The sequence below is a fragment of the Musa acuminata genome, chromosome BXJ1-10 (assembly GCF_036884655.1).
Source record: "Musa acuminata AAA Group cultivar baxijiao chromosome BXJ1-10, Cavendish_Baxijiao_AAA, whole genome shotgun sequence".
In the NCBI taxonomy this organism is placed as follows: domain Eukaryota; kingdom Viridiplantae; phylum Streptophyta; class Magnoliopsida; order Zingiberales; family Musaceae; genus Musa; species Musa acuminata.
In genome coordinates, this window is record NC_088336.1 from 32,976,826 (window position 1) to 33,028,251 (window position 51,426).

Here is a 51,426-nt window from a genome sequence, read left to right on the forward strand (position 1 = left end):
TGGCAGACAGGAGAGGATATCCGCTGATGTCCTGACAAATCTTGTCATTGTCTCTCTAAGATCTGCATGTATCTTTGGCACAATCACTGGTGATGCCAACTTCAGAATATGGACATCTTAAAGGTCAACACAGACCAAGATCCGTCCAAATCCTGAGGTAGATCTTCTGTTGGCGCTCCCCACAAGCAGTATCTACATATATATATGTTCTTCTTTTCATACACTTCCCCAACTTGCATTTAGAATACAGAGAGGAGGATTGGTCGAAGTCTTCTACAGAATACGTGTAACGTAGGATTTGGTTAACGACACAAAGTAAAAGAGAAACACGGATGCGTGCGTGGCGTGAGTTATTTTGCAAGACATGATCTACAGCGAGGACGTAAAGATTCGCTGTCCTGGTGAAAGCAGAGCTTGGGGATCGTATCGCCTCTTCAGTCGAACGAACACATCCCATTTAAGGCCGAAATGGTTCTTCCAATCCGTCTGTGTGGTATAATGAGGCAAGTACTGCTTAAAGTCGATCCCTTCCTGTTGGCAGAACCTTAAGATTTCATCGTTTTGGCTGTCCAAGTATTTCCAGTCGTCCACTGTTGCGGATGGCAGCAGTCCTATGGTGTAGAAAACCTCTTCGTCGGGGATCGCCGCAGACATCTTGTCATCCCACCTGCAACGCATGCATGCATCTTCAGAAGTGTTGTTCATGGTTTTGGGGGAAGCGCAAAGAGAATTTAGTGTTCTTCGTACTTGTTCTTGTTGAAGGGATAGATGAGCACCAGCCCGATGGGGTTATTGTTCTTGAGGATCCCCTTGAAAACCCCCATCTCGAAGTCTCGTATTCTTGACTTGGGGACGAACATGTTCAGCCATGGATGAAGAACATTTTCGGGCGCCGTGGAATGCGTCTCCTCTTCCTGGACTCTGTTGAGGAAACTAATGTACGCAACGTCCTTCGTGAAGGCAAAGCCGGGGACGAAGCTCAGCCGTTTGAGCAAGGTTTCAAGCTTCTGTCAACAAGTAAAGGAAGGCCATGCATGCATCAGGAAACCACCGACAACAAATGGAGATCGATCACAATACAGTGGGAGAAAGCGACGGATTCCCACATGTTTCGTGGGATGGGAAAGCAAGGAAGACAGTGCATTCACCTGATCAACCATGGACGCGGTGGCTGGTTCGTAGTAAACACCTCCTTCCACGAAGTAAATGCGGCCGTACTCAGCCGCCAGCATCTTTACCTTCTCCGTGTCGGTATCTGAGAAAAATGAAGAGTTGCCAACGTCCTTCTCCGTCAGCAGTTGTCCCTCGACATAGTCGAATACCTTCTCCGTCATTGAGACGAGGAGCTCCTGGTCTCCGGTGAAGGAACTGAAGTCTGTGTAGAAGAGCCGTAGCCATCGCACTCGCTGTGGCGCTGGTTCCAAGGCGATCCGAGCTCTGGTGATGATGCCGAACTGGCCGAGTCCTCCTAAGACCCCATAGAACAGGTCCGAGTTCTCCTCACGAGAACAGGTTATTGTGTCACCCTTCCCTGTCGAAGAACCACACGTTAAGCTAGAGTATTGCTGTAATCAAGCGTCAGTTTCCGAAAACAGAGAAGTAGTACCGGTGATGACATCCAATTCGTAGACGTTAGAGATCTGCGGGCCGTGGCGGAAGGCCTGGCCGCTTATGCCGGCGTTTGAGAGCGTGCCGCCGACCGTCAGGTAGAGGTAATCGGTCCAGGAGCGGGGAGAAAGGCCGTGCTTCAGCGTCTCCCGCAAGACGTCGATCCAGAGTTGCTCGCCTCCGGCGTCGACGTACCAATCCGACGACACATTGATCCGGTCGCTGCGCCCGCGGCCCAAGGACGCCATGTCGACGACCACGCCGCCGGGTACGAGGGCCTGGCCTCTGATGGAGTGGCCGTGGCCGTGGGCGGCGATCGAGAACGAGGAGGGGGAGGAGGAGTAGGCGAATCGGACGAGGGTGGCGATGTCGTCGGGGGACGACGGGTAGAGCACCGCCGCGGGGTCAGCTTGACTGAGGCCGCCATAGTCGGTGGAGAACCGGGCGGTGGTGTCGGGATCTACATGGATCTTATCGACGATGTCCAGGGCGAGGAGGCCCTCAGGGAGGGCAGCCGGCCATGTGCCGTGCCGGTCAACCGCAGAGAAGACGAAGCTATTCACGAGAGAGAGAGCCACGAAGAAGGCTGCTGGAATGCAGCCAATTCTCTGCACAGCCATTAATGCGCTCATATATTGGATGTAGAATCTGGTGAAGGGAAGAAGAGGCTATTATATATACTAAGAGATTGAAGGAAGCAAGGGAGAGTTACAAAGAAGATGCAGAAAAACTCCTCACTTCCCATGGAAAACTTGGTCAACCAAATCTAAGATGACCGGAAGAGATCGATGGTTTATACACGCAAGCTTCAAGGAGACATCGAGAGGGTAGATTGATCGGAACCACCTCATGCAGTTTGACTAATCTCCATTACAAACACCCGTCCTGCAATTATCCAAGTGCTCTCAAATGAACACAGTGTTTCCCACAGTCGTCTCTCGTGGTGGGTGTGCTATTGTCGACAAACATGAACAGACATGCATGCCTGCCAAGTGGATTTACTAGTATAATAGCAAATAAATTCTTTAATTCGCATGCATGATGTTGACGACTTGACGTACATCGAATCGCTAATGACACCAACCTGGGATTTTGGAAGTGGCGTTAAGCCGTCGCTTTATAGAATAACATACTCGAGGATACACACATCACATAGCTAAGCAAACAAGGAATATGAATTCATTTTAATTCATCTTTGATATGAATTACATATGATAATATACATAATATTATGAGCATCCATTAAGTTATTATACATGCATGATGGTAGAGCAAAAAGCACGGGTTTTGGAAACAAAGATCACGATGTCAACCGGATGACTTTCAACTGCACTCTGAGGAGCCTTACAAGTCTTAAGAGTCGTGCTTCACGTTACAGTGGAATTGCATGAGTTTGACTTTGACTTAAGAAGCAGTGGCGTTTTTCCAGTTTTGCATTTATGGCCTATATATCTACCTGATTTCATATTCACACAATCCAAAAGCTTTATTTTAACGTCTTACATTATGTATATTGAACAGTTTTTTACCCTATTAAATGATAGGACGACAAGACAACCAGCTAAAGTCCTCGGAAAGAGACAAAACTCGAAGGAAGAAAGAGAACCGTCATCATAAATCTGTGACCTGAAACCTTCAATGCGTTTTTTTTGGCCACAGAAAACTACAACCTCTCGTAAAGAAACTACAACCGATTTGTCGCCACCGTGATAGATTGTGTTTGTGTGTGTACATACATCATCCGAAGACAAAGGATGAGACAAATCCGAAGAGTTCGATAGAACACGGAACGTATGTTAAGCTTATGCTGCATATGGTGATACTGATCATGAATTTTAGGGTCAGTGGTGAGCAGCCAGCAGCCCGTCCAAGGGAAGAAGATGACCCATTCTTGTCATGGGTCCCCTGCTCCTGTTTGTTAGGTCATCTGCTTAGAAATCTCTCACATAAGCTTTGGTTCGTATGATATCAAACCGAATGATAGTAAAAGCCCTTCGCTGACCGTTTAGGTTGACCGAATCACCTCCGTCTTTGTTTATCCAGGAACAAGAAGGATCTTCTCGAGATACGATGCTTGACGTCCTCCACGATTCCCTGGTTCTCCTACGTGTCAACACAAAGATACGAGCCATGACGTGATACACCACGCGTGCATCGTCAACCTTCTTCGGTACAGCATACGACTGACAAATCTTATTCGTTCGTATACAGATATGACCATATCCGCTGTATTCGTTCGACAATTGTACGCTCGAAAGCATGCCGTGACCTGGGCGTTGTATCATCAGATGTGTCACAGGGATTCGGAAGAGATCATGATTTCGGACCGAATGTTTCTTTTGCGGGTAGAATTCCACACGTAGTGCCGAAATCTCTGCGTAGGTTGCCGGTTATGGTCGACCAGCAACATTGTGGAGTCAACAGTGAAATCTTTATTGGATATGAGATGGATTTGCCGCCGACCAAATCTTGTTCCAAGGCTCCGTTTCAAAGGAACACTATGGAAGCAAGCTTGTCGAGGACCTTTGAAGGTGGCAGTGGAGTGGAGGATTCTGATACAGTGATGTAAAGTGCTTGGATACCCAAATCTTGAACGCAAGTGCCGTTGACACCAAAGCTTTCCAAGGAGGATGTTTGCTACGCTGATGTGGAAAGCCGAGGATATTAAATCTTGATTAGTAGAAACCCTTGCACTAATGTTGACCCGATTTTAGTCAAATAATTTGTTTTTGACTTTGTGCCTACCTATTATAAGAAGCTACTTCACAACCTCTTCCCTAATTTATGTTCTTGTCGTGGAAAAATTCTTATGAAAAGCTAAACTATTTTTTCTCTTCTTCTTCAATCCTTCCCACCATGTTAATATCAGATTGTTATGCACAAAATAGAGATGACATTCAAGTCGAATTTGAGATGAGCTAAAATGGATTAATAGTTAGTCAGGTTCGAAAATTTATATAGTGAAATTCCATTATCATATACATACAATGATAAAATTGGGTTGGACAAAATAGCTGATTGGACGTGGTCATGACCTAACTCGTGACCAAATGAGGCAACTCTTTCTAGAACGGAGACAAGTTGGCCGCATGCACGATACGGTGGAAGGAACGAACACACAAATCTTGAGACGACCCGATTCTTGACCTAACTCCCGTGCCGTCTCGGCGCTCGTCGAGATCCAGTGGGCGAACTGTCACGTGGAATGAACTTCTAGAACGGCATGCACAACGTTCGGGAGACGCGACTGTAAGCGCGACTCAAGTAGCGTGGGTCATGAGATACGTGCAACCCACTTCGGCAGCGTTGTCGTCGGCCCGACCCAAGTTACGAGTCCAGCAACAAGAAAATCTGACCTTTACCTCATCATTTCCTTCAATTTTGGATCACTTATTTTCTCCAACATTTTTTTCTATTTTCTTCATTTTATAAAATAGATTTGTTGATTAGCAACATCTTTTTCTTCCCTCCTCTTTTTTGTTCTTCCATATCTTCATTTCTGCAGCAATTCTTGCTCAGCTTTCTTCATGCAGAAACCACAAGAAAATCTCTGACAGTAACATACATCGAGATCTCCAGTTTTATTCAGGCATCTAAATTGCTAAATCACCTTTTGGATGCTGACAATAATATGCATCCGGTGATACATTTTAGCTTCAAGAACTAAAGGATGCTGGCCTTCCATTTCATTCGATCACCTGTCTTGAATCCATCAAAGCATCTGCAAGCTTTTTTATGTAGGTATCTTCTTGGTCAACTGGATCATTCCTATGTGGTATACCTTTTTCCTCCCTTGCTTCTTCCGCATCAGGCCTGCGTAGCATTTGGATGTCCGAAGACAACCCGGAGTTGATTCGAGAGGAATCATCTTTGTTATGCTGTCTTCCGGTTGTGTGTGCTTCCATTCCTGCTAATCGATCGGTTGAGCTATCATATGAACTTCTTCGAATCACATCATCAGCAGAACAAGTGGAGAAGGATGCTCCTTTCTCTGGAATCTCAGACCATGTTCCTGTGTTTTGTTTGCCTTTTCCAAGAACTAGCTTTTTGAGCTTGCTGAGAAACTTTGCTTCGGTTGAGGACGAAGCATTAATGGCAGGATCTTCTGGTTCTTCAGAAGATGCTTGTGATGAAGAAGAAGAAAAAAATTCTGAATAAATTTCGGCAAGATTTGAGCTTTTCTCCGTAGCACCCGAATCGGCGTACTCCAGTATGAGCTGTTTGGCCTTCGCTTCGGATTTGGGACTCAAACTCTTGCTGAGATCTCTTGCAACTGTTGTTCCTGGAGGTGGCTGGTAGTTCCTCAGCTCGTACCTTAAACAAGCATTCACCCATCGAAGATACACCAATTCCTCAGCGTCGGCATAACGATCTGCTCGGAGCTGCTCAATCTCCTCCATCAGTTCTCGATTCGCTTCCCTCGAGCGGTCTGCTTCCTCCGATGCTTCTACCTGCAAATCATGTTGCTTTGATTTAACTGCAGTCACGAACTGAAGACGAAGAAGTCATCCGATGGAAGACACACCGAGACAAACCTCTGCACCCTGGAGAACTTGAGAAGCCGCAGCAGTCATTTGTGTGGATGCCAACTTCATCACCAAACCTGAATTCTCCTCTGCAAGCCTTGAATTGACCATTCTGAGTTCTACAGTCTCGTCTTCCAATCCCTTCAACTTCTTCTCCAACTCTGCATCGTTTACCTCATCCTTCTGCTCCCTGCACTGCAGCGAACTGATCCTTTGGTGAAGGGAGGCCATTATCTCTTTTGCTTGCTCCCTGTCCGCTTTCAACTTCTGCTTGAAAACCTTAATCTTTGCTCTTGAGGCCTCGAGCTCATTCCTTGTCCTTGAATGATCGGCCAGCTGTGATTCCAGCCTCCGCTTGTCATCCTGCAAGGATTGGATCCTCAAAACATACAATTTAGCCTCGACTGCGCTAATTTTCAATCGATTCTCAAGCTCTTGCGCAGCAGCCTCTTTCTCTTTAGCTCCATGATAAGCTAGCAATTGGAGCTCAAGACTCCTTTTCCTCTCTCGCAGGGACGAAACCAACTCCCTAAGGCTTGCGATCTCCTGCCCCATCGCAGTCTCTGGGGCGGTTTTCATGTCCTTGCTTGTCACCTCAAATTCTTTCATCAGAGTGTCATTCGATTCAGGTAAGACGACACCCTGTTCGTTGCCTGAGGTACTACTGGTAGAAGACAGCTTCACGGCGGTGGTGGACGTGACGTTGTTGCTCTTTGACAAAGCTTCTTCCTGATAAGAACAAGGCTTAATTTACACGACACAAATCACTTGCGAAGGTTCATCGCAACTTACGCCTTTTGGGATTCGGAGTTCTTCGAGGCGATCGATGCTATCACTCCCACCAGTTTTCGACTCTGCGTATGTCGATGCAATCAAATTCGAATTTTTGATCTCCAGTCAAATCTTCATGAGGACATGAGTGATGAATTAAGGAACCTGCAGAGGAGGTTTGACGAGATGGCGGAGGAGGGGGAGGAGGGCGGGAGCGGGGCCGGAGCTGGGAGACGACGAAACCGGCAAAGAAGAGAGCGATTCCGATGCCGAACACAGGCTTCACGTCACTCCTCCCTCTCGCTACCATCTCCGTCCTTTCCCCACCACTCCAACCACCGTCCGCCGCTGCTGCAGCCGCCGTCCTGCCTATCTCCATAATCACCTCATCGCTACAAGATGACACCTTTACAAAGAAACCCACTTCCCACTCAAACCGAGGAGAGATGAGAGAAAGGCGTCTCGTTGGCGATCCTTAGCCTTCGAGGTGGATGATATCTTCGTGGTTGGCTTCCTCCAATGTGCCTTTCCGAAGCAAGAGGAGGGGACGGCGAGGCCATGATCTCACACGTCTCCGCTACCTTCCATGCGACCATTGGGACCCACATGTGGAAATACAAATCACAATTACGAGAAGGGTAGGGGACCGGGTATCGGCAAAACGAGTACGAGAAGCATAATTGTGTTTTTGTGAAAGCTAAATTGCGTCACCAAAACGAAGTAACGAACGCTGAGTTTTGTGTTTATTTTTTTCCTTTTTTTATAGCTTTTCAGTTTCTATGGCTGTTTTCTTGTGCTCGTGATAGTTTTTGTTGCATGTCACTGTTCAACGTTGCTTCTCTTTGAGTTACATGCAATTTTGATGTCTTAATTAGTTCATAAAAGGAAAAAAAAAGGTAAAAAGAAAAAGGAGAGAGAGAGAACAAACTCTTCTCCAACTGCATACGAAAGTGTAGTGGGGGACCCACTGATGCATGATAAACGTGAGCCGTTGGAACAGAGTGTAGCATGTGTTTCGGTTGCATGTCATCATCATCATCGTCATCCATTTGAGTTACTTGCTGCACCAAGCAGGAGCTTTGACTTCAGCATTCAGACAGTAACTGGCACCAGACATTCATCGATTCACATAAAGAAATCTCAAGCTTATCATCAACTGCTATTTGTGCTGTTAGGTTTGAAACACTTGGATTGACTTAGGTAATAAGCCAGTAGAAGAGAGCAATAGAACAAGCATATGATTCATGCATATGATGATGAATCACAAGACATCCACCGAGTCACCGCACAGTTGTTCATCCAGGCAAAGTGCAAATGTCAAGAACAAGTAGTACCATGACGAGCTTATATCTAAGCTCCAACTTCTTTGTGGCAACATATCCACCACTGACCTTTCGGAGAGTACATCGATCTTACGACTCCATCAGTGGTACTCTCCGCAGTTTATTTTCGCTTCATGGAAGGCTACAGAAACAGCACACGCAGGGACTGCTCCATCTCTCACGCTTGCTTCCACCAGAAAATAAAACGAAAAGGAAATATTATGGTGGGGGGGAGTCACAACCCCCCCCGCGTGTCATTGCACACTGTTTCACGCGTTGCATTGGGGAGCACACCACGCCGACGGTTCCCCACTCCGTCAATGCAACGCGTGAACCAGTGTGCAGTGGGGGCGGAGGAGGGGTAACTTTCTGTTGTGCCCATCATCCGCCGCCCGCGCCCCCTGCCTGTCCTGCACATTGGTTCACGCATTGCATTGACGGAGTGGGGAACCGTCGGCGTGGTGTGCTCCCCAATGCAACGCGTGAAACAGTGTGCAGTGACACGCGGGGGGGGGGGGGGGAGGGGGGGGTAGCACACCCCGGGTGGGTGCAAGGGCAAAACAGAAAGTTACCCCTCCTCCGCCCCCACTGCAGAGGGGGCGGAGGGGGGGGGGTAGCACACCCCGGTGGGTGCAAGGGCAAAACAGAAAGTTACCCCTCGTCGCCGCCATTACCCTCCCACCTGTTAAATGGCACCATCATTACCCTCCGATATCGAAGAGTGCCCTTATAGCTTGTCGGAGGTGCCGCCAAGGGCGGTGGATCAGTTGAGCCCAACAGCACATACTCCCGCGGAGCCTTCGAGTTTCAAGAATGAGATCAAGAGCACCTCCAGGAGCTTGATGGAGCTTTTGGCTCCGGCCACCTTCTGCACCGGAATCTTCTACAGCATCCTGTCGATGGTCCTAGAGAATCACTACGACTATCGGCTCTATGAGCCCCTCCATGCCTTCGTCCTCTTAGAGGTGCTGTCAAGTGTGGTGGCCGTCTTCTGTGCCTGCAGGAAGAACTACCGTTGCGAGGTTGAGGTGGGTGGTAATGATATGGAGTCGAAGCTGCTGGATGTTGGGTTCGTCTACTCAATGGTCACCTTTGTGATCCGAATTCTGCTCCAGCTCACCGCCGCCACGTTGCTGTGTGTCGACGCATTCATCTTCATCGGTTGCTTCGCAGGCGGCCTCCTCTACATCTACAAGGTTTGAAGCGATCGATTGATCACGAGGTCATGGATCGAGATTAAGAAAACAATGTTAATACAATAATTATAATATTTTCCTACTATTATTGAAAAATTTATAATGTAATACAAAAATATTATAATATAATATATTTTGTTGTGTTACTGTGTATTTCTGATATTGTTGAAAATAATCTAGTATAGTATAAAAATATTATAATTAGATTGATTCACCGACGGTTAAACGAAAAGAATAAAAAATGATGGATGATTAGCTATCGAATCAAGGGTGGGTCATTCAATGTTAATCAAGCATGAGATTCGTAGGTCAAGTCGACCCTCCAAACCTCAGCCAATCATCGCAAATGTCATTTGGGATATACCGAGAAATGAGCAAGCTATATAGAACAGTGATATATTAAAATTTCCTATGCGATACCGAGAAATATGATTTTTGTTGTTCATGAAAAAAAGAATAGAATATAAGAACAATTACATAAGAAGTTTTATCGAAGAAATGAAAAATGCTTCAATATATTAACATATTCCCTCTTTTATTTATAGTAAGAGAAAGAATTTCCTTTAACAGAATAGAAAATTTTTCTCAACAGAATAAAGAGATTTCCTTAGCATGATAAGTTGATCGATCCTTTGATGAAATTATCTCATGCAATTTGTATGGCATTAGAGAAGCTCAAGTGTCATAATCACAAAACAAATCAAGATCAGATGGCCTGCCATCCTTTCATGCTTGTACATGTTAAAATCCAGGTCTTATATAAATAAATACTAGGAAAGAAATTTGGTCGGGCTAACCTTGGCTGCCACTCTACTACTGTTTCAAAGGTAGGCGTTGGCCATTGACATCTTTTGCAGAGTTCATACAGTGCAGTTCGAGGCTCACCTTTTTGCATTTTGACTGTCAAAGCCACTAAAAGAATAACAAAAAAGTTGATCGATTAACATAAACCACTATCAGGAATAATAACAATTAACAATTCCAGTGACATAAAACCCACAGTAGACATATTTACCGGTAATACCTGATTTACCTGTGGGATGAGAACAGAAACATTATTGGAATTGACTACTTAATCGTGCGGTGTAGGAATCTCAATATTAAAAAGCTATTTCAAAACGAAACTTTTGAGATACCTTCAAACCTTGTGATCAATTGATAGCTTCAAACCTAGTAGATGCAGGGGCCGCCTGCGAAGCAGAAGATGGAGACAAACGCGACGACACGCAACAACGTGGTGGCGGTGAGCTGGACCAGAATCCGGAGCACAAAGGCGAACAGTGAGTAGACGAGCCTGACGTCGAGAAACTTCGACTCCTTGTCATTACCACCCGCCTCAGCCTCGCGGCGGCGGCTCTTCCTGCGGGCGCAGAAGACGGCCGCGAGGCTGAGCCGGTGGTAATGACAAGGAGTCGAAGTTGCACGACGTCGGGCTCGTCTACTTGCTGTTCGCCTTTGTGCTCCGGATTCTGCTCCAGCTCACCGCCGCCACGTTGTTTCGTGTCGTCATGTTCGGCTGCTTCGCAGGCGGCCTCTACATCTACCTATCAGTTTGATCACAAGGTTTGAAGGTATCTCAAAAGTTTCGTTTTGAAATAGCTTTTGCTCTCTTTCAATTACCACTTTCATGATCTTTTCTTGATTTCTATGCATGAAAATGAGAGAGAGAGAGAGAGAGAGAGAGAGAGAGAGAGAGAGTTGATGACTAATCCAACATCAACCAAACGAATACGAAATGCGAGTCCAAGAAACAGAATTCGAGACCCCAACAACCGATGCATCACTCCAAAACGCAATTACGAAACCCGCGATCACCTCTTCTTGAGTGAAAAAACCCATGAAAGAGAAAAAAAAGGTTCTTTTCTATCAAGAAAAGAAAGATAGAGAGACCTTCTTGGCTCGAATTCGTCGGGCTCGTGCTTCTGCTTCTTGGCCGTAGCCGGCGACCCTCCGCTGTCGGCCGAGTCGATGGGTCTCTTCGAGGGACTCATGGAAGAAGTCACCGCCGCAGAAGCTATCGTCGAGGCGAAAGCAAAGAGAAGAAGAGAGGTTTTGGGCTCGCCGAGTCCTTCTCCAGCAACCAAACGAAATGGGGGCCGAGGGATTGCGCTTTGACTCTCTCTCTCTCTATCTCTCTCTCTCTCTCACACACACAGTCTAGAAGAGCGCTCCCTCTCTGCTCGGCCTCTTACTCTCCTTTCTCGTTTTCCCTTCCGTCTCCTATTATAGCCACGACAGGGGACGACCTCCAAAAGAAAGGGTCAATTAATCTACTGTTTTCTTCAGCTCATAGGAAACCTCAACTCTTGCTCCAACTGGCTACACCCGAGGCGGACCCACATGTTGGACGAGTGATCGCTTTCTTAAATCTGTATCCTGCCTCGAAGGATGTAGCTTTGTTTTTCTTATATCTTTTTCACCGCAGTAAATAAAGGACAAGTTAGATTCCATGTACTTGTAGATTTGGACAATAAGAGGAACCACCTGCGACGATTTCCATAATTTTACATTCGTCATAATTAATTAATTAATTGATTTCCATAAAATCGTCAAACCAAATTCAGTTTCTCAAAGGCTACCATCAATATATGGTTATTTATATCTTCAATAATATTAAACATAAATTATTTTATAGTATTATTTAAATTTCAATTGAAACTCCAGATAAATAAATAAAATAAAATTTTAATTTAATTTATAAAAAGAATAAAGAATTATATATTAGTAAGGTGATGGAAGAACCTACGATCCATCCTCTTTGGTCATCACGGTTCATTGAATCTGGAGCACAAAGGTGGTTCCTTTTTCATTATTTTGGTGAATTCCTCTCCTTTTAATATTGTTCATTTGCTATTTAATATTATGAACAAATGAATAATGTTCACTGATATGAAGTATGAACAAGTTTTCATTGATCATCATAGGACCTGTAAGGAAAAAGATCATGGTTGTGACCTGGCGGCAAGATCATCTCTCCGAAAAAATGATAATATAAATGTGACATCAGATCAATCATGACTGATCCACCAGACGTAATGTGTTGGGAGAGATGTGGTGGGGCTCTCGTGAAACAGAAGTGCAGTGCTATTCAACGCCTTGCGGTTCTCCCTCTCCCCATACAACGCGTTGAGGAGAGATGTGGTGGGGCTCTCGTGAAATCGAATGCAGTGCCATGCAACATGTTGGGGAGGGATGTGGCGGGGCTCTTGTGAAACAAAGTACAGTGTCATATAAATGCATTGGGGAGGGATGTGGCGGAGCTCTCGTGAAACAGAGTGTAGTGCCATACAATGCATTGGGGAGGGATGTGGCGGGGCTCTCGTGAAACATAGTGCAGTGCCATGCAACGCGATGCATGTGGAGGAGGGGAACCGCAGGGCGTTGCATGGCACTACACTCTATTTCACGAGAGCCTCGCCACATCGTCCCCAACGCTTTGCATGGCACTGCACTCTGCTTCACGAGAGCCTCACCACATCCCTCCTCAACGCGTTGCATGGCACTACACTCTGTTTCAGGAGAGCCCCGCCACATCCCTCCCCAACGCGTTGCATGGGGAGGGGGGAAACTGCGGGGCATTGCATGGCACTGCACTGTTTCACAGAGCATGGGGAGCCTTGCCAGAACCACCCCCCACCACATTGCAATGTTAATAAATCCCCTGTTCCCCTGACATTGACATTCTGAAACTTGTGTTTCAGAGAGCGTCGACTCCTCTGCGCTCGCCCGGTGTGTTTCAATTTCATAACTTCATCTCGCCTGTCAACCCCCTCCGATATTGACATTCTGAAACTTCTGTTTATAGGCACCTCTGCCCCCCAATGTGTTTCGATTTTATAACTCCATCCCACCTGTTAAATGCCACCATCATCACCCCCTCATAGCTTGTCAGAGGGTGCCCCCAAGGGTCATCGATCGGTTGAGCCCAATAGCACATGCTTCCACGAAGCCTTCGAGTTTCAAGACCACTACCGAGAACGAGATCAAGAGCACCTCCAGGAGCTTGATGGAGCTTTTGGCTCTGACCACCTTCTGCACCGGAATCTTCTACAGCATCCCGCCAATGGTCGGAGAGAATCACTACGACTATCGGCTCTATGAGCCCCTTCCTCGTCTTCGTCCTCTTAGGGGTGCTGTCAAGTATGGTGGCCGTCTTCTGCGCCCATCGCAAGGTTGAGGCGGGTGGTAATGATACGGAGTTAAAGCAACTCGATGTTGGGCTCGTTTACTCGGTGGCTACCTTTGTGCTCCGACTTCTGCTACAGCTCATCGTCGCCACATTGCTGCGTGTCGGCGCATTCGTCTTCATCGGTTGCTTCGCAGGCGACCTCTACATCTATAAGGTTTGAAGCGATCAATTGATCACAAGGTTTGAAGCTATTCCTTTTCCTTCTATTTTATTTATGGATTGAGACTAAGAAAACCAATGTTAATAAAATAATTATTTTGTATCTTTTTAATTTTTTTCAAGAGTGAATTTGAAAATATGTTTCAAATATGCATTGATAATCCAATGCATATATCAAATTTAGTGCCCAATGTATATTTCAAATGTAAATTGATGTTTGATAATCTTTTTTTCAAATCGTATACGGATGCTACAGTCAAAATATTCAAATACTGATATTATCTTAGAGTAGTATTAGCATTTCAATATTGGTGGGATGTTAATGTAATTTTGAAAATTTTTAAATTTTTTAAAATATGCTATAACAATATCTAAAATTATAAGATTATCAAAATGATTTGATTTCTTATCTATGAAATTTTATTTATTTATTTTAAAGATTATTTTTATATTTATTATTTATTATATATTTAGACCATACAAAATTTTTTATAAGATTACTTTCATTTATTTATTTAATTATTTTTATTTTATTTATTTAAATAATATATATATATATATATATTAAAAATATTAGAAGGATAAAATTGTCATAAATTATTCAATGAACTTTTGAAATACAAATTTATCAAGCAACACTTACATTTTTCATTAATTATTTATCAAACACTCAAAATATTTTACAATGATGTATTCATTCAATCTCTTTCTTAAATTACACATTAAAAATATAAATATATTTGTAAACGCAGCCTCAATGGTTGCTTAGGATTTTTTTTAATATATAATTCCGATCCTTCATTTTCTGTCCAAAAATTTATATGCACGTGTCTGCTCTAAAGAGTGGGCGTGCACGAGGAAATTGATAAACTCTCTACAGAACAAAAAAGAATTTAAGATTTCATGAGTATAATTTAACCCTATGTGCACAATTACGAGGATAAGAATCTGAATCCATCATAATCATCTAATGCAATATAATATTTGAATGCAAAGAATAATATATATGTGTGTGCGTGTGTACAAGACAACACCATAGGATTACATGATCCACCAACCAAGGATTAGATGCTATGCGAAGCCTCACCATTAAACATCACATCGGGGAAGTATACTCTTTCTATCATGCCTCTGCATGTCAACTCGGGGCAAAATACACAGTTTTTAATGGTAAAGTCTACTCCCTATATGACTATAAAAGTTATTATATATATATATATATACACACACTAACAAACGCACACACAACTCGCACCAAAAATGTTCATGGAATTCTTTCGGCCGGTTGTTGCACCTCAATCTGGCACCTGCCCTGTTTCTCAAGCTCATAAAGCATGGTTAGTGCTGCAGAATCTTGTGAACTCTTCTTATCAGGACGCCGGTCCCCCTTGCGTTTGATGATGGTGGAATTTGGTATATGCAGCGTTATGCCTGATACAAACATGTGACGGTTGGCGTCTCCCCCTTCGGTACATTCATTCATCTGGTCGCCACTGTGGTAGTGCAAGAGATGAAGAGGAACAGAAAACACAACTGGGTTAGAACTCTGCAACATGATGTGGAATGCAAGTGCTGGCATTAATCAAGCATGAGTTTCGTAGGTAAAGTTGACCCTCCAAACCTCTGCCAATCATCACAAATGTCATTTTGGATGTACCGAGAAATAAGCAAGCTATATAGAACAGTGACATTAAAATTTCCTATGTTTACAATCTACTAGATACCGAGAAATGTGGTTTTTGTTGTTCATGGTCCTTAGCAGGATAAGCTGATTGATCCTAGGATGAAATTATCTCATGCAATTTGTATGGCATTAGAGTAGCTTATGTGTCATAATCACAAAACAAATCAAGATCAGATGGCCTGCCATCCTTTCATGCTTGTACATGTTAAAATCCTGGTCTTATATAAATAAATACTAACAATCATTTTTACTAGGGAAGAAATTTGGTCGGGCTAACCTTGGCTTCCACTCTAATGTTTCAAAGCTAGGCATTGGCCATTGACATCTTTTGCAGAGTTCATACAGTGCAGTTCGAGGCCCACCTTTTTGCATTTTGACTGTCAAAGCCACTAAAAGAAAAACATAAAAGTTGATCGATTAACATAAACCACTGTCAGGAATAATAACAATTAACAAGTCCAGTGACATAAAACCCACAGTAGACATATTTACATAATGGGTAATACCTGGTTTACCTGGGCTGGGAACAGAAACATTCTTGGAATTGACTACTTCACCGTGCTTTGCTGGCGTAGGAATCTCAATATCCAACATTAAACTACCAGATTTTTCAACAGATTCTTTGTGGCTTGCAATCTTTTCTTCAGCTTGTGTCCCTTTGGAGGCATGCCGGGAGTGCAAAAATCCTTTTTCCTGTCACATGATGGTACATGAGAACTTAGACAACCGGTGACCAAAAACTAGAAGCTCAGAAATGTCATCTATGATCATAACCGCAAAACCCTTTCTTGGTCCTAAAAAATAAATCAGCAACTTCTGAGCAAAAACAATGAATTCAAAATGATAAATAAGAAAATTAAAGGATGACAATAGCAAAGCAAAGACTCTAAAGACAAAAGAACAATAAGGTGCAGAAGCATACTTCCAAGTCCTTCAACAGCAAATATGCTGCTTGCCCTTTTGCAGCTTTTTTATTCTTCTCACGACCTTCCCTTACCAACAGAACATCCTCCAGTTGTACCTCAAGAACAGCAACATTCATGTCCCCCTCATTTGTGCATGTTGTATTCAAGAAGTAACCATGGTGGCTACATAATTCAGTAAGTTCACGTAGAGGTGGCAACTCAAGGTTCTCTGGAGTGGCAATTGGGGAGAGTAATGGCTCAAAAATTTCCCATACTTTATCTAAATCAAGCTTTGTATCTATCAATATGGCACCGGCAATACTTTCAACCATGTCTCCAAGGACCTGTGACAGGAAAGTGTTACTAACAGTTAAGGAATAAGAAGATATTCTATTATGTGCTGGAAACCAACCTTAGGTACTTTAGATGAACCATTTGACAAAAGCATATACTTGTTTTCATCTGAATCCTCAAGTCTCTTGACAAACTCTGTTATTTGCTCTAAAAGTAATCCAGAATTATGTTGGAGGTGCTGCTGAAGCTTATGCCTGACAGCTACTTGAGCAAAATTTTCATTATTTACTGATGCAGATCTTAAATCAGTTAATTCCCCAGGGTCAATATCTTTATGGCGCTGAAAGAGATGCCACGTAATGAGCAGGTCCAAAACTGAGTCACCCAAGAATTCAAGACGCTGAAAATTTAAAAGAGTATCAAAAAAATCTAATCGTGAAAACTAGAAATGCAACTGAAAGTAAAGTACTTGCAATTTGGAAGAGACTAGACTAATACGTATGCTACCTGATAGCAGAAGAAGACTCCTAATTCTTGCTGAGATGCATGGGTAATAGATTCCAGAAGAAGACCTTTGACAGTAAACTTGTAGCCAATTTTTGATTCCAGTGTTTCTATTTCATGAATTTTGGGAAGGTATGTCCAACCTGATGCAGTTCTTATAGCCTCCTCAACCATATCAGGCTCAAACTCGGTATCAATTCCTAGCCACTTTATAAATGCAAGAGCAGCAGGTAGCCCACCACCAACATAATATGCACCTATCAGAGCCTCGACACAATCTGATATTGTTTTTGAGCAGAGCCACCTGTGTCCTCTATCACATGCCTTTCCTATCACAATAGACTTGTCACTAATTGTATCCAAAATTATATTTGGCACTTCATTGTCATTTAATCCACATTTACAAGGAACACGGTGTATTGAAATATGTCCAGGAGCAACCCATCTACGAGGTTCAAATGCAGCATCACGTATGTAACCCTGTTGGGAAGCAACACATTGAAGTATGTTAGTAAATTTTGGATAAGTATAGCAATCTGTCAGATTTCACATTTCAGATAGATAAGAATCTTAGACTGGACATTTCAGATTTCACAAGCACATTTTCTTGTGATGCCTCATAATGACACCATGCTGTTATCTTAGAATTTGGACTTGTAAACAAGCACATTAGTCTAACTCGTGGTGCAAGGAAGACAAAACTTCAATGCACTGTTTTCCTTAACAAATATACATACTTTAATTCTAAGATAAAATCAGCAAATATCTTAGCTAACAACCACTTAGATATGTCAATTTCCTACTTAAAAAGTTCACTATTATACAAACCAGGCATATAACTAGTTACTAAGATAGTCTACACTTTTCTTAAACTGGTGCCTGAAACCTAAATGTAATTTTTATCAGTATGATACTGATTAGAAGCATGACTATTGATCATCTGAATGTTGGTCAAATAAGGGGAAAATTGATGGCTTATTGCAGTGTGATATTAATGACTTTATAGAAGAAGCAATTTCATAGTTTATGATGTTCATTTAGTGTGTTCTAACTTCTAACAGTCATAATGTTAGTGTCAGATAAAATCCTAATATTTCAAAAACAAGGACAGGATACATTTAGAGGACTGCTGGCAGTTTGTCCTCGAATATGTCCATATTTAGAATATAATGAGTAATGACATTGTATGAAGTCTTTGCTGCAAAAAACAAGTGACCAAAAATGCGGATATGTTCATGAAGCACGTGTCATATAATTTCAGATATTGCCGAATACAGCCTTGCTATGAGTGTTGATGACTTGATGGAAAAATTTTACATAAAAACGAGAAAAAATAAATCCAAACAAATGGAAATGGTGCTGTACCTGTATGCCATGTTTAGTTCCCAAGCTATGAAGAGTGGCATTACGAATTATTTTTATCCGGTCGGAGGACAATTTCCCTTCGTGTTTCCCAGGAAATTTTAGAAAGAGAGAACAACTCACTGCATATTTTAAAACGGAGTCCCCTAATAGTTCCAACCGCTCCATGGAGAAGTCTTCACAACATCTCAGCGTAGTAATTGCTTCCAAAATCTAAGAAAAAGCAATAGTCATGATGCTTAAATAACTTTAACCATGCACGAGGCAGAAACATAGATGTTAAGTTGCTTATGCATTACCAGGAAGCTTGGTATAGGATTGCTAGAACAGAAAGAAATTTCCTTCCTTAGTTGGCAGGCTAACATCAAGGATTCCACTCGGTACATCAAAGAAGGTAGCAAGTAAAAAGATTTCAAGACTTCGTATGGTACATCAATATCAACTAGAAGCTCTGGAGGCATGTGAACATGATTTAGAGACACATTCTTACCATTAGATCTTTTCGGTACAAAATTACCTGCAATTATAAGACCACAACAATGGAACACTCAGGCAGTTAATTCTACTTCCATCTGAATGTTATCCAATTATTTGTAGAAGAAAAAAAAAAAAGAACATGTCTGCATGACCCTATGAACAACCATAACTGGAGTCGGACTTCTAGGAACTAATTATCAGACAACTGGAAAGCCAATTATTTCAAGCTTGTAAATCTACAAAAATATAATTGAACTGATGAAGGAACATCACAAACACAACGTATGCAGGCATCGGCCGTTCTAATTTTTTAGATCCATGGCATCATTCTAAGAAAAAACTCACGCATATTCATGGTGTACAATAATATTGGACTCTATAAATAGCAACGTGTAATGGTGCACAACACAATTTTGGGCTCTATAAATAGCAACAGGTAATGGTACCTTTTTCTCAATTCCATAGATTATCAAATATGGAGAATATCACATTACATGGAAAAAGTCAACTGAGGTGCAATGAATTACTTAAAATTGCTTTTTATCTTTCAATACAGAAATTTGTCATGTGGAAGAAATAGATAGCGTCGTATTATAAGCTATGATATGTAACTGACAGAGGTGTCCCATTGGCATGATTGCCAGCACTTTTCCATGTTCTGCAGCTACAATGGAAGAGTTGGATGTCTTTGAAGATAAGGTGGCGGCTACACTCAAAAGATATATATTTTAGACATATATAACAATGCCATCGTCACTTCCAGAAAATGCTACTGGAACAACAATGTGAAGAAAAAATAAAAAGTCACATTTTGTGGAACAGAAAAATAATTGTTATTTTCCCAAAAGAACCAAGCCAGACACATGGGTCTCGACTCTCGACAACAATGAACTCTTTGTGAAAATTTTCATATGTCCAAGATTTCATGCGATTGTATCAGTAAAATGAGATGATCATTCTTCCAATGACCCAACATTATGACCAAAAACAATCTTTAAAATATTTTAAACAGAAAGATATATCTCTTAATTTTAGCACTGACTTTATATGATTATCAATAGCAAATCTTTCATTAATGCAGCAAGCAAGCATACAAGTGAAAACCTTATCTAGATAATGGAAAGTTCCATCATGATCAAGACGAAGCCTCAAACAAAACAACCAGAACATATATCAGCTTTCCAGCACTGCATCAAGCCACAAAGCAACCAATTCTTTGAAAACAGGTGATATCTAAAGAGCAGGCAGCTCTTTTTATAGTATAGCCTAACCCTGGACCACCTACCAACAGAGACCCACCTGCCCACCTGGCCCAACAGAAGCTATGCAGATATTTGCAGCAGCTGGCTAGTTCTGGGGTCAGGCCACTCCATAGCTCTCCATATGTTCAATCATTGAAGTAGAGGATCATCCAAGTACAAACAACTATAAGTGCAAAGGCAAACCACTAATTTGGCACAAGGGTCATGGTGCAAGTCCACACAGCAAAGCAGATCACTATATTGGTAAAAGGGACAAGTGTGGCAGCAGAAGCGAAAAAGAAAAGGAGAAGAAAGAGAAGTTAAAGAAGGAAAAGCCAGAAATAAGGAAATAATAGAGAAAGGATGGCTATCAAAATTTTTTGTTTGGCCTCCGCTTCAATCTTTTCTAGGTTCTCATATGAACATTACTTTAGTGGAGGAAATTTTCACGGCGACATTTGCTGTATTCACCTCAAGGCCCAAAAGAAATTAAAGAAAAAGTGAGTCTAATGATGTTAAATGATGGCAGGAGTTGACCTTGCTTTGGTGAGGTGGCATTATAGTACTGTGAATACAACAAGAAGCTCACTCCATTAGATAGTTATGGATTTTTATCATAATGGTCAATGATGTTACACATGTTCTGCTTACACTGAACCAAGCTACCAGGTTTCAGGTCTAACAAACTGTGTCGCACAAAGTTTGCTCAAAATTTCATGGCACTTTATACCCTGTTAGACGTGTTAATTACTGTCTAGATCTGTTTTTATGCTAACACATGGCTAGACCAATTGTTAGGCTGTGCCAATTGATATAGGTGGCAAGTCAACCAACATTAGATTATACATACAGTACCACAAAGGTATCAGCTGGCCCCATGCCATAAAATGGCAACTTGGTATTATTTATGCTAACACAATGTCAGACCAATCATTCGGTTGTGCCAATCTGCCTGACATTATACATACAAAACAAAAGGTACTGCCCATCCCCATGCCACGATATTGGCAATCCTTGATACAATTTACCATGAGTGAGATATTCTAAGTTACTAGCTTCTCGAGTAATAAGATTTAGTCACCACTTATGTTTAAAGCATATTCAAGGAAAGGATGTTTTACAGGATAAATGTATATAGATTACTTGGAAGTTCATTTATTTTAAAAGAACTTGGTACAACATCTTTCAGGAGAGAGAACTGAATCTTATTGATTAGTGTAAAACAATTAATGCCTACTGACAAATACAATCAGAGCAAATACTGTTCACAGATCACATGTATTTCAGCGCACCTCGTTGTGACCTAGTAAGACATGCCAATCATGTCATAGCATGACTGGTTTGATAGATTGGCATGCATAAGGGTCCACATACATGTAACGACAGCTCAGATATTTTTGGTATTAACGCATGGTAACAGCAAAATTGGAAAGCCAAAAAATTAACACCTAGATATAAATTTCAACGGAGAAGAAGTTGCAAGCAATACGTAATCTACATAAATTTAGTCTAAATAGTAATTTTACGTCTAAAATGAACTGAAGTCTAAAATGAGAACCAGCTTGTCGAGCTCGGCCATGAGACTGAATGTAACTACGAGCTGTTTTCGGCAAATCAAAACTGATTACACATGAACAATCTGGCACATCGGTACCCTCTTCAGCGACATCAGTGGTAAATAGTAAATTTGCCTACAAAAACAAATTATGTATAGTTGCGTTTATTATCCAGAGTAGTCACTGAAACATTGATAAATAATATAATATAAATTTCAGATACCTTCCCTGAACGAAAGGAGTCCAGAATATCCTTTTGCGTTTTTGGGGTTAGTGCGTCAACTGAAGAAGACCCTCCAGCCAAGTATGACACAGTGAAATGTGATAAAAAACAAACTTTCTTAATAAATCTTTCCAAAACTTTAGCAGTAATATTTCTTTCAACAAAGACGAGGCAGACTACTTGCCTAGGCATCCTGCAGAAAAAATAAAGAGTTGATTGCAGTCGACATTACAAGAAGCAGATTAAAGTAGGAAAAGTTCTCCCTCTGTGCACAATTACGAGGATAAGAATCTGAATCCATCATAATCATCTAATGCAATATAATATTTGAATGCAAAGAATAATATATGTGTGTGTGTGTGTGTACAAGACAACACCATGGGATTACAGGATCCACCAACCAAGGATTTAGATGCTATACGAAGCCTCACCATTAAACATCGCATCGGGGAAGTATACTCAGGGCAAAATACTCTGTATATATATCTATATATATATATATATATATATACTCTTTCTATAATGCCTCTGCTTGTCAACTCGGGGCAAAATACACAGTTTTTATTGGTAAAGTCTACTCAGACTATAAAAGTCATTATATATATATATATATACACACACACACACAAACGCACACACAACACGCACCAAAAATGTTCATGAAATTCTTTCGGCCGGTTGTTGCACCTCAATCTGGCACCTGCCCAGTTTCTCAAGCTCATAAAGCATGGTTAGTGCTGCAGAATCTTGTGAACTCTTCTTATCAGGACGCCGGTCCCCCTTGCGTTTGATGATGGTGGAATTTGGTATATGCAGCGTTATGCCTGATACAAACATGTGACGGTTGGCGTCTCCCCCTTCGGTACATTCATTCATCTGGTCGCCACTGTGGTAGTGCAAGAGATGAAGAGGAACAGAAAACACAACTGGGTTAGAACTCTGCAACATGATGTGGAATGCAAGTGCTGGCATTAATCAAGCATGAGTTTCGTAGGTAAAGTTGACCCTCCAAACCTCTGCCAATCATCACAAATGTCATTTTGGATGTACCGAGAAATAAGCAAGCTATATAGAACAGTGACATTAAAATTTCCTATGTTTACAATCTACTAGATACCGAGAAATGTGGTTTTTGTTGTTCATGGTCCTTAGCAGGATAAGCTGATTGATCCTAGGATGAAATTATCTCATGCAATTTGTATGGCATTAGAGTAGCTTATGTGTCATAATCACAAAACAAATCAAGATCAGATGGCCTGCCATCCTTTCATGCTTGTACATGTTAAAATCCTGGTCTTATATAAATAAATACTAACAATCATTTTTACTAGGGAAGAAATTTGGTCGGGCTAACCTTGGCTTCCACTCTAATGTTTCAAAGCTAGGCATTGGCCATTGACATCTTTTGCAGAGTTCATACAGTGCAGTTCGAGGCCCACCTTTTTGCATTTTGACTGTCAAAGCCACTAAAAGAAAAACATAAAAGTTGATCGATTAACATAAACCACTGTCAGGAATAATAACAATTAACAAGTCCAGTGACATAAAACCCACAGTAGACATATTTACATAATGGGTAATACCTGGTTTACCTGGGCTGGGAACAGAAACATTCTTGGAATTGACTACTTCACCGTGCTTTGCTGGCGTAGGAATCTCAATATCCAACATTAAACTACCAGATTTTTCAACAGATTCTTTGTGGCTTGCAATCTTTTCTTCAGCTTGTGTCCCTTTGGAGGCATGCCGGGAGTGCAAAAATCCTTTTTCCTGTCACATGATGGTACATGAGAACTTAGACAACCGGTGACCAAAAACTAGAAGCTCAGAAATGTCATCTATGATCATAACCGCAAAACCCTTTCTTGGTCCTAAAAAATAAATCAGCAACTTCTGAGCAAAAACAATGAATTCAAAATGATAAATAAGAAAATTAAAGGATGACAATAGCAAAGCAAAGACTCTAAAGACAAAAGAACAATAAGGTGCAGAAGCATACTTCCAAGTCCTTCAACAGCAAATATGCTGCTTGCCCTTTTGCAGCTTTTTTATTCTTCTCACGACCTTCCCTTACCAACAGAACATCCTCCAGTTGTACCTCAAGAACAGCAACATTCATGTCCCCCTCATTTGTGCATGTTGTATTCAAGAAGTAACCATGGTGGCTACATAATTCAGTAAGTTCACGTAGAGGTGGCAACTCAAGGTTCTCTGGAGTGGCAATTGGGGAGAGTAATGGCTCAAAAATTTCCCATACTTTATCTAAATCAAGCTTTGTATCTATCAATATGGCACCGGCAATACTTTCAACCATGTCTCCAAGGACCTGTGACAGGAAAGTGTTACTAACAGTTAAGGAATAAGAAGATATTCTATTATGTGCTGGAAACCAACCTTAGGTACTTTAGATGAACCATTTGACAAAAGCATATACTTGTTTTCATCTGAATCCTCAAGTCTCTTGACAAACTCTGTTATTTGCTCTAAAAGTAATCCAGAATTATGTTGGAGGTGCTGCTGAAGCTTATGCCTGACAGCTACTTGAGCAAAATTTTCATTATTTACTGATGCAGATCTTAAATCAGTTAATTCCCCAGGGTCAATATCTTTATGGCGCTGAAAGAGATGCCACGTAATGAGCAGGTCCAAAACTGAGTCACCCAAGAATTCAAGACGCTGAAAATTTAAAAGAGTATCAAAAAAATCTAATCGTGAAAACTAGAAATGCAACTGAAAGTAAAGTACTTGCAATTTGGAAGAGACTAGACTAATACGTATGCTACCTGATAGCAGAAGAAGACTCCTAATTCTTGCTGAGATGCATGGGTAATAGATTCCAGAAGAAGACCTTTGACAGTAAACTTGTAGCCAATTTTTGATTCCAGTGTTTCTATTTCATGAATTTTGGGAAGGTATGTCCAACCTGATGCAGTTCTTATAGCCTCCTCAACCATATCAGGCTCAAACTCGGTATCAATTCCTAGCCACTTTATAAATGCAAGAGCAGCAGGTAGCCCACCACCAACATAATATGCACCTATCAGAGCCTCGACACAATCTGATATTGTTTTTGAGCAGAGCCACCTGTGTCCTCTATCACATGCCTTTCCTATCACAATAGACTTGTCACTAATTGTATCCAAAATTATATTTGGCACTTCATTGTCATTTAATCCACATTTACAAGGAACACGGTGTATTGAAATATGTCCAGGAGCAACCCATCTACGAGGTTCAAATGCAGCATCACGTATGTAACCCTGTTGGGAAGCAACACATTGAAGTATGTTAGTAAATTTTGGATAAGTATAGCAATCTGTCAGATTTCACATTTCAGATAGATAAGAATCTTAGACTGGACATTTCAGATTTCACAAGCACATTTTCTTGTGATGCCTCATAATGACACCATGCTGTTATCTTAGAATTTGGACTTGTAAACAAGCACATTAGTCTAACTCGTGGTGCAAGGAAGACAAAACTTCAATGCACTGTTTTCCTTAACAAATATACATACTTTAATTCTAAGATAAAATCAGCAAATATCTTAGCTAACAACCACTTAGATATGTCAATTTCCTACTTAAAAAGTTCACTATTATACAAACCAGGCATATAACTAGTTACTAAGATAGTCTACACTTTTCTTAAACTGGTGCCTGAAACCTAAATGTAATTTTTATCAGTATGATACTGATTAGAAGCATGACTATTGATCATCTGAATGTTGGTCAAATAAGGGGAAAATTGATGGCTTATTGCAGTGTGATATTAATGACTTTATAGAAGAAGCAATTTCATAGTTTATGATGTTCATTTAGTGTGTTCTAACTTCTAACAGTCATAATGTTAGTGTCAGATAAAATCCTAATATTTCAAAAACAAGGACATGATACATTTAGAGGACTGCTGGCAGTTTGTCCTCGAATATGTCCATATTTAGAATATAATGAGTAATGACATTGTATGAAGTCTTTGCTGCAAAAAACAAGTGACCAAAAATGCGGATATGTTCATGAAGCACGTGTCATATAATTTCAGATATTGCCGAATACAGCCTTGCTATGAGTGTTGATGACTTGATGGAAAAATTTTACATAAAAACGAGAAAAAATAAATCCAAACAAATGGAAATGGTGCTGTACCTGTATGCCATGTTTAGTTCCCAAGCTATGAAGAGTGGCATTACGAATTATTTTTATCCGGTCGGAGGACAATTTCCCTTCGTGTTTCCCAGGAAATTTTAGAAAGAGAGAACAACTCACTGCATATTTTAAAACGGAGTCCCCTAATAGTTCCAACCGCTCCATGGAGAAGTCTTCACAACATCTCAGCGTAGTAATTGCTTCCAAAATCTAAGAAAAAGCAATAGTCATGATGCTTAAATAACTTTAACCATGCACGAGGCAGAAACATAGATGTTAAGTTGCTTATGCATTACCAGGAAGCTTGGTATAGGATTGCTAGAACAGAAAGAAATTTCCTTCCTTAGTTGGCAGGCTAACATCAAGGATTCCACTCGGTACATCAAAGAAGGTAGCAAGTAAAAAGATTTCAAGACTTCGTATGGTACATCAATATCAACTAGAAGCTCTGGAGGCATGTGAACATGATTTAGAGACACATTCTTACCATTAGATCTTTTCGGTACAAAATTACCTGCAATTATAAGACCACAACAATGGAACACTCAGGCAGTTAATTCTACTTCCATCTGAATGTTATCCAATTATTTGTAGAAGAAAAAAAAAAAAGAACATGTCTGCATGACCCTATGAACAACCATAACTGGAGTCGGACTTCTAGGAACTAATTATCAGACAACTGGAAAGCCAATTATTTCAAGCTTGTAAATCTACAAAAATATAATTGAACTGATGAAGGAACATCACAAACACAACGTATGCAGGCATCGGCCGTTCTAATTTTTTAGATCCATGGCATCATTCTAAGAAAAAACTCACGCATATTCATGGTGTACAATAATATTGGACTCTATAAATAGCAACGTGTAATGGTGCACAACACAATTTTGGGCTCTATAAATAGCAACAGGTAATGGTACCTTTTTCTCAATTCCATAGATTATCAAATATGGAGAATATCACATTACATGGAAAAAGTCAACTGAGGTGCAATGAATTACTTAAAATTGCTTTTTATCTTTCAATACAGAAATTTGTCATGTGGAAGAAATAGATAGCGTCGTATTATAAGCTATGATATGTAACTGACAGAGGTGTCCCATTGGCATGATTGCCAGCACTTTTCCATGTTCTGCAGCTACAATGGAAGAGTTGGATGTCTTTGAAGATAAGGTGGCGGCTACACTCAAAAGATATATATTTTAGACATATATAACAATGCCATCGTCACTTCCAGAAAATGCTACTGGAACAACAATGTGAAGAAAAAATAAAAAGTCACATTTTGTGGAACAGAAAAATAATTGTTATTTTCCCAAAAGAACCAAGCCAGACACATGGGTCTCGACTCTCGACAACAATGAACTCTTTGTGAAAATTTTCATATGTCCAAGATTTCATGCGATTGTATCAGTAAAATGAGATGATCATTCTTCCAATGACCCAACATTATGACCAAAAACAATCTTTAAAATATTTTAAACAGAAAGATATATCTCTTAATTTTAGCACTGACTTTATATGATTATCAATAGCAAATCTTTCATTAATGCAGCAAGCAAGCATACAAGTGAAAACCTTATCTAGATAATGGAAAGTTCCATCATGATCAAGACGAAGCCTCAAACAAAACAACCAGAACATATATCAGCTTTCCAGCACTGCATCAAGCCACAAAGCAACCAATTCTTTGAAAACAGGTGATATCTAAAGAGCAGGCAGCTCTTTTTATAGTATAGCCTAACCCTGGACCACCTACCAACAGAGACCCACCTGCCCACCTGGCCCAACAGAAGCTATGCAGATATTTGCAGCAGCTGGCTAGTTCTGGGGTCAGGCCACTCCATAGCTCTCCATATGTTCAATCATTGAAGTAGAGGATCATCCAAGTACAAACAACTATAAGTGCAAAGGCAAACCACTAATTTGGCACAAGGGTCATGGTGCAAGTCCACACAGCAAAGCAGATCACTATATTGGTAAAAGGGACAAGTGTGGCAGCAGAAGCGAAAAAGAAAAGGAGAAGAAAGAGAAGTTAAAGAAGGAAAAGCCAGAAATAAGGAAATAATAGAGAAAGGATGGCTATCAAAATTTTTTGTTTGGCCTCCGCTTCAATCTTTTCTAGGTTCTCATATGAACATTACTTTAGTGGAGGAAATTTTCACGGCGACATTTGCTGTATTCACCTCAAGGCCCAAAAGAAATTAAAGAAAAAGTGAGTCTAATGATGTTAAATGATGGCAGGAGTTGACCTTGCTTTGGTGAGGTGGCATTATAGTACTGTGAATACAACAAGAAGCTCACTCCATTAGATAGTTATGGATTTTTATCATAATGGTCAATGATGTTACACATGTTCTGCTTACACTGAACCAAGCTACCAGGTTTCAGGTCTAACAAACTGTGTCGCACAAAGTTTGCTCAAAATTTCATGGCACTTTATACCCTGTTAGACGTGTTAATTACTGTCTAGATCTGTTTTTATGCTAACACATGGCTAGACCAATTGTTAGGCTGTGCCAATTGATATAGGTGGCAAGTCAACCAACATTAGATTATACATACAGTACCACAAAGGTATCAGCTGGCCCCATGCCATAAAATGGCAACTTGGTATTATTTATGCTAACACAATGTCAGACCAATCATTCGGTTGTGCCAATCTGCCTGACATTATACATACAAAACAAAAGGTACTGCCCATCCCCATGCCACGATATTGGCAATCCTTGATACAATTTACCATGAGTGAGATATTCTAAGTTACTAGCTTCTCGAGTAATAAGATTTAGTCACCACTTATGTTTAAAGCATATTCAAGGAAAGGATGTTTTACAGGATAAATGTATATAGATTACTTGGAAGTTCATTTATTTTAAAAGAACTTGGTACAACATCTTTCAGGAGAGAGAACTGAATCTTATTGATTAGTGTAAAACAATTAATGCCTACTGACAAATACAATCAGAGCAAATACTGTTCACAGATCACATGTATTTCAGCGCACCTCGTTGTGACCTAGTAAGACATGCCAATCATGTCATAGCATGACTGGTTTGATAGATTGGCATGCATAAGGGTCCACATACATGTAACGACAGCTCAGATATTTTTGGTATTAACGCATGGTAACAGCAAAATTGGAAAGCCAAAAAATTAACACCTAGATATAAATTTCAACGGAGAAGAAGTTGCAAGCAATACGTAATCTACATAAATTTAGTCTAAATAGTAATTTTACGTCTAAAATGAACTGAAGTCTAAAATGAGAACCAGCTTGTCGAGCTCGGCCATGAGACTGAATGTAACTACGAGCTGTTTTCGGCAAATCAAAACTGATTACACATGAACAATCTGGCACATCGGTACCCTCTTCAGCGACATCAGTGGTAAATAGTAAATTTGCCTACAAAAACAAATTATGTATAGTTGCGTTTATTATCCAGAGTAGTCACTGAAACATTGATAAATAATATAATATAAATTTCAGATACCTTCCCTGAACGAAAGGAGTCCAGAATATCCTTTTGCGTTTTTGGGGTTAGTGCGTCAACTGAAGAAGACCCTCCAGCCAAGTATGACACAGTGAAATGTGATAAAAAACAAACTTTCTTAATAAATCTTTCCAAAACTTTAGCAGTAATATTTCTTTCAACAAAGACGAGGCAGACTACTTGCCTAGGCATCCTGCAGAAAAAATAAAGAGTTGATTGCAGTCGACATTACAAGAAGCAGATTAAAGTAGGAAAAGTTCTCCCTCTGTGCACAATTACGAGGATAAGAATCTGAATCCATCATAATCATCTAATGCAATATAATATTTGAATGCAAAGAATAATATATGTGTGTGTGTGTGTGTACAAGACAACACCATGGGATTACAGGATCCACCAACCAAGGATTTAGATGCTATACGAAGCCTCACCATTAAACATCGCATCGGGGAAGTATACTCAGGGCAAAATACTCTGTATATATATCTATATATATATATATATATATATACTCTTTCTATAATGCCTCTGCTTGTCAACTCGGGGCAAAATACACAGTTTTTATTGGTAAAGTCTACTCAGACTATAAAAGTCATTATATATATATATATATACACACACACACACAAACGCACACACAACACGCACCAAAAATGTTCATGAAATTCTTTCGGCCGGTTGTTGCACCTCAATCTGGCACCTGCCCAGTTTCTCAAGCTCATAAAGCATGGTTAGTGCTGCAGAATCTTGTGAACTCTTCTTATCAGGACGCCGGTCCCCCTTGCGTTTGATGATGGTGGAATTTGGTATATGCAGCGTTATGCCTGATACAAACATGTGACGGTTGGCGTCTCCCCCTTCGGTACATTCATTCATCTGGTCGCCACTGTGGTAGTGCAAGAGATGAAGAGGAACAGAAAACACAACTGGGTTAGAACTCTGCAACATGATGTGGAATGCAAGTGCTGGCATTAATCAAGCATGAGTTTCGTAGGTAAAGTTGACCCTCCAAACCTCTGCCAATCATCACAAATGTCATTTTGGATGTACCGAGAAATAAGCAAGCTATATAGAACAGTGACATTAAAATTTCCTATGTTTACAATCTACTAGATACCGAGAAATGTGGTTTTTGTTGTTCATGGTCCTTAGCAGGATAAGCTGATTGATCCTAGGATGAAATTATCTCATGCAATTTGTATGGCATTAGAGTAGCTTATGTGTCATAATCACAAAACAAATCAAGATCAGATGGCCTGCCATCCTTTCATGCTTGTACATGTTAAAATCCAGGTCTTATATAAATAAATACTAACAATCATTTTTACTAGGGAAGAAATTTGGTCGGGCTAACCTTGGCTTCCACTCTAATGTTTCAAAGCTAGGCATTGGCCATTGACATCTTTTGCAGAGTTCATACAGTGCAGTTCGAGGCCCACCTTTTTGCATTTTGACTGTCAAAGCCACTAAAAGAAAAACATAAAAGTTGATCGATTAACATAAACCACTGTCAGGAATAATAACAATTAACAAGTCCAGTGACATAAAACCCACAGTAGACATATTTACATAATGGGTAATACCTGGTTTACCTGGGCTGGGAACAGAAACATTCTTGGAATTGACTACTTCACCGTGCTTTGCTGGCGTAGGAATCTCAATATCCAACATTAAACTACCAGATTTTTCAACAGATTCTTTGTGGCTTGCAATCTTTTCTTCAGCTTGTGTCCCTTTGGAGGCATGCCGGGAGTGCAAAAATCCTTTTTCCTGTCACATGATGGTACATGAGAACTTAGACAACCGGTGACCAAAAACTAGAAGCTCAGAAATGTCATCTATGATCATAACCGCAAAACCCTTTCTTGGTCCTAAAAAATAAATCAGCAACTTCTGAGCAAAAACAATGAATTCAAAATGATAAATAAGAAAATTAAAGGATGACAATAGCAAAGCAAAGACTCTAAAGACAAAAGAACAATAAGGTGCAGAAGCATACTTCCAAGTCCTTCAACAGCAAATATGCTGCTTGCCCTTTTGCAGCTTTTTTATTCTTCTCACGACCTTCCCTTACCAACAGAACATCCTCCAGTTGTACCTCAAGAACAGCAACATTCATGTCCCCCTCATTTGTGCATGTTGTATTCAAGAAGTAACCATGGTGGCTACATAATTCAGTAAGTTCACGTAGAGGTGGCAACTCAAGGTTCTCTGGAGTGGCAATTGGGGAGAGTAATGGCTCAAAAATTTCCCATACTTTATCTAAATCAAGCTTTGTATCTATCAATATGGCACCGGCAATACTTTCAACCATGTCTCCAAGGACCTGTGACAGGAAAGTGTTACTAACAGTTAAGGAATAAGAAGATATTCTATTATGTGCTGGAAACCAACCTTAGGTACTTTAGATGAACCATTTGACAAAAGCATATACTTGTTTTCATCTGAATCCTCAAGTCTCTTGACAAACTCTGTTATTTGCTCTAAAAGTAATCCAGAATTATGTTGGAGGTGCTGCTGAAGCTTATGCCTGACAGCTACTTGAGCAAAATTTTCATTATTTACTGATGCAGATCTTAAATCAGTTAATTCCCCAGGGTCAATATCTTTATGGCGCTGAAAGAGATGCCACGTAATGAGCAGGTCCAAAACTGAGTCACCCAAGAATTCAAGACGCTGAAAATTTAAAAGAGTATCAAAAAAATCTAATCGTGAAAACTAGAAATGCAACTGAAAGTAAAGTACTTGCAATTTGGAAGAGACTAGACTAATACGTATGCTACCTGATAGCAGAAGAAGACTCCTAATTCTTGCTGAGATGCATGGGTAATAGATTCCAGAAGAAGACCTTTGACAGTAAACTTGTAGCCAATTTTTGATTCCAGTGTTTCTATTTCATGAATTTTGGGAAGGTATGTCCAACCTGATGCAGTTCTTATAGCCTCCTCAACCATATCAGGCTCAAACTCGGTATCAATTCCTAGCCACTTTATAAATGCAAGAGCAGCAGGTAGCCCACCACCAACATAATATGCACCTATCAGAGCCTCGACACAATCTGATATTGTTTTTGAGCAGAGCCACCTGTGTCCTCTATCACATGCCTTTCCTATCACAATAGACTTGTCACTAATTGTATCCAAAATTATATTTGGCACTTCATTGTCATTTAATCCACATTTACAAGGAACACGGTGTATTGAAATATGTCCAGGAGCAACCCATCTACGAGGTTCAAATGCAGCATCACGTATGTAACCCTGTTGGGAAGCAACACATTGAAGTATGTTAGTAAATTTTGGATAAGTATAGCAATCTGTCAGATTTCACATTTCAGATAGATAAGAATCTTAGACTGGACATTTCAGATTTCACAAGCACATTTTCTTGTGATGCCTCATAATGACACCATGCTGTTATCTTAGAATTTGGACTTGTAAACAAGCACATTAGTCTAACTCGTGGTGCAAGGAAGACAAAACTTCAATGCACTGTTTTCCTTAACAAATATACATACTTTAATTCTAAGATAAAATCAGCAAATATCTTAGCTAACAACCACTTAGATATGTCAATTTCCTACTTAAAAAGTTCACTATTATACAAACCAGGCATATAACTAGTTACTAAGATAGTCTACACTTTTCTTAAACTGGTGCCTGAAACCTAAATGTAATTTTTATCAGTATGATACTGATTAGAAGCATGACTATTGATCATCTGAATGTTGGTCAAATAAGGGGAAAATTGATGGCTTATTGCAGTGTGATATTAATGACTTTATAGAAGAAGCAATTTCATAGTTTATGATGTTCATTTAGTGTGTTCTAACTTCTAACAGTCATAATGTTAGTGTCAGATAAAATCCTAATATTTCAAAAACAAGGACAGGATACATTTAGAGGACTGCTGGCAGTTTGTCCTCGAATATGTCCATATTTAGAATATAATGAGTAATGACATTGTATGAAGTCTTTGCTGCAAAAAACAAGTGACCAAAAATGCGGATATGTTCATGAAGCACGTGTCATATAATTTCAGATATTGCCGAATACAGCCTTGCTATGAGTGTTGATGACTTGATGGAAAAATTTTACATAAAAACGAGAAAAAATAAATCCAAACAAATGGAAATGGTGCTGTACCTGTATGCCATGTTTAGTTCCCAAGCTATGAAGAGTGGCATTACGAATTATTTTTATCCGGTCGGAGGACAATTTCCCTTCGTGTTTCCCAGGAAATTTTAGAAAGAGAGAACAACTCACTGCATATTTTAAAACGGAGTCCCCTAATAGTTCCAACCGCTCCATGGAGAAGTCTTCACAACATCTCAGCGTAGTAATTGCTTCCAAAATCTAAGAAAAAGCAATAGTCATGATGCTTAAATAACTTTAACCATGCACGAGGCAGAAACATAGATGTTAAGTTGCTTATGCATTACCAGGAAGCTTGGTATAGGATTGCTAGAACAGAAAGAAATTTCCTTCCTTAGTTGGCAGGCTAACATCAAGGATTCCACTCGGTACATCAAAGAAGGTAGCAAGTAAAAAGATTTCAAGACTTCGTATGGTACATCAATATCAACTAGAAGCTCTGGAGGCATGTGAACATGATTTAGAGACACATTCTTACCATTAGATCTTTTCGGTACAAAATTACCTGCAATTATAAGACCACAACAATGGAACACTCAGGCAGTTAATTCTACTTCCATCTGAATGTTATCCAATTATTTGTAGAAGAAAAAAAAAAAAGAACATGTCTGCATGACCCTATGAACAACCATAACTGGAGTCGGACTTCTAGGAACTAATTATCAGACAACTGGAAAGCCAATTATTTCAAGCTTGTAAATCTACAAAAATATAATTGAACTGATGAAGGAACATCACAAACACAACGTATGCAGGCATCGGCCGTTCTAATTTTTTAGATCCATGGCATCATTCTAAGAAAAAACTCACGCATATTCATGGTGTACAATAATATTGGACTCTATAAATAGCAACGTGTAATGGTGCACAACACAATTTTGGGCTCTATAAATAGCAACAGGTAATGGTACCTTTTTCTCAATTCCATAGATTATCAAATATGGAGAATATCACATTACATGGAAAAAGTCAACTGAGGTGCAATGAATTACTTAAAATTGCTTTTTATCTTTCAATACAGAAATTTGTCATGTGGAAGAAATAGATAGCGTCGTATTATAAGCTATGATATGTAACTGACAGAGGTGTCCCATTGGCATGATTGCCAGCACTTTTCCATGTTCTGCAGCTACAATGGAAGAGTTGGATGTCTTTGAAGATAAGGTGGCGGCTACACTCAAAAGATATATATTTTAGACATATATAACAATGCCATCGTCACTTCCAGAAAATGCTACTGGAACAACAATGTGAAGAAAAAATAAAAAGTCACATTTTGTGGAACAGAAAAATAATTGTTATTTTCCCAAAAGAACCAAGCCAGACACATGGGTCTCGACTCTCGACAACAATGAACTCTTTGTGAAAATTTTCATATGTCCAAGATTTCATGCGATTGTATCAGTAAAATGAGATGATCATTCTTCCAATGACCCAACATTATGACCAAAAACAATCTTTAAAATATTTTAAACAGAAAGATATATCTCTTAATTTTAGCACTGACTTTATATGATTATCAATAGCAAATCTTTCATTAATGCAGCAAGCAAGCATACAAGTGAAAACCTTATCTAGATAATGGAAAGTTCCATCATGATCAAGACGAAGCCTCAAACAAAACAACCAGAACATATATCAGCTTTCCAGCACTGCATCAAGCCACAAAGCAACCAATTCTTTGAAAACAGGTGATATCTAAAGAGCAGGCAGCTCTTTTTATAGTATAGCCTAACCCTGGACCACCTACCAACAGAGACCCACCTGCCCACCTGGCCCAACAGAAGCTATGCAGATATTTGCAGCAGCTGGCTAGTTCTGGGGTCAGGCCACTCCATAGCTCTCCATATGTTCAATCATTGAAGTAGAGGATCATCCAAGTACAAACAACTATAAGTGCAAAGGCAAACCACTAATTTGGCACAAGGGTCATGGTGCAAGTCCACACAGCAAAGCAGATCACTATATTGGTAAAAGGGACAAGTGTGGCAGCAGAAGCGAAAAAGAAAAGGAGAAGAAAGAGAAGTTAAAGAAGGAAAAGCCAGAAATAAGGAAATAATAGAGAAAGGATGGCTATCAAAATTTTTTGTTTGGCCTCCGCTTCAATCTTTTCTAGGTTCTCATATGAACATTACTTTAGTGGAGGAAATTTTCACGGCGACATTTGCTGTATTCACCTCAAGGCCCAAAAGAAATTAAAGAAAAAGTGAGTCTAATGATGTTAAATGATGGCAGGAGTTGACCTTGCTTTGGTGAGGTGGCATTATAGTACTGTGAATACAACAAGAAGCTCACTCCATTAGATAGTTATGGATTTTTATCATAATGGTCAATGATGTTACACATGTTCTGCTTACACTGAACCAAGCTACCAGGTTTCAGGTCTAACAAACTGTGTCGCACAAAGTTTGCTCAAAATTTCATGGCACTTTATACCCTGTTAGACGTGTTAATTACTGTCTAGATCTGTTTTTATGCTAACACATGGCTAGACCAATTGTTAGGCTGTGCCAATTGATATAGGTGGCAAGTCAACCAACATTAGATTATACATACAGTACCACAAAGGTATCAGCTGGCCCCATGCCATAAAATGGCAACTTGGTATTATTTATGCTAACACAATGTCAGACCAATCATTCGGTTGTGCCAATCTGCCTGACATTATACATACAAAACAAAAGGTACTGCCCATCCCCATGCCACGATATTGGCAATCCTTGATACAATTTACCATGAGTGAGATATTCTAAGTTACTAGCTTCTCGAGTAATAAGATTTAGTCACCACTTATGTTTAAAGCATATTCAAGGAAAGGATGTTTTACAGGATAAATGTATATAGATTACTTGGAAGTTCATTTATTTTAAAAGAACTTGGTACAACATCTTTCAGGAGAGAGAACTGAATCTTATTGATTAGTGTAAAACAATTAATGCCTACTGACAAATACAATCAGAGCAAATACTGTTCACAGATCACATGTATTTCAGCGCACCTCGTCGTGACCCAGTAAGACATGCCAATCATGTCATAGCATGACTGGTTTGATAGATTGGCATGCATAAGGGTCCACATACATGTAACAACAGCTCAGATATTTTTGGTATTAATGCATGGTAACAGCTCAGATATAAATTTCAACGGAGAAGAAGTTGCAAGCAATACCTAATCTACATAAATTTAGTCTAAATAGTAATTTTACGTCTAAAATGAAATGAAATCTAAACATACTGTAAACTTGAGAAATCCATAAAAGAGTTGCATATAGCTCTTAAATGCATTTGAAATAAGAAGACTACACCTTCAGTTCCAGACTTTGAAGATAAAAGATTATGAGGATTGTGACTGCTCTTCAACAACAATAATGGTTGCCTTGGATGTTGAAGCACAATTCCATACCTATATCAGCTAAATCTATTATTTTCCAAGGTCATATTGAAGAGAAGCATAAAAAACATAATTTAAAAGAAAGAAATCACCCACTTCTTACTGAAGTACTCTGAGAATGTCCAAGTATCTGATGATTGTTTCCGAGAATTCCCATCAAATGGACTATCAGCAGTCAAACCAGTAACCACATCTAGAACACAATAAATCCTTCCTGTATGGATTGCCAAAACTACCACACCTTTGAGACTCTGAGGCTCTGCAAAGCGATTGGCTAGGTGGATCATATCTGGCATAGAACCCCTTGTCTCAGAGGAACCACATTTGGAATCTACAACTGGACCGTTTTGTCCTCTAGATGAATAAATTTCTCTCATAAATTTAACCACTGAAGCGCTTGCACTTATCGCCTTCCAATTAATGCTTACTTTATCATGCTTGTGAGCACAAGAAGAATCTAGAGGTAAGAGCATATACATATTTGATGTGTTCCACAATGATCTATTATCACTAAGTAAGAATTTCCTTGACACCCCAGATGACTTGGATCCTGTAAATAACTTCCCGAATAAACCATTAAAAAACAACTCCTGGAAAAGCTTTCCTTGGTCTACCTGCTATAAAAGATATAGTCAAACAACATAATATATTAGATGAAAATAGTAATAAAGAATAAGTTTCTGCAATAGAGACCTGCTTCTTATCCAATGCAATTGGTCCACAGGGAGAAATATCAGCTTTAACCATTTTGTCAATTAAGTAAAGATCTATTTCCTTGCAAGCAACATCTTGATCTAAAATTGCATCAATTAATAGGATAAAGGCAGAATAGTTCTCGCCGATCCGGTTGCACGAGAAATTTAGCTTATATCCCTGCAGAATAATACCATCATTTTGGTGTGCCCATGTTCCTGACATAGCATGAGCAGTTGTCATTCCATGCAATTCTTTTCTCTTCGTCGTTCCTTCAAATTATGAGAAAATTTTCTACTTAGTATATGCACAATAAAATGGCAATGCACTGAATGTCTCATATAAGCCTTATGCTAGGAAGAAAAAAGATCTGTTGATTAAATATACTTATATATTGTCATGTCATTTCCTCGTCTCACCTCAATGATGTTGATTCATGAAAAATAATTTGGTCAAATTTGGTGAATAGAGAGACGACAGTAAAATATGTCTAGATCTCAATTATTGTGTAAAGATTCAACTTTCCACCTTAAATATAACTCTAATATGGAACTTGTTTGACAAAACAATTGATTGCAAGTATCACTAGAGTTTAGAAGGATCCGAAGTCTGAACCATGCATTACACATACCGTCTCCCTGGATCCATGAGAAAATAATGTCCTTCAGCTATGAGGGCTCGTATGTCACCATTATTAAAGATGTTAGAACTGGCAGCCATGTTTCAAAGATGTTAGAATTGTCATCATTATTAAAACTAAAGCCTTTCTTGATTTATATCAATACATTCACGATCCAACAAACTAGATGATTTTTTGGTGAATAGGAAAATATCTTTTCTTTGATTTAATGAAGCAATAAATTGTCAGTGCAAGTGAAGGTACAAAGATTGGTTGTCTGCAAGTCCAGAATTATTCTTCACCATGCATGCATACATGCATACCTATATAATAACTCAGGACCCAGCATTTCCTATTGCATAAAAATAGGGTCCAGATTTCTAACAACTCAAATTGGTGGTAAAGCATTTCTAACCTGATGCCATCTATTGATTTCAAGGGTTATTAGGTAGTAGACGCAACTCCAAAATCACACAATTGCACACTTGATTAAACAATATCAACAATTTCGATAATTTGCACAATCTGAAAAGCCATGTGAAATTAGCTGCATGATAGCTGATGGCCAATATAACGTCATATGATTTTTGAAAAGCCATATGAATTGTGAGGTACATACCTGCTCCTTTAGCTGATTCCCCAGTTTTTTCAGCTTTCACATCATCCAAGTGCTCTTGAACACAAGGAAGAAGATGATCATTAAGTGCTCCTGATTGATGTAGTCTTTTGCAAGCCTCCAGGCATGCAAGCTTTTTTGCTACATGTGAATTTTGATTAGCTGGACCAACTATTGTCTGAATTGCAGCATTTGGAGGCAAAGTTATTGTGCACTCATAGTACCCGCCATCCAAAGTGAACCTGAAAATTGGTTTGGGAGTGAAGTACCTAGATCAATGATACAACACAACAGTTAAGAGCTCATGGAAAGGCTCATAAACTATATATATTTACTCTTTTGTGCAGAAGAAAATTTACATAGATGTCACTGGGTAGAAAACATACTTGTCTCTTGGAAGGTTTTGACAATATGTATTTATGAGACTGACACTAGAGTCAGCAGTAACACTTGCTCCAGTTGAATCAACATAATAAGCACCTAAATCTTCATTAATAGACACTATAGATACAAGGGAGTCTTGGTCTCTGTTTAATGCGATGTCAACCGTTGAATGCTTATTCTTGATGATATCAAATAACAAATCTCTTTGTTGCAAATTCCCACTGCAAAAGATTAAAGCTTATCAAACACTAAGAATAAATTATACAAAAAACCTATTTGAAAGTAAGGCTGAAAATTTAACAAATACTTGAGACAGTTGAGAGTCTAAAAGCCATCTTCTTAGGTCCAAATGATTCCACTAAACCCAAGCAACAGCAAATCCCACTAATGGAGTCCAAAAATAGTCATTTTTGTAGACTAAATTGAAACACTGCAACTAACATCTGTTTATATTTCAGAAGCACAAAAAATACTTTTTGTGCTTCTGAAATCTTTTATTAAGCCCTCAAAAAATTGAAAATGCCTTTCATATATGTATTGGGTCCTGTCATGATCTGAGAATATTGTAACTAGAACCTTGGCTTACAAAAAAAAATCAGAGGGAAAATGCATGCAAAAGATGCTTGCGAAGAATACTTTGCAATAAAACTATATGAAAGATTATATGTTTGCTCAGATTTATTTTGGAAATTTCATCAACCAAAATAAAATAAAGTGTTAGTAATGAAAAAAAAAAGAACCAACTGCCACCATAAAAAGGGATGAGCATATGAAGACCAAGCTCTGAATACTGCACGAACCGGTCCATACTGCTATTTGCAGGTCTGATGGCAAAACAGCATGTGGTCCAACCCTTTTCTGCCAGTTCAGTCTGATTCAATCCTTTTCAGGCAGTTTGGCACGACCCTTTCATATCTTTTTTATTTAGGGTTATCGCATGGGGTCTCGCCTCATGATGCACCCTCTAATATTTAGAGGCTGCATATTTTTTAGTATTGGAAGTAAGCTATAGACAAAATAAAGCTGTGATATGTGCTGATAGGCATCAAAAGAGTTACATAAGCTTATATATAAGAAAAGGTGCAGGACGACACACAGAAGATAAATTATATTATAAGCAGCAGGATCATTGTACCGTTCAAGCATGATAACGTAATGAGAACCAGCTTGTCGAGCTCGGCCATGAGACTGAATGTAACTACGAGCTGTTTTCGGCAAATCAAAACGGATTACACATGAACAATCTGGCACATCGGTACCCTCTTCAGCGACATCAGTGGTAAATAGTAAATTTGCCTACAAAAACAAATTATGTATAGTTGCGTTTATTATCCAGAGTAGTCAATGAAACATTGATAAAGAATATAATATACATTTCAGATACCTTCCCTGAACGAAAGGAATCCAGAGTATCCTTTTGCGTTTTTGGGGTTAGTGCATCAACTGAAGAAGACCCTCCAGCCAAGTATGACACAGTGAAATGTGATAAAAAACAAACTTTCTTAATAAACCTTTCCAAAACTTTAGCAGTAATATTTCTTTCAACAAAGATGAGGCAGACTACTTGGCTGGGCATCCTGCAGAAAAAATAAAGAGTTGATTGCAGTCGACATTACAAGAAGCAGATTAAAGTAGGAAAAGTTCTCCCTTACCCAAGAGACCGAATGATTTGAATAAGTTCATATAGCTTTGAAGAGATGTAACCCTTTTGTACAGCCGCTGCACAATCATTTTCAGTCTTCAAAAGTAGTTCAAAATCTGAAAATTTCCCAGATGCAAACAGTCAGATCAATGTTGAACATGCTTCAGTGTAGTCATTAGACCTTGGCTTTGTTTCCTATCTACTATCAATGTTTGCCACTTCATATATGATATAATACAGATTCTTGGATGGATGATATATAACAATACGTGGTATGGCCACCAATGTGGCTTAATACCGGTATCCAGGTGTACCAGTATAGTGCAGTCAGTAAAAATTGATAACTGCCTTCATTGAACCAGTTAATGATCCCAGGTCAAAGGTAATCTAATAATCTGATAAGTTGCAGCACTGATGCAAGCAATATATAAAATGCACCAGTATGTGACAGATTGAAACTGATCGACCATTGTTTTACATCAATGTACTAATTAAGATATAGAAAATTAAACCAATACAGAAACTTGAAATGTATATTCATGATAAAATTCAGCATAATTTCTGATCTCCATTTGCTTCATTAGGCTTGTCCATCTTCGCCAGATGAACATGGCATAGTTAACATATGATTTTTTTAGTTGCAAGATACAAAGAAAAGCATCATAAAATTGTTCAGTCTTCACTCTTTGTATAGTTCAACACATGGTTTGCTGTCTCGCACCAACAATGGGTACCGATCCCTGGTCAGATGGGTGTGTACCAATCAATACTGGTGTACCATGTGTGGGTACACTGGTACAAATTGGTGATTTAAAAAATCAGTTGAAAAATCCAAAAATAAAAAATAAACCATTTGTGGTTTTTTTCCTAATTTCTTTGTATATAAATTAAAATTAAATAAGAATAAAGTATATATATAAGTCATAAATCCATAGAAATTCTAAGCTATAAGGATCGAAAATAGAAACTCTTTGTCTTATTGGATTCGTCGAGGAAGAATTATGTCACATGGTCCTAAATTATCCCTAATGACCACTAAGTGACTATAAGGAACAATAAGCATACAATAATTATCCCTAATTTGGTCTAAAAGTAAGAAAAACCTTAATTAGCTCTAATTAGCCTTTAATCACATTAAAGGCAAGAAGAAGCCTTGAATCCACCAATAATTTCATAATCGAACGATAATAACCATGTTGTAATTCGCACTAAATTACCCCTAGTTACCCCATAATCCGGTGTAAATGTAAAAAAAATTCCTTCTTTTGCCTTAATTATGATTATTCTTCTTAATCATACAATAATAAGCCTCTAAAGAGCTGTAATACATGGTAGAATGAGCTATAAAATCATGTAAGAAGTAAAAACATGGTGCAATATGCTTAAATTCCTTAATTCCCACCCGTTAGACCTTAACTACGCTCAATCTACGTAACCATGAACTGAAAGCCTCTAACCCATTAAACATCTTGTAAATCATGCAAGAAGTCAATGCATAGTCAATATAAGCAAATTTTTCTTAGGTACCTCTTATTAGATCTTGATTAATCATTAGACCATAATCAATCAAGATTTACTAATATTCTTTACTCCAATTACATGAAATGATAAAGAAAACATAAAGAGAAGGTACATACTTTCAAATGAATACAAGTTCCACTAGACCTCATGTTTAAATCCATCTTTTATCCAAATCAACCTTCCAATCACCAACTAGACAAGTTTAAGAGTTTAGGTTAACAAAAAGAGTGGGAATGAGAATGAAGTGAACGAGAGTGAGTGAAAGAGGAGAATAACAGTCAAATTTTGACCTTACTGGGTGGTGAGGCATATCAACCGGTACACCTCACAAATCTAGTGTATCAAAAGGTACAATCTAGTCTGGGTTATGGTCAGCACTCAGACCCGCACGTATCGCACGTTTCACTCAGTTTCGGGCGTTATGGCATATTGCATGTTTCTCACACACACACACACACGCCAATTGCATTCAAATATTAGCATGACATATTAGCTTGCTAGCTAATATTAAAGAGAGGTACATACTAATATTCTTTACTCCAATTACATGAAATGACAAAGAAAACATAAAGAGAAGGTACATACTTTCAAATGAATACAAGTTCCACTAGACCTCATGTTTAAATCCAACTTTTATCCAAATCAACCTTCCAATCGCCAACTTGGGATAATAGACAAGTTTAAGAGCCTAAGTTAACAGAAAGAGTGATAATGAGACTGAGATGAGAAGTGAGCGAGAGAGAGTAAAAGAGGTTATAGGGAGGGGCTTTTATAAGCCCAAAAGAGCTTCCAATAGTCAAATCAACCATTAGGGACTAAAATGATAAATTCAGCCTGGTATCAGTTGAAATCTGACCATTACCAACTAGTATCAATCGATAACGATCGAATTTCGACTTTACCGGGTGGTGAGTAATATCAACTGATAAACCTCACAAATCCAGTGTATAATATGGTACAAGCTAGTCTGGGTTTCGGTCAACACTCAAACCCGCACGTATCGCATGTTTCATACAGTTTCAGACTTTCAGGGGTTACGACAATCCTTAGTTCAACATAGCATGTCTAACTATTATAACCCCCCCCGCCCCCCCAATCAATAAATGGAATGCATTATTCATGGCAACATGGAAGTTGTACACCTGCATTGTCATATTCAAGGAAAATTATAGAACCACATAATCAAGTTATCAATAACCAGAGAACCACATAATCATTTATAGAACAAAATGATTAAAAGAATGATACAACAAAATCATTACAAAAATCAAGTATGAAACTGTGTTATAATACCTGCTGGCAATCTTTCTGCAAGTTTTTGCAATACTTCCTCAAGAAAAGATTTGCACTGAGCTACATTCACCATGACAAAGTCGTGACGATCAGTAGAATTTGAAGAACTTACAGCATCTATACAGATCTTAGTAGCCTGTTACAATTAGAATGGTGAAATTTTATAGGATCAGAAAAGAATGATACGATACAGTAAATAACAGAATCCTAGACACACACAAGAAAACGGATGCCTGCTCTATACGAGGGGTGTGGCAATTAGGATACCTCAATAGCACAGACCAGGCCTAGCTCATCCATGCAGTGGCAGATCTTATCGTAATAACTAGACAGATCCTTTTTTGGAGCCTTGATGATGTCAGCAGTGTCATTGTAATTATCCAGTGATGATTTTCCCAACTGAACAAGTGATGCATCATACTGAATAAATAGATAAGGCATTATGTTGATACTCCTAAATTAAAGTTAAAGGAAAATAATGACAGAAAAAATAGAGGATTAAAAGAAAAAGATATGGATAGACCTTATCCAACAATAACCTCAACTTTGTTTTCAATTCTTCATGTATGAACAGCTTGGCATCATAATATCTGTTTACTTCTTTAGCTGAAGGAACAAACATGTTTATCTCACTTCTATCTGCCACTGTACAAATCTGTAAAGAATCATATGGTAACAATATTATAAATAAGTCTGAACAATCATATAAAAGTAGCATTATGCATCAAAAGTAAGACAAGTTGCAAGACCAAAAACTTTTCACCTTGGAATCTAGTATAGCCTCAAGCTCCGATAGTTGGCCTTCACAATCAGCAGTTGATGATATGCCTAGCACGAAGATGCATTTCATAAGTAGATGTGAGATGAGTATTTCATTTCTTGCTTCAACATGAATGAGCTTAGAAATTTAAAAGAAGGATTGAAATTCCAAAATAATCAGGATACAACGATTCTATTACATTAGGAATAATACAACTACACATGTAAATCCTAGACAATTATCCTATTTAATCATAAATACAACTATATAGAAATATAACTATATAGGAATAAAGCTATATTCTAATTAGATTTACAGACACATAAGAATACAACTTTCATATTTTAGGAATACAACTTCAATATTATATGAGATTCTCCAACACTTCCCCTCAAGTGATTGCAAATATGTTTTGCAATTCAAGCCTCTCAAGTAATTTATGGAACATTGGACTTAGTTAAGCTTTCATCAAAGCATGAGCCAGCTAATTTGTGGATATCATGGTGAACTAAGTTATGGGAAATATTTATTGTTGCTTTGTTGTCATAGTACAACATAGGATCTTCAAGTCTCTTAAGTATCATCTTTAACCAATTTAGTTCACAAATCCCAAATGCCATGGTCCTAAGTTTAGCTTCTGCACTTGATCCGATCACCCCCAACTATTTCCTGCTCCTCCAAGTGACTTGATTGCCTCTTACAAAAGTATGGTAACCAATAGTTAATCTTCTATCTTTATTGGATCCAGCCCAATCCAAGTCTATATAGGCATCTACTTGAAGTTCTTTCTTATTGTTTTGAAACATAATCTCTTTATCAGGTAGTGCAGCCTTGAGGCATCTTATACCTCAAGATTATTGGGACATTTGGGAACACATTTGAAATATGCATTGAGGGCCCAAAGTATATTTCAAATATGAGTTGATAATTGATAAATTATTTTCAAATCACATTTAGTCTGGATGCTCTATTGCAAATACTCAAATACTGATGCTATCTTAGTAAGCGTTAGCATTTCAGTATTTACGGGATGCTAATGAAAATTTTAAATTTTCCAAAGTACCCTATGACATTCTCTAAAATCATAAGATTGTCATTGTACAATAGAAACCCTAACTCTTATTTCCTTTTCCCTTCCCTCGCTTTCTCCCTTAACGAACATGATTTATGTCTTCTATAAGGTGAAATTTTATTTATTTATTTTCAAAAATTATTTTACATTCATTTACATGTTTATATTATTTATTTATTATATATTTAGATCATATGAAATCTTCTATAAGGCTACATACATTAATTTATTTATTTAGTTATTAATTTAAATAAAAAATACATATTCACTTTTGAATCAATATTTAAAATATCAAAAAGGTAAATTTATCACATAAATTCAATAGACTTTTGAAATATAATTTTATGAAACAACACTTATGCCAATGCACATTTAAAATATAATTTTCATCTACTATTTACCAAACACATAAAACATTGCACAACTACACATTCACTAAAACCCCTTTTTCCAAATGCATATTAAAAATACAAATGTGTTTCCAAACACACCCTATGTATACTGCATCCAGGTGAGATTTTAAAGGTGAGTGCATGAACTGAGTAATGACACTAACTGCATATGCACTGTCTAGCCTTATGCGTGAAAGATGAAACAATTTTCGCACCATCCTTTGATATAAGCCTTGGTTTACAGCTAGTTTGACATTTATCACCAAGCTTATGGTTTACTTCAACTGGTTTGCAACCCATGATGCCTACCTTTTCAAGCAAATCCAGCACATACCATGCAGAATGCGTAATTTTGTTCCTTGCTTCATCATGAATGAGCTTACAAATTCATAAAAAGGATCTAAATCCCAAAAAAATAAAACACAACTATCCTATTACATCAGGAATAATGTTACTGATATCATCATATATTAGGAATGCAACTGCACATGCAAATTCTAGACAACTATTCTATTAATATTAGGAGTACAACTAATTAGGGATATAACTATATAGGAATACAACTATATTCTAGTTAGGAACTTAGGATTACAGTTATATAGTAATACAACTTCCAAAGGAATACAAATTTTCCATTCTAGAAATACAAGCTCCATATTCTGGGTAATTCTCCAACAGCAGACTAAACATATTGTTTTCCATTTTTCATTCAATGTACGAATGGCTGTATAAATTGTGTATGCATAAAAATCAAAGGTAATAGTAATATAAATTAAATAAATTCTTAAGAGAATAAACCACATAAAATATAATCAAGTTATTTACTAAATAATGAAGTACAAAAAAAAATCAATGCGGGAAATCAGGCTATCAAGTTCAAAGTTTTTCTTCTTTTTTTTCAAGCAAATCTTATTCACTAGTACATGTACTCATCTATTTCATCCTAAGTAAAAGGCCTCAACTTTTTATAATTCTACTTGGCACTCAATTTCATAAAAGCCATAGAGCAGGGGTTATCAAAATTGGACAAATATCCTAGCAAACAAACTTACCTTTCCTCAAGATAGGCGATGCAGTCATTCCAAATATATGTGGTTTCAGCACAGACTTGTGATAAAACTCCTGCATCAAAACCCGGAAGTGATTACAAGATCAAAGGAAGCAACTAGAATTTAGTAGTTCTTTTATTTTTCTCATTTAGCAATACCTTCATCAATTTATTGTAGGGATGGTCGCCCAATGCATGATGACACTCATCAATTACCATCAGGTGGACCATATCAAGATTGAGGAAACCTTTCCTCAGAACATCTAACAAAATTTGTGGAGTCATGACCATTACCTGCAAATCACAGTTGAAGTTCACATTACTTGCGAAAATTGATAAAGAACAAGAACCAAAGCATGGCCTAACCAAATTGCAAATGTTCTAGTGAAGCGCCACTAATCAAGATAATTATTACTAAATTTCTCCGAAATATGGACAGATATTAACATCTTAAGCAAATCATCAAAAGTGCGATAAAATAGCAAACTAAATGATGATCGGTAAAATACACAGACCTAAAGATACAGCACGTTTAGCACTTAATAGGTTGATCCCAGAATGAATACTAGAAACGATATATTTGAGGAAGATCGAAAGAGCAAAAAGAACCTCTGTGATCCCAATTTGTAATGCATACAAAGACAAGTAGAAAATTTTACTTGGTAAGTGGAGACTTCCTTCTGCCAGGAGGCAATGCTCCACGCATCCACCGCCTTGGCTCCACAGCAATATTGTACGTCAACATCGGTGTGAACCTTTATTGTTTCGTATTGCTGCCAAAGAAGCACGTCAAAATAAAGAAAAAAAGAAGACAATCCTTCAATAGAAACACGAGCTCTCATCCTTTTAATTCACTACGATGTCAGAACATTCTGTAAGCGGGATACGGAATACAACCTGAACGACGAGGTGAACGGTGGGGGCAAGAAAGAGAATGAGCCGCTGGTCTCCGCGCTTCTTCAACTCCTCCCCGAAATGCTTTACTAGCATAACGGAAATCATAGTCTTCCCCGAACCTGTCTCCAGCACGGCGATCGTGTTCGTCCGAAGTGCCACTTCGTATACCGCGAGTTGATGACTAATCCAACATCAACCAAACGAAAAGTTACGAAATGCGAGTCCAAGAAACAGAATTCGAGACCCCAACAACCGATACATCACGCCAAAACGCAATTACGAAACCCGCGATCACCTCTTCTTGAGTGAAAAAACCCATGAAAGAGAAAAAAGGTTCTTTTCTATCAAGAAAAGAAAGAAAGAGAGACCTCCTTGGCTCGAATTCTTCGGGCTCATGCTTCTGCTTCTTGGCCGTAACCGGCGACCCTTCGCCGTCGGCCGAGTCGATGGGTCTCTTCGAAGGACTCATGGAAGACGTCACCGCCGCAGAAGCTATCGTCGAGGCGAAAGCAAAGAGAAGAAGAGAGGTTTTGGGCGTGCGATGTCGTCGAGTCCTTCTCCAGCAACCAAACGAAATGGGGGCCGAGGGATTGCGCTTTTACTCTCTCTCTCTCTCTCTCTCTCTCTCTCTCTCTCTCACACACACACACACAAAGTCTGGAAGAGCGCTCCCTGCTCCGGCCTCCTCCTCGTCCTTTTCTCGTTTTCCCTTCCGTCTCCTATTATAGTCACGACAGGGGATCGATTAATCGGCGGGGAGGACCTCCAAAAGAAGGGTCAATTAATCTACTGTTTTCTTCAGCACATAGAAAACCTCAACTCTTGCTCCAACTGGTCTTATACATGGGGGACCCACATGTTGGACGAGTGATTCGCTTTCTTAAATCTGTATCCTGCCTTAGTGGATGTAGCTTTGTTTTTCTTGTATCTTTTTCACCGCAGTAAATAAAGGTCAAGTTAGATTCAATGTACTCATTTACAGTTCGAGTTTTGGGTAGATGAAAGGAACCACATACGACGACTAGCGGTAGGAGATGCTATCGTAGCCGTCAGATGGGAGAATTTTGAGATCTGGAGAAGATTGCGATCGCATGTCATGCGAGCACACGAAAGCCGCGAACCCACTAAACAAAGGCCAAGCAAGATAGGTACAGTGCACAAATGGGAGGAATCACCTGCGACACGTAGCAGTCAAAAATGCTATTATAGCCATAGGGATGAGAGAGATTTTGTGAGCTCGCGAACGCATATTATGCGAGCGCATGGAATGAGTCGACGTGGCAAAAAACTATTGGCAGTTTTTTTCCAGTAATTACTGTTCGTCTGATGGTAGGACCCATATGCAATATCCAAAACTCCACTCGTTTCCTTAATTCAATGAACCATGATGACCAAAGAGGATGGATCATAGGTTCTTCCGTCACCTTACTAATATATAATTTTTTTATTTTTTTATAAATTAAATTAAATTAATTTTTTTTATTTATTTAGAGTTTCAATTGGAATTAAAAATAATTTAAACCTATATATATTCTATTTATACTATATATATATATATATACATATTTAAGAGAAAATTAGGAGAGACAAAAAATAATCTGCTAATAGCATATAATTTATAAAAAAATAGAACATCATAGTTTCAATTACAAATTCTATAAAGAACTCTTCTTTTTTATTTTTCTCTCATTCATTTTTAGAATTTTCAGATAATCTTTTTTTTTACATAATACCTTAAATACCTCTAATCATCTGTCTTTTTACCCATCCTTTCTTTTTTTTTTTATATGGTCCAATCTATTGGGTAAACAATTCTTTATAATATTTTTATACTACGTTATAATATTTTCAACAATTTCGAAAAAATACTATAACGTAATATGAAAATATCTTATATTTATTTGATACTAAATAGTTATTAAGTTTGTTTAAAATCTTAGATACCTAAAAATCTATGAATTGCATTATAGACTCATAGAATTAAGAGATCTCAAAAAGACAAATAGCAGTTTACTAAACAATACTAATGATAGGAGAACAAATCAATACTTCATTAAATAGAATATTATCAATGCATTCTTCTTTTGTTAAGTTACTAATAACTTCTTCATGCCTTTCGAAGTGTTTATATGTTGTTCATGCTATTGCAGAGAGAGATTGTTGAAACAGTTGCATCGAGATGTGATTGAAATTACTGGCAACTTAACTCATTGGTGTCCACTTCTTTGGATGCTTAGATCCATCTGAATCCACTCATAAACCAAAACAATATCACACTCATGGATTCCGTGATAATCATCTTCTCATCACATGAGAATCACAGAACACAATGAAAAATGTAAGTAATTTCATGCTAGTAAGCTTTTTTTTTTGACAATTTGCAGTTCAGGACATTATTACTTCCACATAAATAATAAATTTGAACCAACCACATGAACAAAGCCGATGAAGAGTAGCTAAGACATACATATCCATAAATGCTTAGTTGCAAGGGAACTGCTAGAGAATATTGCATCTATTATATGTAACTGAAGATGTTTACAACCTGTTCTTTTGCTTCTTCTTGTTTTTGTTTTTGCCACAATGGGCAAAGATCATCAACTTGTTTTATTTTTCCAGTTTGTCATGCTAAAAATATGACTAATATTCTCCACCCAATTAAGGTACAACTAATATGCTAGCTAGCTAATATTTGAATGAGAGAAAATCCCAAAAGGAAGAGTTGAATTCCTAATTGAAACTATGATGTTCTATCTTTTTATAAATCATATTATAATAGTATATTATTTTTTGTCTCTCCTAATTTTCTCTTAAATAAATAAATATATATATATATGTATATATATATATATATATGTATAGGTATATATATATGTATATATGTATATGTATATATATATATACATATATATATATATATGAATATATATATATATATATGTATATGTATATATATGTATATATATATATGTATATATATACATATATATACATATATAAATACATATATATATAGGTTAAAAATGATTTTACATTCATTATAATTAATTAATTAATTTTCATACAAAGTCCTCAAACCAAATTTAGATCCTCAAAGGCTATGGTCAATATATGGTGATTTATATCTTGGATAATAATTAAACACAAATTAATTTATATTTTTTTAAATTTCAATTGAAACTTCAGATAAATAAAAATAAAATTTAATTATATATATAGGTTAAAAATGATTTTACATTCATTATAATTAATTAATTTTCATACAAAGTTCTCAAACCAAATTCAGATC

The 51,426-nt window shown here is 38.5% G+C and overlaps 4 protein-coding genes across 12 annotated transcripts; all 4 read right to left on the reverse strand.

The window, feature by feature from the left end:
• Positions 1 to 316: 316 nt before the first annotated feature.
• LOC135596287 (cytokinin dehydrogenase 6-like) lies at positions 317 to 2,313 on the reverse strand. Its single transcript, XM_065088391.1, has 4 exons — positions 1,607 to 2,313; positions 1,149 to 1,531; positions 748 to 1,007; positions 317 to 667 (listed from the first exon to the last, which is right to left on the reverse strand). The coding sequence occupies exons 1-4, from the start codon at positions 2,238 to 2,240 to the stop codon at positions 370 to 372; spliced, it is 1,575 nt and encodes a 524-aa protein (XP_064944463.1). The 5' UTR covers positions 2,241 to 2,313; the 3' UTR covers positions 317 to 369.
• A 2,846-nt stretch (positions 2,314 to 5,159) lies between these two features.
• Positions 5,160 to 7,443, reverse strand: LOC103975061 (protein CHUP1, chloroplastic). The gene is made up of 4 exons (XM_009389971.3): positions 7,071 to 7,443; positions 6,927 to 6,988; positions 6,144 to 6,863; positions 5,160 to 6,059 (listed from the first exon to the last, which is right to left on the reverse strand). The coding sequence occupies exons 1-4, from the start codon at positions 7,282 to 7,284 to the stop codon at positions 5,295 to 5,297; spliced, it is 1,761 nt and encodes a 586-aa protein (XP_009388246.2). The 5' UTR covers positions 7,285 to 7,443; the 3' UTR covers positions 5,160 to 5,294.
• A 7,281-nt stretch (positions 7,444 to 14,724) lies between these two features.
• Positions 14,725 to 22,878, reverse strand: LOC135596288 (endoribonuclease Dicer homolog 3a-like). 2 transcript variants are annotated; one of them, XM_065088401.1, is made up of 11 exons: positions 22,705 to 22,878; positions 22,018 to 22,210; positions 21,797 to 21,929; positions 18,820 to 19,037; positions 18,524 to 18,733; positions 17,162 to 17,638; positions 16,773 to 17,054; positions 16,378 to 16,704; positions 15,962 to 16,148; positions 15,733 to 15,844; positions 14,725 to 15,264 (listed from the first exon to the last, which is right to left on the reverse strand). In XM_065088401.1, the coding sequence occupies exons 1-11, from the start codon at positions 22,737 to 22,739 to the stop codon at positions 15,036 to 15,038; spliced, it is 2,403 nt and encodes an 800-aa protein (XP_064944473.1). In that variant the 5' UTR covers positions 22,740 to 22,878; the 3' UTR covers positions 14,725 to 15,035. The 2 variants fall into 2 exon arrangements, with proteins under 2 accessions (XP_064944473.1, XP_064944475.1); XM_065088403.1 differs by lacking the exons at positions 22,018 to 22,210; positions 22,705 to 22,878 and having other exon boundaries at positions 21,765 to 21,899.
• A 6,827-nt stretch (positions 22,879 to 29,705) lies between these two features.
• On the reverse strand, positions 29,706 to 48,819 carry LOC103969961 (endoribonuclease Dicer homolog 3a). 8 transcript variants are annotated; one of them, XM_065088399.1, is made up of 26 exons: positions 48,506 to 48,818; positions 48,138 to 48,318; positions 47,900 to 48,013; positions 47,400 to 47,534; positions 47,245 to 47,314; positions 44,732 to 44,796; positions 44,492 to 44,623; positions 44,236 to 44,388; positions 43,969 to 44,104; positions 41,165 to 41,270; positions 40,897 to 41,089; positions 40,648 to 40,808; positions 39,515 to 39,733; positions 39,132 to 39,397; positions 37,894 to 38,165; positions 37,297 to 37,817; positions 37,115 to 37,212; positions 34,098 to 34,315; positions 33,802 to 34,011; positions 32,440 to 32,916; positions 32,051 to 32,332; positions 31,656 to 31,982; positions 31,240 to 31,426; positions 31,011 to 31,122; positions 30,344 to 30,542; positions 29,706 to 29,849 (listed from the first exon to the last, which is right to left on the reverse strand). In XM_065088399.1, exons 1-26 carry the CDS (start codon positions 48,604 to 48,606, stop codon positions 29,841 to 29,843), a joined length of 4,944 nt encoding a protein of 1,647 aa, XP_064944471.1. In that variant the 5' UTR covers positions 48,607 to 48,818; the 3' UTR covers positions 29,706 to 29,840. The 8 variants fall into 8 exon arrangements, with proteins under 8 accessions (XP_064944471.1, XP_064944466.1, XP_064944467.1 ...); XM_065088394.1 differs by having other exon boundaries at positions 29,710 to 29,849; positions 30,305 to 30,542; XM_065088395.1 differs by having other exon boundaries at positions 29,824 to 29,921; positions 30,305 to 30,542.
• Positions 48,820 to 51,426: the final 2,607 nt, after the last annotated feature.

Excerpts from the sequence above, each read along its gene's own strand:
- LOC135596288 (XM_065088401.1), bottom strand. The coding sequence starts at position 22,739 with ATGAGCTTGAGAAACTGGGCAGGTGCCAGATTGAG. Across the intron at positions 21,930-22,017 it reads ACTCCTTTCGTTCAGGGAAG|GCAAATTTACTATTTACCAC; the intron begins GTATCTGAAATT and ends TTGTTTTTGTAG. Across the intron at positions 16,149-16,377 it reads TGCTGTTGAAGGACTTGGAA|GAAAAAGGATTTTTGCACTC; the intron begins GTATGCTTCTGC and ends ATCATGTGACAG.
- LOC103975061 (XM_009389971.3), bottom strand. The coding sequence starts at position 7,284 with ATGGAGATAGGCAGGACGGCGGCTGCAGCAGCGGCGGACGGTGGTTGG. Across the intron at positions 6,989-7,070 it reads TCGTCAAACCTCCTCTGCAG|AGTCGAAAACTGGTGGGAGT; the intron begins GTTCCTTAATTC and ends CGACATACGCAG. Across the intron at positions 6,060-6,143 it reads AAGTTCTCCAGGGTGCAGAG|GTAGAAGCATCGGAGGAAGC; the intron begins GTTTGTCTCGGT and ends CATGATTTGCAG.
- LOC135596287 (XM_065088391.1), bottom strand. The coding sequence starts at position 2,240 with ATGAGCGCATTAATGGCTGTGCAGAGAATTGGCTGCATTCCAGCAGCC. Across the intron at positions 1,532-1,606 it reads CGAATTGGATGTCATCACCG|GGAAGGGTGACACAATAACC; the intron begins GTACTACTTCTC and ends GTTCTTCGACAG. Across the intron at positions 1,008-1,148 it reads CCGCGTCCATGGTTGATCAG|AAGCTTGAAACCTTGCTCAA; the intron begins GTGAATGCACTG and ends ACTTGTTGACAG.
- LOC103969961 (XM_065088394.1), bottom strand. The coding sequence starts at position 48,606 with ATGAGTCCTTCGAAGAGACCCATCGACTCGGCCGACGGCGAAGGGTCG. Across the intron at positions 48,014-48,137 it reads CCGTTCACCTCGTCGTTCAG|CAATACGAAACAATAAAGGT; the intron begins GTTGTATTCCGT and ends CTTCTTTGGCAG. Across the intron at positions 47,535-47,899 it reads AGGAAGTCTCCACTTACCAA|GTAATGGTCATGACTCCACA; the intron begins GTAAAATTTTCT and ends TGTGATTTGCAG.